Source organism: Lactuca saligna, chromosome 2, assembly GCF_052625555.1.
Source record: "Lactuca saligna cultivar CGN05327 chromosome 2, ASM5262555v1, whole genome shotgun sequence".
NCBI lineage: Eukaryota > Viridiplantae > Streptophyta > Magnoliopsida > Asterales > Asteraceae > Lactuca > Lactuca saligna.
Window position 1 is genome coordinate 24,883,804 of NC_136418.1, and position 72,089 is coordinate 24,955,892.

At 37.3% G+C, this 72,089-nt stretch overlaps 4 protein-coding genes across 4 annotated transcripts; 3 read left to right on the forward strand and 1 right to left on the reverse strand.

Moving 5' to 3' along the window:
* The first annotated feature begins 11,069 nt into the window (after positions 1 to 11,069).
* On the forward strand, positions 11,070 to 22,123 carry ATRX (P-loop containing nucleoside triphosphate hydrolases superfamily protein). Its single transcript, XM_078979210.1, has 26 exons — positions 11,070 to 11,360; positions 12,578 to 12,732; positions 12,857 to 12,919; positions 12,999 to 13,094; positions 13,183 to 13,275; positions 14,119 to 14,309; positions 14,374 to 14,605; positions 14,687 to 14,797; positions 15,236 to 15,319; positions 15,416 to 15,820; positions 16,421 to 16,722; positions 16,826 to 16,913; positions 17,009 to 17,230; positions 17,337 to 17,456; positions 17,677 to 17,843; positions 18,456 to 18,597; positions 18,685 to 18,834; positions 18,959 to 19,014; positions 19,115 to 19,415; positions 19,498 to 19,627; positions 19,696 to 19,757; positions 19,860 to 20,083; positions 20,258 to 20,461; positions 20,552 to 20,630; positions 21,144 to 21,379; positions 21,458 to 22,123. Exons 2-26 carry the CDS (start codon positions 12,610 to 12,612, stop codon positions 21,852 to 21,854), a joined length of 4,278 nt encoding a protein of 1,425 aa, XP_078835336.1. The 5' UTR covers positions 11,070 to 11,360; positions 12,578 to 12,609; the 3' UTR covers positions 21,855 to 22,123.
* A 5,204-nt stretch (positions 22,124 to 27,327) lies between these two features.
* Positions 27,328 to 30,487, reverse strand: LOC145029604 (TMV resistance protein N-like). The gene is made up of 4 exons (XM_078978100.1): positions 30,009 to 30,487; positions 28,683 to 29,784; positions 28,270 to 28,572; positions 27,328 to 28,164 (listed from the first exon to the last, which is right to left on the reverse strand). The coding sequence occupies exons 1-4, from the start codon at positions 30,485 to 30,487 to the stop codon at positions 27,328 to 27,330; spliced, it is 2,721 nt and encodes a 906-aa protein (XP_078834226.1).
* A 6,887-nt stretch (positions 30,488 to 37,374) lies between these two features.
* On the forward strand, positions 37,375 to 38,136 carry LOC145029605 (uncharacterized). The gene has a single exon (XM_078978101.1). It carries the CDS (start codon positions 37,375 to 37,377, stop codon positions 38,134 to 38,136), a length of 762 nt encoding a protein of 253 aa, XP_078834227.1.
* Positions 38,137 to 51,936: 13,800 nt separating this feature from the next.
* On the forward strand, positions 51,937 to 52,856 carry LOC145029606 (secreted RxLR effector protein 161-like). The gene is made up of 2 exons (XM_078978102.1): positions 51,937 to 52,032; positions 52,332 to 52,856. Exons 1-2 carry the CDS (start codon positions 51,937 to 51,939, stop codon positions 52,854 to 52,856), a joined length of 621 nt encoding a protein of 206 aa, XP_078834228.1.
* Positions 52,857 to 72,089: the final 19,233 nt, after the last annotated feature.

The window sequence follows — 72,089 nt, forward strand, 5'->3', positions numbered from 1 at the left end:
CCCCGCGTACTGCGAGGCCTCAGCCTCCTATAAATAGGATGCGAGGGCAGCCGGCTCAATTGCTACTTTTCTCTCTTCTCTCTCCCGTTTTGCATCGTTTTGCGTGCCAGAAGTACCCCGAAACCCCGGTATTATTCCCGAGTCCCGAAGCAAGTCCCGAGATCCCGAAGATCCCGAGAAGTGCGGTTTCCGAGCCGAAGCTCTAACCGCGAGAAGTTCGATTTTTGTAGAGATCTTCCAGATCTGCTGAGGATTACTACTTCTACAAGCCGTAGTGTTGTCCGATCATCTTCTGATCAAGTGAGTGTATACTAACTTTCATAAACACGATAATAATACAAGTATGGTTTGAGTGTATTAAGTATATTGTTGTTTATATGTGTGAGTGTGTAGTTACTTTCTTCAAACGCATAATTATGAAGTATTTTATACGAAATACGTGTTATGTGTATAATTTTGTTGTTATGTACGTGAATGTATATTCACTCTCTTCAATCTCATAGATCTGATTTGTTTTCTATGAAATACGTGTTATGTGGGTATGCCTCATCTGTTATGTGAAATATGTATTGGATGAAAATGCTATACAGGTTTTAAACTATGTATAAAAATATATATTTTTATCTACTAATATGTTGGGTAGAACATGGGTAGATAGTTGGTGTGTAATAAACAGATGAGAGGCCTCGATGTTGTTGTTGTTGACCTAGTTATTCAGCGGAGTATGGATAACGACCACAGACTCCTTCTAGACAGTCTCGTGGAACGCTAGCAGGTTCATAATCTGTAGGTGTTGTGAACGATGTATTCACCGGTGTACTCTATCCCCCTCATGGTTGCCCTTAGGATATCTATTGTTGAGAAAACCCCTTAGCAGTAATGTCTGTCCCGATGAAAATCATAGATTAGATCCCTTGAGATAGATGTTGTTTTATGGACGTAAAGTGAGGATAACGGGAATGGGTAATCGGGATAGTGATTGGTTGGTGAAATTAAATATAATTTATTTATTGTGGGTTGAAAACCCTATATGCTCACCAGGCTCCCAAGCCTGACCCACTCAGTTTTATTTGTATTACAGGAAGTGGCGCAAGGGCGTAAGATGGATGAATCATCGAGTTGTTTTGTTTACAATTATGTATATGTATATATTTGTTGAATGACTTGTAATGTTATCGTTTATGTTTTATGGTCTGTATCGGAACATGACACCCCGATTTTTAATTATATAATGAAAATGCATCTCTTGATGAAATGCTTTGATAAATATTATTTTATCATGTTTTGTTTTGGGAACAAATTCCGCAACACTTTTAAATCAAAAGGATTTACTCTGAAATTATTTTAAAAAGCATAAATGAAATCAGTCTTTTCTGGCCGAGATTTTGGGGATGTCACATTTAGGGAGGTTAGAGAGAGAAAGAAAGGTTTGAAGGTGTGAGGAAATTATGAAGAGTTCATCTCTTATTTATAGGAATTGTATAGTAAAGTAGTCTCCAAGCTTCTTCCGTAACTTTTGCATACGAGCTCCATTTTTGTCTGTCTTTTTACCGTTGAGTTCCTATTAATGAGATCTTCACCTTTCATTTAGACCTCGTTGGTTAATTCTCATTCTATCTCGAATTTACAAAATTGTATCGAATTCGCCGCGCTCGAAAAGTAGAGACTAAGCTTCGTCCATAACTTTCGCATACGAGCTCCGTTTTTGTTTGTCTTTCTACCATTAAGTTCCTATTAATGAGATCTTCAACTTTCATTTAGACCTCGTTGGCTAATTCTCATTCTATCTCGGATTTACAAAACTGTATCGAATTCGCCGCGCTCGAAAAGTAGAGACTAAGCTTTGTCCATATATTTCGCATACGAGCTCCGTTTTCGACTGTCTTTTTATCGTTTAACTCCTATTAACGATATCTTCATTTATAGTTTAGATTATTTTGGCTAAAAATCGACCTATCTAAAATTTAGATTTCGGGTTGTGCACTGATATGCTAAATCTTAGAAAAATCATAACTTCCTCATACGAAGTCAGATTTGGATGTTCTTTTTATGCACACTATCGGTTTAACATATACTATGAATTTCGTTTAGATTGCTAAGGCTAAATCTCGCTCTATCGTAAATTCACTATTTACGCCTCCCGGTATCGTGTCGGTTCCGTCGCGAAACTTCGACGGGTCATAACTTCTTCGTTATAACTCGGATTTCGACGCTCTTTATATGTACGGAAACCTTGTAACATATACTAAAACTTGGTTGAGATTATTTATTATTAATAATCTTTTGTCGAAAAGTCGTTTTCGACCCGTATTGCCTCTAAATTGACTAACCCGGATCTACGGGCGTTACAAGACAGGGCCACCAATACTCCTTCTTTAGGTCCAGATACGTATATCTTAGTGGCCCCAGGATGGATAGAGAACTTTGATCGATGTGCCTCTTCCATCAAAATTGTACCCGTCCCGCCCACAAACGGTACCCAAATCCGACCCTGAAATGTCATAAGTCCCCGGCTATCGGTAACGAACTCCGATACCTGCCCGATAACTCGCTCCCTCTTTTGGGTTTCTGGTCTCACAGCCTCGGCCTGGGCCCCTCGAATGGTGTCTAACACCGGAGTCATCACTGCCAATCTCATATAAACGTCTCGCATTGGGACGCCCTCCGTCCTACGGCTCAGGGCATCGGCTACCACGTTAGCCTTACCCGGGTGGTACGGGATCTCACAATCATAATCTTTTACCACATCCAACCATCTCCTTTGCCGCATGTTCAGGCTGGGCTGATCCATCAAGCACTTTAGGCTCTTATGATCCGTGTATATGGTACACCGGACCCCATACAAATAGTGACGCCAGATCTTGAGGGCGAACATCACTGCCCCCAACTCTAAATCGTGGGTGGGATACCTTGCCTCATGAGGCTTCAGCTGCCTTGACGCATATGCTATGACGTGCCCCCTCTGCATAAGCACTGCTCCCAACCCTGATATCGACGCATCACAATATACCACGAAGTCCTCCATTCCCTCCGGAAGGGCTAACACCGGGGCTTCGCATAACTTCTGACGAAGTGTCTCAAAGGAGGCCTGCTGCTCTGGGCCCCATGAGAAAGCAACGCCCTTCCGAGTCAACTTGGTGAGTGGCACGGCGATCTTGGAGAAATCCCTGATAAATCTCCGATAATAGCCTGCCAATCCTAGGAAACTCCTGATCTCTGTAGGTGACTTCGGCACCTCCCAACTCATTACCGCCTCAATCTTGGCCGGATCGACTAAAATCCCTTTCTGGTTAACAAGATGCCCTAGGAACTGGACCTCTCGTAACCAAAAATCACACTTGGAGAATTTGGCGTAAAGCCTCTCCGATCTCAAAACTCCGAGGATCTCTCTCAGATGTTCCTCATGTTGTTCCTTGGATCTCGAATACACCAATATGTCATCAATGAACACGATCACCGAGCGATCCAACATCGGCCTACATACTCTGTTCATGATGTCCATGAACACCATCGGTACGTTGGTGAGCCCGAAAGGCATCACCACGAACTCGTAATGCCCGTAACAATTCCTGAACGTTGTCTTCTGGATGTCCTCATCTCGCACCCTCACCTGATGATAACCCGACCTTAAATCGATCTTGGAGAACCAAGATGCTCCTTGTAACTGATCGAACAAATCATCGATCCTCGGCAATGGGTAATGGTTCTTGACCGTCAGCTTGTTCAATTCCCTATAATCAATGCACATTCGATGTGAGCCATCCTTCTTCTTAACAAAAAGGATAGGCGCTCCCCATGGCGAACTGGTCGGCCGAATAAATCCCTTCCCCAGCAGCTCCTGAAGCTGCGAGGATAACTCCTGCATCTCTGGAGGTGCAAGGCGATAAGATGCCTTGGCGATAGGTGCAGCTCCCGGAACCAAATCGATGCTGAACTCAACCTGCCTCTCGGGAGGCACACCCGATAACTCTTCCAGAAATACATCCGGGAACTCACGCACTATCGGAACCTCATCTACTAACTTCGGTCTCTTTGAATCAGCCCTCGTATCCATCACATATGCTACAAACCCCTTACAGCCCTGCTATAGACTCTGACTCGCTCTAGCGGCTGAACAAAATGCCGACCCAGAACGCGTACCTTCGCTGTACACAGTAAGAACTCCCCCATTAAGATCTCGTATGGTCACCATCTATCTCTCGCAGTCGATAACCGCTCCAAACTTGTTCAACCAGTCCATGCCCACGATGACACAGACATCTCCCATCGGAATAGGAACTAGATCAATCGGAAACTTGACGCCGAAAATCTCGAGTACACATCCTCGAATCACCTCGGTGGCATACACCGCTCTCTCGTTAGCTATGGAAACTCTCAGAGGTCGACTCATCACCTCTCGACTAATACTGATGTGCCGACTAAAAGCCAAAGATACAAAAGACCGACTCGCACCCAACTCAAATAACACCAAGTCAGGTACAGAATTCACAAGAAAAGTACCTACGCATATCATAATATAAGCATAATATCTCAACATAAAAGTAAATATACGAAAGAATAAATACCAGCCACGACATCGGGCGCTGCGCGGACCTCCTCCACAGTCAACTGGAAGGCTCTCCCTCGCGCCTTCGGTACCTCGACCTTCACTGGCCGGCTCTCAGTAGCTCTGATAGCAGCAGGGGAAGATCCCTGAGGTGCTCCCTGGGTAGTTCCTCGTAACTGTGGACACTCTGCCTTGCGGTGTCCGGTCTGGTTGCAGTGAAAGCATACTGCAAACCCCTAGGGGCAATCCCTGGCCATATGCCCCTCCTTGCCACATTTGTAGCAAGACCCCGCTCTGCACACCCCCTCGTGGCTCTTGCCACACTTGCCACAAGTGCGGCCCTTCTGACTCCCAGATCGCGAATCAGCGGGCTTGGCCCGCTTGGCTGTCGGCTGAGACTGTGCCGGTTGTCGATCCCTCGCCTGAGACTCAGCCTCCTCCCTAGCCTGGGTCTCCAGCTCTATCTCCCTCTTCCGGGCATTTGCCTGAAGCTCAGCAAATGTCCGATACGTCAAGTTCGCCACGAACTCCCGTATATCCCTCCTCAAAATGCTCAGGTAGCGGCTCATACGTGCCTGCTCGGAGGACACGTGCTCTGGGCAGAACATCGCCCGCTCATGGAACTTCCTCGTAATCACCGTAACAGAATCAGTACCCTGCTTGAGGGTCAAAAACTCATGGGCCAAACGTTCCCTTTCCACCTGGAGAACGTACTCATCTCGGAACATAGCAGTGAACCTCTCCCAAGTCACTGCAGCAAGCTCAACAAGCGAATAGTGTTGTCACAAACTTCCACCAGTCCTTCGCTCCCAAGCGAAGCTGGTTCAGCGCGAACCGGACCCTCAAATGCTCAAGAGATGAGCAAGTAAAGAAACATCCCTCCATGTCTGATATCCACCTCATCGCTGCAATCGGATCCTGGGTCCCATCAAACTCCGATGGTTTTGTGTTGCTGAACTCCCGGAACAGCAACGCATCACCACCCTGCGGTCTAGCTGCAGTGGCCGCAGCAACAGCAGCCTCAGAAAGAGCAATGTATCTCTCATCGAATGTCTCTATCAGGGTGGTCTTAATAGACCCGAACATCTCTAGAATCTCATCGCGGATGGCAACAACCACCTCATCATGAATCATCTGGCGGAGCTCCTCGTCGCTCACACCCCCTCAACTGGTCCCTGGTCTGTGACGTGTCCCTACCATGATGCTTCTCTGAAATACAACATAAGATATCAGTAATTTTCTCGGATGTACACACACTCGATATCCCAACCCTACTTGATCTCTGGTGCCCTAAGGATTTTTACTTTGGTTGCGTACTGACCCGGTGCCTTCGATAGTATGGGCCCAATACTACCGACCACACCGACTCAGCATTCACACCAAGTCCTCCTCCTAAAGCCCCAAATCCAAGTACACTATTCTCTCTAATCATGTGCTACTCACTAGCAAATCTCTCATAAGCTCCTTACTGCTATCTCAACACTCTCAAGCATTCCTAATAGCAAAATCCCTAGACTAAGGCATCATATATAAGGCCACTCTAGTCCAAATAAGAATACCTAGTCTTACTCTAGCATGCATAATATAATTCATATAGCATAACATTTCTTTTACAACTTATTGTAATGGTATTTTGGGAAATCACCGTTCGGGCGCTGACTGATCGTACACACGGTTCTGCTCTGTCTGTTTCAAAACTCTTTTTACTCCTTTTCATAAAAAAGATTTACTTTATCATCAAATTTTTCCTCAACTCCTCAGTTTGAGTTCAGATACGCCCGAAGATGCATCCGAATCCCTCAAACCAAGTCTCTGATACCAAATTGTAACATCGTAAAATTTAAAACACATTTTGACATTTTTAAACACATTTTATCAAACACATTTAAAAACCAAATCCCATTGTATCAATACTTTGGTTCACAAAAATATTTCCCAAGATCAAATACATAAAAATTCCATGTGTGTGTACGAGTCATGTCGGCGCCTTCCCGCGATCATCACTGGTACCTGAAACACATAACACATAACACTGTAAGCGTAAAGCTTAGTGAGTTCCCCAAAATACCATACATAACACATACTAGCCACTCGAGGCTATAACTCTATGGGCCCGTGGGCCCTAACTCTGTGGACCCTCTGGTCCTAACTCTGTGAACCTTTCGGTTCTAACTCTAAGAATCAATACCAAAACTGAAGAAGGTCCGAATAAATACCTCAAGTTGAAGTCTCTGGACTCTGAAACCACTAGAATCACACCTCCTTCAGTCTCCTCTTGCTCTTGGTCACCTTCTTCTTGCTAAACCAAAGATAGAAAGATCAATTATGGCTTCTCCTTCCTCCCAAACGATCTAGCTCACTTAGGGTGCTCTCAAGGGACTGGTAGCCGCAATGGAAGGCTAAGAGTGCCCTTAAATAGGCTCCAACCCCGGAGGATTAGGGTTTCATTAAACAACGTCGACTCGCCGAGTCCACTCATGGACTCGCCGAGTCCAAATACGAACCCGGATGATAATCCGCGACCCTACTCGGTGAGTCTAAGCATCAACTCGCCGAGTTCCTTCACAAATTCCAAAAATAAAATATTAGAATAATATACCTGGGATTCCGGATGTTACATCCTCAGTTTGAGTTCAGATACACCCGAGAGCATGTCCGAATCCCTCAAACCAAGGCCCTGATACCAACTTGTAACGACCCAACATTTAAGACTAAAATTTTCTTTTATAAAACATTACTTAAACATAATTATCAATCCATATCATAACCAGAGTATTAATTTCCAAAACACATGTTCATTATCAGAGTAAAACATGACCAGGCTGTCTAATCTATGGTGTATGTCATGCAATCACCCTGAGCTCTTCCCTCCGTTACCGGAAGTACCTGAAACCAAAATTGAAAACCGTAAGAACGAAGCTTAGTGAGTTCCCCACCCTACCACATACCATGCATAACCACATACTACACATACTGGGCCACGCCCGCTATTTTGGGCCTCACCCCCTACCTCGGGCCTCGCCCGCTACAACGGCCCCGTCGCTCTAGGCCCCGCCTGGCTTCGAGCCCAGCTCGGATACAGATCTGTCTAACTTAGGCCCCGCCTGTCACTGGGCCCCGCCCGCTAACATAAAATATCACATAAGCATATCACAACACATAAGCTAACATATACTCACAAATCCTGTCCTGAGGCCTCGCCAATCTTGGGCCTCGCCCTTGTCCTGCTACTGATGAGTCATGGAACCCCGTCCACGCCCTTACTAATAGTGAGATACGGGCCCAACCCACACTCACTCTTTCCCTAACTTGGGCCTCGCCCCTGTTCTGCTGCTAATGAGATGTGGAACACCATCCGCACTCTGCTATTGGTGAGATACGGGACCTCGCCCACACTCACCTCCCTACCAGGCACATACATGTATCACACAGACAACAAGTATAAACTAACATATAAACCATTCCTTGGGCACCCGCCCGCTATCATTGGACCTCCTCCTGAATATCATACTTGCATATTGTGCCTAGGGCTAACCCCCGGGTCTTCCTACTTGTATCTACATGGGCCGGCATTGTGGCCTTAGACCCATTCACACAAAGGGAAACTCACCTGCACTTGCTGAACTTGTTGATAATCCCTCTAGCTGCTGCCCGGCAACTCTTTGAGCTCCTGCTCCACTAACTCCCTGAGCTACCAATATCAATGCAACACTTAGTCCAACTATCCCCCAAAAGTCAACCAAGTCAACTCTGGTCAACGACAAAGTCCTGGTCAAGGTCAACCTTCCAGGTTAACCTTACTCGCCGAGTCTGCCTGCTGACTCGCCGAGTTCACCGATTTCCGAGTCCTAGCCTGTCCACCTCACTGAGTCCCCACTCAACTCACTGATCCGAGTCTTAACTCGAAGGGTTTGGGGTTTCGCGACTTGACTCGCCGAGTCCAAGAACAGACTCGCCGGGTCCAAGGAAATCTTCATCAGACTTGCCGAGTTGTTCTTCCAACTCGCCGAGTTCCTGCCCAACTTCATCCAACTCGCCGAGTCCACCCATGTGACTCGCCGAGTTGCACCAGTTCTTAATCCATATAGTGGCTTTTCGAGCCATGCAGGGGCTCCAACTCATAGATCCATACTCCCAAAGCTCAATCCTCACGTAAAGTTGCAAACTTTACGTATAACTACAGAGATCAAGGCTCAAAACACTCTAGGGCTAGGTTTAGGGACAAAAGGGCTTCACCAACTACTCATCTTCTGATGCCTTATGACATATTGGACCATCCCAACACTAGATCTGAAGTGGCAACAACATATCTAGGCCCCAAACTCGAATTGGGTCTCAAACAACCATAAAACTCCCAAATCTCATAACAAAAGTAGATCTAGACGCAAAGGAGGGAAGATAGCAGCTTATTACCTTCAAGATGCACATAAACTGAAGTAGATCTTGGATCTTTACATCCCTTTTGAAGCAGCCTTCTTGATCTTCAAGTTCCTTTCCAAAGTTTCCTTCCTCCAAAGCTATTTCTCTCAAATGATGGAAGCTCGCACGAAATCTAGGGTTTACAGGTTCTCTAGGATGATAAGGAGGCTGAGGGAGGGACATAACACCCATTATATAGGATACAATTCCCGGGATTAGGGTTTTCCTCGTTCAGATCAGACTCGCTGAGTCCCTTTAGCCGACTCGCCGAGTCGGTCACTAATTCCTGAACCTGGACCCCGCTCGGACTCGCCGAGTTTCGCACTGGACTCGACGAGTTGACCCTTTGACTTAGGGTTTTCTTTCCTTCTTGGCCTAACTGATTTTGGGGTGTTACACATTAAGTCATAAAGTTTGGATCTTGAGGAGTATTATCCTTTCGTGCAAGAACTAGTGACCTTTTGATGAAGTTATGAAGCTTGGATTTTGGTTTGGACCCCATTAAGCCATGCAAAGCCATAAAGTCAGGAACTTTATGACTTAAGATATCCCTTAGAGGTTATATATGTGTTTTGGGGTTTTGTCTTAAGCATTAAGTCCTTAAAATGAGAAATGGACACCCATGGCGTACGTATGTGTACACTTAGCGTAATGCATGGATTTCCTCGTTACCCGTTGTGACAGGTTGTACATTGAGCTTCAGCAGACAGTACGCGGGGCGTACTCTTGAGATACTCTTTTTGGGCCTTGACTCTTTCGGGAGTCGGGCCATGAGTTGTTGGGTCAGAAATGAGAAGGGTAAAATGGTATTTTACCCATTGGAATGATAAAAAATGATTTGGAACTTGAATTTTGGCAAGTTACCTTAATTATTGATTATGGATAATTTGGTTGTGTTCAGTATGAGGATTCCGGTAGCAGGAACGCATGTGTTTCGGTTATCTTGGACTGAGGTGAGTCTCTTCAATGTACTCCTGGATCGAAGGCACCAATGTTGCCCCACTGGATTATGTTGTAGAATGATAGTGGTCTTTGTGACGCTTGCTGATATGCCTGTATGTTTTATGTATGTGGGGTTGATACGGACCCGACATAGCTACGTGTTGTTATATAGTCATTATGGACTCGGGTTGATACAAACTCAGGGGTTGATACGGACCCAACACAACTACTTGTTTTCATATGGGTTGATATGGACTCGAGGGTTGATACATACTTGACACAACTACATGTTGTTATATCGGGTTGATACGAACCCGACACAACCATATGTTGTTGTACGTTGATTGCGTCTAATTTCGAAACCTTCTGATTTTTAAACCTCTGAATCTTTGATTGTGAAGTAAAATCGTTGCTTGAAGCCTTGACTTGCTTCAGAGTTTTGAGAAGAAAAAAAAAGAAGTAAGATTATGTTGATTGCGTCTCTCATGGCGATTGGAATTGACTGATGACGGATAAAACTTAAAAATAAGCAAACAAAAGATCAATAATACCATTGCTCTGAAATGATGTTTACTGTTATCAACGATTGGAGAATGCCTCATGCTTGCGTGCGTAATTAGTAAAGAAGAACCCAAACATTTTTTTATTTTCTCAAAATTTCTTTCCCGCTCCCTCTTTTCTTGCGTGCAGTCGACTGATAGAGTCAAAAGAGTAACCTAGTTTTCGTTTTTTGGGCCATTAAATGAATATATGCTACTAAAAATCTATAAAAAAAATTTGGCCCTATAATTTTTGTGCCATGTTTATGGGCACTTGATGAACATGCCATGGGGTAAGCTGGTTTGCCACGACCTCAGCAACAACAATAACTTAACAACTCTGCATCCATGCTTTTAATAACTTTGGAATTCTGACTTCCAACCAAATAACAAAAGAAAAAATTATATTGTTTTAATTGGTAGATGAATATCTGACTAAACTGGAAAATATAAAAGTATTAGGCATTTTTAAATTAATCCCTCAATAAATAGGTTATTAACGATGTTTATGATGTAAGAAAATCCGGATATTAATATATTGTTGAGGATGTTATCTACATATTAAAAAATAGCTGAGGGACTCTTTATGTAGTTCCTTCTAAGAACTGTATCTCGTCGATATGTGCGATTGATAAAAGGGGACGAGAAAGAGGGGACAACGAAAACGAAAAACCCTCCCTCCCTCCAAATTGTAAAATCGAATAATCACAAATCCAAGTAGACGCATTTGCTTGGTACTGTTTCCTTATAGTTGAGACATACAAACTTCAAGATCGGAGTTGGGTTTCTTATTGCTCGAATATAGAAGTACTTAATTGTAACCCTGGTTTTGAGTTTATATTTGCTTTGAAATGACGACGCATACTTGAGCAGCGACACTGAAGGAACGTAACCGAATGATTACTTCTCTTTAGGTATTTTATCTTTTTAACTGCTGGTTTTCATCTTTCGACTTGATTTATTTCTGGGTTTTTAGTTTCATGATATGGGTATACGATTGATTAGAAATTTCGTTGATTTGTTCTTGATTGAATTATGTGCATTGTATTACGGGTATATCATCACACGAGACATGGCTTTTGAGGTCTAAAATGTATTGTAATGGAGGAGATTGTTGATATCGATGACACATGTTCAGATTCTCGTGGTTACTCATCATCTGACATTACTCCTTGATTGCGAAGATAGTTAGCGCCAATTGCCACTAAAGAAACTCTCTTTTTTTTCACGCAATGTAGTCAAGTTTGTGTTCTTAGCAAATCTTGGAAACTGTGTTAATTGCAGAGCAGTTTTAGTTATGATCTAAAGAAGTTGCAGAATAACCTTCACCATTTTTTGTCTTGTGATGTACTTGTTGGGTTGTCATAGATGCCACAACTTTCCAATTTAATGTCAATTTAGATTGGTGTAACTCTCCTTGTACTATGTGTGCACCATTTTGGTGATGGAGGGAAATAAGCTAAAGTACACATGGTTAAGGAAGTTTGTTGTGTTTGTCACCTTTGTACATTGTCATGGAAGGCATCTGTAAAGTCACCAGATTCAATGAGGCACATGTCTCATCCTTTAAGGGGCATGACATGAGGTGCATGAGGGTGGGATTCATTGAAGTTAGCCACAAGTCTAACTTTTTCTGCCATTTTAATATATCAACAGTTGTTTTTCCCTAAATATTTCTATGTTGAATCACATCAGTGCTCATTAAGCATCTCAGAGATATCAATTCCAAGAATTTGATATTTGGGATAAACTATTAAGAAAGATATATGAAGATAGTGACTTAAAGTAAGAGTAATAGTTGATTAGGGTTCAAGTATTTAGGTTAAATATCTTTGGAGTTTAGTATATTAGGAATTGTGTAGCTGTCTTTTATACAATGATGTATAAATCAACTCAAATAAACTTATTGTCATATATATATATATATATATATATATATATATATATATATATAAAGTTTAATTTGTGAATCAAAACACATGTAATTGATAATCTTCGGTGTTTGTGTGTGATTCTGTCTTGCACCCCACATTAATGACATGATTTTTCATTTTCCTGTTTGACTTAGAAGAATCTGATGCATTATAATATCTTATTTATGTTTTTTTAATGGCTTTAGGGATTACTGCAGGTTATAAAATAATTGTACAATTTATACTATTGATGGCTGCTGATAAATGTGAAGAGGAAGAAGATCTTGGAAGTGCATCCAGTGACTCTTTCATCAATGATAGTGAGAATGATGAGCCCTCAACATCTGGTCAAGATGATGGGGTGCATCTTGAGGCAAGATATACTAAATTTCTACATGAAGAATAATCATTCTTAGATACATGCACAAACTCACATCAAATTATCAGTTACATGTGTTGTGATTGTTGTATTAAAGTTCTTTATTTTTGTCTCTTAGCAACCTCTTACCGATGAAGACATTGAAAGGCTAATTTCAGAGCTCTTGACAGTTGAGAGTAAGGTATTGATTGATATTTCAAAGATTTTAATTTCCATTGAATTGTTCATTTTCTTTTTCACATTTTGATGTTGTAATTTAGGCTGCAGAGGCCCAAGAAGCACTTGAAGATGAATCACTTGCAAAAGTGGAAGTTGAAGTAAGGGATGAGTTAGCACAATCTCTTGAGGGGGAAGAAGTTAGTGTTTATTACCCTTTTTTTTTGCTTATCTTTTTGATTATGTTACTTTTTTCATACTACTAACTATTGTTTCTTTTTTGTATAGCTTGAGAATGCTGTTGCAGATGAAATGTTAGCTCTGAGAGAAAAATGGGAAGATGAGCTTGATGACCTTGAAACAGAGAGTGCTCACTTGTTGGTCTGCTCTTTTCTCCAGTGTCAACTTTTTGATTCTTAGGCTATTTTTGGCAAACCAAAAAGTAGCTTACAAGCTTTTAAAAAAGCTACATAGACTAGCTTTTCAACGAGATATTCTCTCAAATATACTACCCTTTTATTAGTTATAAAAGACTCAATCTTCTACATGCCCTTTTATGTCATTTCACATATTTCAACTAGTTTATACCAAAAAGTAGTTTATAGGCTAGCTTTTTAAAAAGCTACTCAAACTAGCGTTTCAACGAGCTTGTTGAGCATTTTTAATATTCCCAAATGTACCCTTTATTAATTATAAAAAACTCAATTTTCTACATGCCCTTATATGTCATTTTACATATTTTGGCTAGCTTTTACCAAAAAGTAGTTTTGTAAGCTAGCTTTTTAAACAGCTACTGAGACTAGTGTTTCAACGAGAGCTTATTGAGCTTTTTTAATATTCTCCCAAATATACCCTTTATTAATTATAAAAAACTCAACCTTCTACATGCCCTTTTATGTCATTTTACATATTTCGGCTAGCTTATACCAAAACGTAGTTTTATAAGCCAACTATTTAAACAGCTACTCAGACTAGTGTTTTAACGAGCTTATTGAGCTTTTTTAATATTCTCCCAAATATACACTTTATTAATTATAAAAAACTCAGTTTTCTACATGCCCTTTTATGTCATTTTACATATTTCAGTTTCAGCTAGCTCATCAGCTAGTTTTACCGAACTTTATTTTTTATCAGCTAGCTTTTCAGCCAGTATGTCAAACATAGTATTATATAAAAAGTTTGTTTAATGTTGTGCTGATGATGCTTTATATTAATATTGTGTAGGAGCAACTTGATGGAGCAGGAATTGAACTTCCAAGCCTTTATAAGTGGATAGAAAGCCAAGCTCCAAATGGATGCTGTACAGAAGCATGGAAAAATAGGACTCATTGGGTTGGATCAAATGTTACAAATGATGCTACTGAATCAATTGCAGATGCTGAGAAGTATTTGCAAACTCATAGGCCTGTTAAAAGGTAACTTATTTTCACTAATCATATGATCTCTACAGGTTTTAAGGTTGATTTCTATGTTTGACAGACATCATGGTAAATTGTTGGAGGAAGGTGCAAGTGGGTTTCTTCAGAAACGCCTTGCTCCTGAAGATGATAAAGAATCTAATAAAGATGTAAATTGGTCATCTTTTAATGAATTGTGTTCTTCATCAAGTAAGAACACTTCATTTGGAAGCAAAAATTGGGCTTCTGTATACCTGGCAAGTACCCCACAACAAGCTGCAGAACTGGGACTTAACTTTCCTGGTGTAGATGAGGTAAAATAGTGTTCTTGTATTTTCATTTTCTGTTTTTTGTTGTTTTTCATCATCTTGATCTGTGTGTGTGTGTGTGTTTAGGTTGAGGAGATTGATGATATTGAAGGCAGTTTGGATGACCCCTTTGTTGCTGCTGCTGTAGTGACAGAGAGAGAACTGTATAAATCTGAAGATCATAAGAACATTAAAAAGGTATGTGAGGATTACAATTTACAAGACATTGTTGGTGCTATTAGTTATTTTCAACTCTGATATCTATATTTGATCATCTAAACTGTTAAGACTATGTTTAATGTGATTTATATAAACTTCATGGTTACCTAGAAATGGATGGACTATGATTTATATAAACAAAATTCATACTTTTTCACCACAAGTAAATCTCATATCTTCATTTTCCATTTGTGCATATTGATTCCATAATCCATTAAATAACTAAAGTATTTTCCAATTACATTTATTGATTCTATTAGCTAGTTATTCCTTCAACTAATCCAACTCCTGATCTCTCTCATTAGAACATAAATACTCCATTAGTCTATTTGGACTTTATGTGTCCAAATCAACATAAAGATAAGTTTCTATTAATTGTCACATACTTACTTTGCTAAAAGCTATTTCCATCGACAGGTTAAAGAAGAAGATGATGTAAATATTGATCGTAAGCTTCTATCACGTTTGAACAAAAAGAGACAAAAAAAGAAGTTAAAGCAGGTGTGTTTACTTTTAAAAAAAAGGGTTCAGCTTTTGCTCTTGTAATATTTATACAAATTTATGATATACTGAAACTTTAATTTTGAAAATAATCAGAAGGGTATCAAGGAAGCTGAGGAAGAAGATGATATCAGTAATGATATTGCAAATCACAGATTAAATGCCAATCACAAGACATCAAGTAATGGTGTTCATGCAGTGCTTTCAGGGTCAAAACGGTCATCTGACAGTGTTGAACAATCTGATAGCAAGAAGTGCAGAACTGATGTTGAACATGTTGCAGTGGATGGATCTACTTCTCCATGCAGTGAAAGTGAAACAAATGATCAAAGTGATCACAAAGGAAATGGAGATGCTAATTCTCCTTCAGGGAGTTCAGATGAGGAGTTCTGTTGTACAGCTTGTGATAAAGTTGCTAATGAAGTGCATACACATCCACTTTTGAAAGTGATTGTATGCAGAAACTGCAAATATCGATTAGATGAGAAAATGAAAGAAACGGTATGCATTTTTAGTTTTCAGCTTTCATATTACTTTTTGACACAATATGAAAATACACATTTATTTTTATTGATGCATTATGATAGACTTCCAAAATTGTTTGTCAAGGTGGAAATCTGTAACTTCATAGAATGTTTTGGAAGGAATAAAATGCAACTCCATTTCTCTGCATAAATGTTTGGTTTGTAAATCTGTCAAAAGGGTTTGCTTATTTATGTTTGGTTTGTAGAATTCTAGTGTTAAAAGGGTATTTTGGTATTTTTAACAAAGTGGAAATGCTTGGAATTGGATTCCGTGTGTTTCAGGATGGAATCTTGGAATCCATCAGTCAAAGGATTTTCTGAATTCCAACGGAATTCAATTCCCTACTCATTTGCAACCAATTCCTGGAATGGAATGGAATTGAATTCCAATTCCAGTAAGTGGGTTGACATTCTTTTCACTATTTTTCAACCACAAGTATGGCAACTACTCTGAAGATTTCTTTTTAACAGCCTCTATTGATTTACTTGTTTTAATTTTGTATATTCCTGATGACATTTAAAAGATAAATGTTTACTTTTTCTCTTTTCTCTTTTACTAAATTCAATTGATACACAGGATCCCGAATGTTCAGAGTGTTTCTGTGGATGGTGTGGAAAAAACGGGGATTTAGTAAGCTGCAAATCATGCAAAAACTTGTTTTGTACTTCATGTATAAAGAAGAATCTTGGAGAAGAATATTTACTAAAAGCACAAGAGTCCAGCTGGCAATGCTGTTGCTGCACCCCAAGTATCCTGCAGTCATTAACTTCACAGTTACAGAAAGCCTTTGAATCTAGAAGTGAATCATCATCTTCAAGTTCAGAAAGTGATTCAGATGACTCTGATGATTCAGATGACAATATCAAGGTTCCCCTTAGGTATTATCACTTTCTTTTTTCTTCTTTATCAACTTGAAAAGTACTGTAATAATATTATATACTTATCACAAGATACTAATATCATGTATTCTTGTGACATCAGCAAAAGGAGAAGGAAGAAGAAAATTCGAAGAATCCTTGATGATGCTGAATTAGGAGAAGATACTAAAAAGAAGATTGCAATCGAAAAGGTATACTATACTACATTCTTTTTATTGACTTTTTATTGTCAATAACTCAATATTGTGTGTGAAAGTTATTTATTTATTAATTTACTTCATTGTAGGAACGACAAGAACGTCTTAAATCACTGGAAGCTGAGCGTTTAAAGGCACTAAAATCCATGAAGACAAATTATACAAGTTTTAGGGCAACTGTATCTGATGGAACTACTGTTAAAGTGTTAGGTGATGCACAAACTGGCTATATTGTGAATGTTGTGAGGGAGGAAAATGAGGAGGCTGTGAGGTTGCCACCTAGCATCTCAATCAAATTGAAATCTCATCAGGTATACTATACATGCTTCTTTTTTGCTTAGGTAAAATTGTGTATCATTTAGGGAAAGTTACTGAGTATGACCTTTTGTTGCTTAATTTACCTTTTTCTCCCTGCAGGTTGCAGGCATCAGGTTTTTGTGGGAAAATATTATACAGTCAATCACAAAAGTGAGGTCAGGGGATAAGGGACTTGGTTGCATACTTGCACATACCATGGGGTTAGGTAAAACCCTACAGGTATTATGATAAAACCACTTTATATTGTTTAAAATGTTACACCTTAAAACTCAACCTGAAAGTTTTATAATAATAAAAAATCCTACTATCCATGTCTGAATGTGAAGATGTAGATTTCTATCAAGCAAACAAGAGTTACAAGTACAAATGATTATATGATATTGCTCACTCTTTTTTTTTTCAGTTGCCACCATTGATTATAATTAGCTTGCTTTTTCAGGTTATAGCTTTTCTGTATGCTGCTATGAGAAGTGTTGATATAGGATTAAAAGCTGCTATGATTGTTACACCTGTAAATGTTTTGCATAACTGGAGGCATGAGTTTACAAAATGGAGACCTACAGAGTTTAAGCCTATTCGTGTCTACATGCTTGAAGATGTCCCAAGGTTTTACTTTTACTGTTATACCCTTTCCTGTGTTTAATGCATTTTTGTAATAATTCTATTCATACTCTTACACTACTTTCTTTCGTCTCTGTTTATTATCAACATTATTCTTTTCGGGACACGTGAGGGAAATAAATACTTTGTGGAAAATTTATTCCCTTTTTACTAAATATGTGTTCAATGAGATTAAGGGGCTGTTTCTTTCTAACTTAATAAAAGCTTAATGGGTTAAGCACTTAATGTAGACAACTATACATTGTTGTCTCTTTTAAATTAATCTAGACATAAAGACTTAGTTGATTAAGTTCCACCCAACTTTCCTCATGTTATAATTGACGAATATTGTGAAAGTGGTTTGTTGGAATGTAAGGGTAAAATGGTCATTTAGTCTCATTCGGACGGGTTATTCAGTATATAAAAGAAACAAATATGTATACAACACTTTTGTCCATACTCCATACTCCATACAAACATCATCACTTTGTTCAACCACTTTACCTTATACAGGGCTTAATGAGGGAAAAAGAAACAATTCCTAGGTTTTATGAACACATATACTGAGTTTTGTGACCATGTCAATTGATTTTGTTTATGTTAAATTTATATTTGTAGGGATAGAAGACTTGAGTTGCTAATGAAGTGGAGAGCTAAAGGTGGTGTTTTCTTGATTGGTTATACTAATTTTCGTAATTTGTCTCTTGGAAAGCATGTCAAAGATCGCCACATGGCTAAGGAATTTTGTAGGACTCTTCAGGTAATCATTTGGGACTTCAAAATATTTTATATTTATTTATTTTATAGCTTGTTATTTAATAATAATGACAAAAAATATCATTCTCAGGATGGACCTGACATACTTGTGTGTGATGAGGCCCACATGATTAAGAACACAAGAGCTGATACAACTCAGGCCTTAAAGCAAGTGAAATGCCAGAGGCGAATAGCATTAACAGGGTCACCTCTTCAAAATAACCTCATGGAGTATTATTGTGTAAGTTCTTCTACTTCCATTGATTTTTTAGTATAACAATATCCTATTACAAAATAAATCTTTGATCAATGCTCACAAAGGGCTTCAAAGACCTTATGATCATTGTACTTTGTATTCAATACAGATGGTTGATTTTGTGAGGGAAGGATTTCTTGGCAGCAGTCAAGAGTTTAGAAATCGGTTAGCCTTCCTAACTTTATAATATATATATAATTATATATACAGAGAGAGAGAGATATAAGTGTTGTATGTTGACTTTGGTCAATGTGTGTTTTTGTAGCTTCCAAAACCCTATTGAGAATGGGCAACACACAAATTCAACAACAGATGATGTAAAAATCATGAACCAGAGATCTCACATTCTGTATGAACAACTAAAGGGATTTGTCCAAAGAATGGATATGAATGTTGTGAAGAAGGATTTACCTCCAAAAACTGTTTTTGTAATTGCTGTGAAGCTTTCTCCTATGCAAAGGGTACTTTACAAAAAATTCCTTGATGTTCATGGACTCACAGAAGAGAAGGCTTCTCAAGAAAAAACCAGGAAGAGTTTTTTCGCCAGTTATCAGGCATTGGCTCAGGTATATTCTTTTTAACTTAATGGACTTAAAAGCAACATGACTTAATCTATTAAGTTATTGTAATACGGGTTCCACTTGCTAGATATGGAATCATCCTGGAATATTACAACTAATGAAAGATAGAAACTTTGGGAAACGTGAAAATGTTGTTGAAAATTTTCTTGAAGACAGTTCCAGTGATGAGAATTTGGATTATACCATGGCCAATGGAGGTAAAGTTTCATTTTCTTTTCCTTTTTTTTTTTTTTTTGCAAATTATATATTCACACTTTTCTTTCAGATAAAATAAGGAACAGAAAAGACCAATCAACTAGAAAGAAAGTCGGTGGCTTTTTCAAGGAGGTATGTAAATAATGTTTCAAGTTTTTGTTATTTGTACTTTTTAGTTGATCATGTGATTTTTTAGTACTGATTTTTCTTTTTTAAAAAAAAATATATTTGCAGAATTGGTGGGGTGATCTTCTACAGGAGAATGGCTATGATGCTGAAAACAGTGGTAAAATTGTTTTACTGCTTGATATTTTAACCTTGTGTTCTGATGCTGGAGATAAGGCACTGGTTTTCAGTCAAAGTTTAGCCACTCTTGATATGATTGAAAGACATCTGTCCAAATTACCCCGCAAAGGGAAAAGCCGAAAATGTTGGAAACAGGGAAAAGATTGGTACAGGTGCGTGATTACATACTAAAATTACTTATATACCCTTCTAAATCTAAACTATCTCCTGCACCAGGTTTAGTATAGCTTATTCATTCCCTAAACTCTAAACCTAAAGCTTAATGTTTTTTTTTTCCTTGTATAAAGTACATCTTATTTTGGGTTGACTTATTTTTATACAAACAGGCTAGATGGAAGAACTGAAGGATCAGAGAGACAAAAACTGGTTGAGAAGTTCAATGATCCTTCAAATAAGAGGGTCAAATGCACTTTAATATCAACCAGAGCTGGATCTCTTGGTATTAATCTGTATGCTGCTAATCGTGTTATTATTGTTGATGGATCTTGGAACCCAACGTATGATCTTCAGGCTATTTATCGAGCTTGGAGGTATATCATGATTATAAATTTTTAACAACATTAATTGATTAATTAATCAGTTTTATATAAAATAAATTCAACTCCCTTTTGTAATTGCAGATATGGACAAACAAAGCCTGTGTTTGCATACCGTCTAATGGCACATGGGACCATGGAAGAAAAAATTTATAAACGTCAGGTAATAATCACATTTGTGAATAATGGACAAAAGACGTAAATGCCCTTGTTGTCATTTGGCATCATGCATTGGACTGAGACCGAGACTCATGTTCAGTTGAACAAAATTTGCATTATTTTGTCCCATCCAGAAAGGTGGGACAGAGACTTGTTCTCCATCTCTCTCGTCTGTGGAAAAAGACGAAAACGCCCTTCTCATCCTCATCATCAAAAATAGCACTAGAAAGCTTTCTAGTGCTATTTTACACGATGAGGATGAGAAGGGCGTTTTCGTCTTTTTCCACAGACGAGAGAGATGGAGAACAAGTCTCTGTCCCACCTTTCTGGATGGGACAAAATAATGCAAATTTTGTTCAACTGAACATGAGTCTCGGTCTCAGTCCAATGCACGATGCCAAATGACAACAAGGGCATTGACGTCTTTTGTCCATTATCGACATGGGTTGAATACACATGCAACGTGTTTGTAGTGAATATAAAATTATAATTTATAATGAATTGAACAAATAAATAGGTTACAAAGGAGAGTCTTTCAGCAAGAGTGGTTGATAGACAACAAGTACATAGAACAATATCTAAAGAAGAGATGTTGCATCTGTTTGCCTTTGGTGATGATGAAAGCCTAAATACATCATATAATAAAGTCGACCAACTCGGTGGCAATGCTGCTACACAATTCAATCCTCTTCTTCATGCAACTGTTTCTTCCGACAAGTTCATGGAAGTATTACTCAGTAAACATCACCCCAAGTAATATATAATTCACTATCTTTTCCTCTTTATAAAAAGAAAAACTTAAATTTCTCCTAACATACCAATTTCATTCAGATGGATTGCAAATTATCACGAACATGAAAGTCTTCTCCAAGAAAACGAAGATGAAAAACTATCAAAAGAAGAACAAGACATGGCATGGGAAGTATACAGAAGAACCCTAGAATGGGAAGAAGTGCAAAGAAACCCGGTTGAAGGGCCCACACCCGTTTTCAAACCAACCATCAACGAGGTTGAACCCGAACCTGAGCCCGAACCGGAACCGGAACCGGAACCCAAAACCAAGAAGCCACCTCGGTGCACCCGGGTGTGTTCAAGGGACCGGTTTGTGTTAAGAAAATGCACAAACTTGGCCCATATGTTAACTTTAAGGAGCCAAGGTGTGAAACAAGGGTGCACCACTATTTGTGGTGAATGTGGGCAGGAAATTAGTTGGAGTGGTGTTAAATAGTGGGTGAAAAAGAGTAGGCATATTTTTGAGTAATTATCAAAGAAAAGAAAAGCTCCAATTTTTATGATTATACATTGGACATGAAGTTGATTGGAGTTTTAAAGATGGTGTAAAAGTTTTCTTGGTATATGTGGTTATGGGATTTTAGCCCCATTTTGTGGTGACTCTTGACTTTTAGTTATCGATTTGTAGAATGTGGAAGGGTTGGTCTTATAGTTGCATTATTTTTGGAGAGTTTGGTATAAAAGATGAATAATTTTTTTTTTTTATATGGCTCGATGCTTCTACAATTGATATTGAAAGTTGATTAAATATGAACCCTTGATTGTTGTGTTTTCTATTTTACTTTTGTTAGCGCATCCTTCAAAGCACATTTATGACCAAAGACGGTTTACTTGTAGCATGCATAGATAGGTACATATAATAACAAGTAATAAATAGTTTATATCATCATAGGGATGAGATTTAAAATTGAAAAATCAAAACCATTAGAACCAGAATATGAAGAACTGGTTTGAGTTTCAGGTTTAAAGAATGATTTTTTATCTAGGTTCCGGGTAATCAGGGTTTCAGATCCTTCGAGTCTAGGTAAACCAGGTTTAAGAAATGGAATCGGTGTTTGGAATTGGTTTTAAGGGTTTTTGCGAAAAGTTTAAAACGTACGTATTTCATTCATTTGAAGTCGGATTGACATCTGTTATTTTTCAGTGTTTATAGTTTGTACAATATTTTAGATTATAATTTTTTCATTTTTGGTTTATTGACTTATAGTCCTTCAAAATTAGGATATCAAAGCTGAGAATTTTAAAAGATGCATATCTAATTTGTTTGAAATTAGATTATAACATATTTTGTGCTTTACTTTTAGAGCAATTTGGGATCGATGTCGTATTATTAAGTTTTTAATGTTCGGATATGTTTTTCTGCAATTAACCTTTCGTAGCAGTTTTTAATATTTTGTGGTTGTTTTTTCTGCATCTAAAAGGTGTGGTTTAAAAAAACAAAAACACTTAGGTGTTGTTTGTTTTTCATCTGCAGATCTTGATCTTTTCTATCTGCGCCGCGCAGAACAAACGCAAACATTAGCCATCACAGACTGTTTGTTTTTTTAAGGACTGCAGACCTAAAAATGTCTACGTGCCCTTTTCTTGGCACAGATGTGGATCAGAATCTTCTAACATTTTCAGACATCTTCTAACGTAAAAACACATATATCTTTATTTATTATTATTATTATTTTTTAAATTTAAATTTATGCAAGCTTTACCAATGATGAACAATTTGAAAAAAAGTTGCAATCTTTAAAAAAAAAGTTCGACAACACAAACATGATATTTTTTGACAAATTTATCAATAAAGATTTCTTACAATAATGATTGTTGAAGTTATTTATATAAATATGAAAAAAATCATAATATATTATATTTTTTATGTCAAATTTTATAAAACATTATTTAATGCAATATCATCAATTTCTTGGGAAAATAATTATGATTCCTTTTTAATTGATGTAATTGAAAAAAAATCAAAGTTTATTTACATCCATTTATGTATAAAATTATTCTTAATTACAATGTTTATGTATAACTTTGTGACCAAAATTGTTGGTTTTTATCGAATATATACGTTAATTCATATCATTTTTATTTTTACTTTTTATACAATAATACATAAGAGTTGATCTAGATTTGTTAATTACTTATAATAAAGTTATAAAAATATTAAAAAATCATTTTGAAGTTTAAAAAAATAAGTTTATTTAGATTTTAGTGTTTTTTAGTTGCCTGCAGTTGTTAAAAAAACAAACAGTTGGAGCTGGAGGATGGAACCCTAATTTATGGGGTTTTGCACCCTATTTAAAGGATCATTGGCCTCCCCAGCCTCCCCTTCATAGCCCCCTTGATATTCCAAAACCCTAATTTGTGTGTGTATGCTACATTGGTGTGTTTAAAGCTTTGAAGAAGGATTTTGGTGTGAAAGCTTGGGGAAACAAGTGATTAGAAGCAAGGAACTCGGGGGAATAAGAGATCTACTTTAGTGGGCACCATTTTGAAGGTATTAAGCTGTTATCTTGACCTCATTCCATTCTAGACCTCCTTTGGGTGGATTTTAGGGCTTTTCTAGCATGTTAGGAAGCCTTTCTTGTGTTTGAGGTAAGATCTGAAGTTGCAACTTCATATCTGAACTCCCTTGGGTCTTTAAGTCCATAAAGCTTCCAACTTTTTCATGAACGAGACTCCCCTAAGGTGTAAAACTCCATTGCAAGCTTGGTTTTGTCATTTAGAGTTTCTAGAGCCATGAATGCACGTAAAGTTTGTAACGTTACGTGATAACCATGCCTTGGGTTTTTGGATCTGCAATATGGAGCCTTTTCATGGCTTAAAAAAGCATTTGTATGGATGAAGGACTGAAGGGACTCGACGAGTTGCATGGTCACCTTGGTGAGTCCGATGGCGATTTCCGTGGGCTTGGCGAGTTAGATGAGTGACTTGGAGAGTCGAATAGGGTTTTCCCAACCTTTGAACATATATGAACTTGGCGAGTTGCAAGGGAAACTCGACGAGTCGGCCAAGAAGTTTATGGACAAAAACCTTAGGAACTCGACGAGTCACTCTAGTGACTCGACGAGTTATGCTGGGAACTTGGCGAGTAGCTGAGGGTACTCGACGAGTTGAGGTCAACATGGACTGTTGACCTTGACTTTGACCAAGGGTTGACCAGTTGACATCTGGCGAAATTATGGGAGATTGGAAAGTAACAACATGGTTCTGTGGTGATTATAGGTTGTGGAGTTTGTGTTGGCGATATGAGAATTTGAGCTTATACTTCGTGTCGACAGTTGCGAGGTGCGTTATCCTCACTATACCAATAGGGTCTAAGGCTCCAAGGCCGGCCCTTTATGGATTGTATATAGTTATGGCATGATATGTTATTTGGTTGCATTCTGGTAGATAGGATGGGTTATCTTTCTGCTTAGTGACTTGGTTAGGTCGATGTCCTGGTTACAGGATGGTACTATATGATATGCTAGTATGATCTGTTAGATCGGTATCCTAGAGGGTAGGATAATATTATGTGGTATGTGGTACGACGTGTTAGATCGGTATCCTGGTAGATAGGATGGTATTATGTGCTATGTGGTATGATCCGTTAGATCAGTTGTTGTCTATCGAATGTCATGTGATTATCTAGTTATATGTGCACATGTGCGTTTGGTGGTTGAGGCTTATCTGTTTTGTGTGAAAGCCAATAGATCTGGGCATTTCAACCTGTTGGTTGTGGGCCGTGAGTATTCCATCCCGAGGATGATTGGACTCATAGTATGTGGGCATTCCAACTTGTTGGTTGTGGGCCTGGGGTATTCCATCATGAGGATGATTAGACTCATAGTATGTTGGCATTCCATCCCAATAGTCGAGGGCCTAGGGTATTCCAACCTGATGGTTGACTGAACCCATAGTATGTTGTTCATGATTATATGTGTATTATTGTGGGTATGAGTATTTCGGGTGAACTCACCAGGCTTTCGGGCTTACAGTTTCAGTTTCTTGTTTCAGGAACTTCTGGAGATCGAGGGAAGGCGAAGGCATGATCGCACTGCTCCTCCTGCTGCTTTTTTTTTTTTTAATTTTTTTTTTTTTTTTTTTTTTTTTTTTTTTTTAATTTTTTTTTTATGATTAATACCGAGATACTCTGATATTTTTTATTTTGAAAACAAACTATATAATGTTAAATGGTCTTACATGTTTTGAAAAAGTTTAAATATGACATGATTTTTATGGGTGTTACACATGGCTTATGACGTGTAATTATATATATATATATATATATATATATATATATATATATATATATATATATATATATATATATATATATATATATATATATATATAGAAACGACTTGTAAGACCAATGAAGTTCTGAAACCATTCAAAAAACCCGAATCATGTTTTGTCTGTTAAAAAAAACCCAACGAACATAACCTGTCTAAAAAAATCCAACGAACTTACACTTTTGTTCAATTCTCATTAGAGGCAACCAAATTCATTAGGTATACAATTAGTTGGCAAATGACATGGAATTATATTTAATGACATGGAATAAACAGATTAGAGTTGCCATTTATATATCGATTTAGGGTTTGGAGAATAAAAAAAAATGAACGATGTCTGTGTTTGATCTCTTGTAATGGCTACTTCTTCTTCTTACTCACAATCATTGATGTCCAACTCAAGTTCAAGTTATCTGATGATGCAAATCTTTGTAGATGTGGACCCCCATCTCGTATTTGGACATCTAGAACGGAGGATCATCCAGAGAAAAAGTTCAAAGCTTGTTCAAACAGATTGGTAAGTGTAATTGAAAGCTTTATCATGTCAATTTTCTATCTATTTGGTTGATTATCTTAATAAGTTCTTGTTTTTGAAGGAACCAAACAAATAGATAGAAGACGGACATGATAAAGCTGTCAGTTACACTTACCCATCTGTTCAAACAAGCCCCAAACTTATTCTCTGTATGATCCTCCGTTCTAGATGTCCAAATCCAAGAAGGGTGTACACATCCACAAGAGCTTGCATGATCAAATATCTTCTTTATAGATCTTGAGTTTGACATCAACAATTGAGAGGAAGAATAAGTAGCCATTACAAGAGATCGAACACAAACGCCGTTCGTTTTCCTTTTCTCCAAGCCCTAAATCAATATAAAGGGCAATTTTAATATGTTTATTCCTTGTTATTAAATATAATGTCATGTAATTTACCAACTAATTGTATACCCAACGAATCTCGTTGGGTTTTTTAGACAAAATGTTAAATTCGTTGGAATTTTTTAAATAGACAAAACATGATTGGGGTTTTTAAAACTGTTTCGAAACTTCGTCTGTCTTAGAAGTCATTTTCTCGATATTTAATTCCACGTCATAAGCTGTCATTCGTGGATTTTCATTAGTTGGTTGACCGTAATGAGATTTGAATAGAAGTGTAAGTTAGTTCGGCTTTTCTAGACAAAATGTTAAGTTCGTTGTGTTTTTTTTGAACATAAAAAACATAATTGAGATTTTTGAACGGTTTGGAAACTTCGTTGGACTTATAAGTTATATCCCCTTTTTAATTTTTCTTGTATAATTATTGATAATACATAAAAACAAACCAAAATCACATCCATTTTAAAGTTCAAATACAAATATAAATATCGAAGAACATGAAGAGCACCTTTATAACGGTTCGTGATAAACAGGCTACTGCGATACTTTATGTTACTGAAAATCATGTTTGGTCCGTGGCGCAATGTAGATCAAACTCATTTTGGGTGTCTGAGTTTGTTGTTTGTTCTCGAGACAGATGTATATATGGATGAAACTTTTGTTCTAAATCAAAGGATTTCCAGACCTTCCAATAAAGATATGCTCTGGAAGATTATTTATACATGTACCCATTAAATGTTACGCTTTTAAACATTTCAAGTCTCAAAGACTCTTGGGCATTCTTAAGTTGAACACGATTGGAAAGGTTGAGATTTTGAGATGTGCCAAGTCTCCTAGTTTCTCGGGCAATTTCTTAAGTTGAAAACAGTAGGAAACATCAAGCTCCCTGAGATGTTTCAACTCATAGATGCTAGTCGGAAGGTCTCTTATATGGGAAAATGGTAGACGTAGTTCCTCCAATGATTCTAATAGGCCAAGATCCTGAGGTAACTTAGTAAGAGCTTTACAATATAAAAGACGTAGAGTTTTCAGATGTTTTAACATACAAATGCTGTTTGGGAGATGTTTGACACGTGTACCCCCTAAATCAAGCGATTCTAAACTTTGTAAACCGCCAAGATACTCGGGCAATTCCTCTATCGCACAATTATGAAGGTAAAGATGTTTTAGATGTCGTAAACTACATATGCTTTGTGGCAGACTCTTGAGCCTTTTGCACTCATTAAGATCTAAAGAAGCAAGATTTTGAAGATTTCCAATTGATGAGGGTAGTTCTTGGAAATTGTTCCTTGAAAGGCTAAGCTCCAGAAAACTATAGTTGACATCTTGCGGAAGTATATCTAGGAACTCATTCAGATATAAATAACTTAGACCAAGAACCTGAAGTGATTCCAGTTGTTTGATAAATGAAAATTTTAATTCCCTGCAATAATTTAACTTTAAGTTTACAAGCCTTCTAAGGCATCCAGTGGGCAGGTGAAGTTCTACCAAATTATAGCATCCATCGAGATTTAATGTCTCAAGATTCGGAAGTAAGCCAAAATCAAGGGTCATCAAACGTGAATAACTCAAGTCAAGGAACCTGAGGTTTTTAAGAACCTATCATAAGCAAGAAAGGAAAAATAGGAAATTTCAGTAAATACCAAATCAATAGATGTATGGCAGTAAGACTAATCATGCAAAAGAACTAATCAACCATTGTACCTTTCTTTCTCCTTCTTCCCATAGTGTTTTAATTCTGCTAAAAGGCATTTCAAGTGCAACCAGATTATTTTCTTGAAATGTTTTAGGCAAACACCAATGAGGGTAACGTACCCAACTTAGAAGTCGTAACGTATTTGGGAAAGTTTGGCCAAATTCGTAATCATCTTGGAAGTCAGAAAGCAAGTGAAGAAATCTAAGTTTCTTTATGTTTCCAAAACCTTTTGTAAGAATTGTAGAGCGGTGTTTCTCCTCACCTTCCCATGCAAATGTGTTCGTTGCTATAGCTCTGGTGGCTTCGGTCACCTGTAATTCAAGAAAAGTGGCCATGAAACATCGGTCAAAAGTCAAAAGTAATGAAACCATGCATGTTAGTTTTCTCCACCTTATAAATAAACATAAAACATCATCCTTACCAATTCACTACCCAATACCTCTTCAATCTCGCCCCGAATCCACAGTCGGCTATGTGTGATAGGCTCATCAGGGTCACAACAACGAACAATGTTCCGGCCCATTTCCTCTAGATGATCATGCATGCCTAACTTCTGATCAAGAGAAATACTTATAAGAGATTTTTGCTCAAGAACTCTTAATCCATTCACAGCATGAAATCCACAGCTTTCAAGTGCTCGAATTGCACGTTCTTTCCGCCATCCTTTTAGAAAGCATGCAATATTCAAGAACATCTCCTTGTAATCTTCCTCCAAGCATGTATAGCTTAACTCCAATTTTTCCATGGTTTCTTTCAATGGAATTTTTGTTAGTCTTTTTAGTGCATCTTCCCAAACGGGCACATTTTGCCCACAAAGAGATGAACCCAAAACTTTGATTGTTAAGGGAAGACCATTAGCATAATGGACAACTTTGAGTGATAGCTCTTTGTATGTTTGGATTGGAATATCTCTACCAAATGCGTACCTACTGAAGAGGCACATTGCTTCCTCTTGTGATAACAAACTGATATCATGAATAGACTTCACTCGGCCAGCTACGAGCACTTGCTCTTCTCTTGTTGTAATAATAATTCTACTTCCCGGTTTAAACCAATTAAGCCCACCAGCTAATGCGTCTAGTTGGTCTAAATGATTCACGTAATCAAGAACAAGAAGAACCTTTTTTCGACACAACGTATTTCTCATTATGCTTTTCCCTTCATGAATACTTCCTATGTTGAGACTTCTGTCATTTAAGACATTGGAAAGTACTTGTTTTTGCAACGATGGCAATCCGGACATTGATGCTTTTGAAACTTCCCTGACGTTTTCAAGAAAGCTTTTAACTTCAAAGGAAAAACATATTTTGTTGAAAACAGTTCTGGCCAAAGTTGTCTTTCCACCGCCTCCCATTCCCTTGATGCCTATCATGCGGACATCTTCAACACCCATTTCCAAAGATGAAAGAATATGCTTCACCCGGATCTCCATGCCTACTAATTTTTCATCGACTTCAAAATTAATGAAACGTAATTCGAGAGAAATCTTTTCAACAATTTTATTGATGACTTTAGCTTCATGCCTGCAGAATTATAACATAAAGGATAATCAATTAGCTTTCCTAATATCCCATATGAACAATTTGTTAAGGGCTATAACATACAAACATATGCATATTCTTCATCTTTGACTAGTGTCAAATTTGACTTTGAATTTTTCAATGCAAGAAGAGATGCGATAGATGACCCTTTTGCACATGGACAAAACAAACCAAACCAAAAAAAAAAAAGCTGATTAAAGAATTACCCATCAGAAGTGTTCCTCAAATTCCACCCAGCAAGATTTGCTGCTTCTTCCAGAGCCTCTCTCCACTTCGCCGCCTCTCCGCTGTTTTTATGTCTGGCAAAAGCTTCTCCAACTGGGCCAAGTTGTTTGCGAATTTCAGAGGGATCCACATTGTAGAACACAGGGTAAGCAATCTGCTCTGTTGCCTTCTGGCATTCCATAATCTTAACAAGCTCATCCAAACACCAAGACGACGATGCATAGTTCTTGGAGAATACAACGATGTAGAATTTTGACTCTTCAATGGATTTCAAGAGCTCATCGTTGATCCTTTTTCCTTTCTCGAGCCTTTCATCATCCTTGAAAATGTGAATTCCTTGCCGCTCAAAAGCCTCATAAAGATGATCAACAAAATTCTTATGGGTGTCTTCACCTTTAAAGCTCAAGAAGACATCATACATGTAGCTCTTCTGAGTGGATGATGATGAAGAAGACGCCATCCAAGTATGCTTAACAGAGCCTATTTGATCAAATCGTTGCTGATAAAGACCTTAATAAAATATTAACTACTAACAATTAAATGAATTAATAATCAGCAATTAGCATATCCCAATTAAGAAAATCTAACAAAAACCGCCTTACTACTAACAGATAATAATTGTTATTTATTATGAAGAATTTTGAACACGAAGAGTTGCATATTTGTACCTAAAGAGATACCGAGAGCAGCAGACAAAGAGATCGGGTGCAGCTGAGAAAGAGAAACCTTTAACGGAGCGGTTGGCAGCAGCTAGCGGTGGGCTTAAGAAAGATAGTCCGTGAGCAGCCGAGAAAGGTATACCGAGCCTAGTGTCACGGACCAAGTTTTTGGAAAATTCTACAATCGTCTAGAGAACTCTGGAACGATCAAGTATACTCGAGAAATCTCCGGAGAAATCAAGAATGCTCTACGAGACCCTGGAAGGTGCTAGAATATTATAGATGTCCATGGAATTAAGGAGAACGATCCGGAATAAATGATGAAGGCACTAGAAGAAATTAGAACGACCTAGAAGACTTTGGAAGGATCTAGAACACGCTAGATCATACAAGAACAATTTGGATAATGTCGGGAAGACTTAGATATTTCTAGAGCATCGTATACAAGTTTACAATATTCTAGAGTCTTGTAAAATCCATGTATATAATAGGAAGAGTCTAGATTCGTCATGAATGATCGGGACCTAGAAACTTCCATTTGAGGAGGTGTAAGGTTCCTATAAATAGCGGGGAGGACTCATTTGTTAAAACCATCAAGAAGTTGCCTTGTAAAGAAGTTAAGTTATATAATAGAAGCTTTATTGAAGTGTCCCTTGTCGTAACTCTTACTTCCTAAGTTCGTTAGTACATCTAGATCATCGAAGTTAGCCTGACTTAGTCGGAGAAAATACTAAGTGGCACACGGTGATTGAAGCATCCCGTGACACGTGGTATCAGAGCCGGAGTTTGTACAAGAAAGAGATCATGACTACGGAAGCAGGAATTAGTGAAGTCGCAAGCGTGCCCCCTGTCGTCGAGGAGAAAGGAAGAAAGTCCAGGAAGAGGGACCAATCGATAGATGCCTTGGCAAGCCTAGAGAACAAGCTTACAAGGACAGAGATTAACGTCAGTGAGATCCTTGAATGGAAGGATACCGTCGATCAGTTCGTTGCCAAGATAAGTGACACGAGCGATGGATTGAAGGAGACCATCGGTGTCATCAAGGAAGAAGTCCTTGGACTTATTAACACTCTGCGGAGCGAGTTCCGTGAGAAGGTAGATGTAGGGTTGAGCAAAAGAACCGAACCGGCCGGAACCGGCCCGAACCGGGGAACCGGCTTCGGCAAAAATGAAGAACCGAACCGGCCCGGCGGTTCCACCGGTTCCGGTTATACCGGTTCCGGGTCCGGTTTTTGCCGGTTTTTCGAGTATGGAACCGGCTAAATTTTGATGTACCCAACGACTAAATTACTTTGCGTTTTATTGGTTTTTCGGGTCCGATTTTTGCCAGTTTTTCGAGTAATTCCAACGACTAATTTACTTTGCGTTTTATTGGTTTTTTATGAAGAAGTGGATGTTTAAATACTAGTAAATAATCAACATTTTAATAATAAACATTTTAATAAACAATTGAACATTGAAGCAAATTAAACATGGATGTCATCAAACTTATATTATTAAGTATTAGGGATGAGCAAATGGACCGGGGAACCGGTCGGAACCGGTACCGGAACCGGAACCGGCACCCGATGGAACCGGTCGGGTCGGGCCGGGACCGGGACGTTATTTTTGTGGATTTTTGGAACCGGGAACCGGTAGGAACAGGAACCGATATAACCGGAACCGGTAGAACCGGCAAAAACCGGAACCGTATAATACTATTTTTCAAGGACCGGTTCGAACATTTGAAGACACGACAAGAACCGGTAGGAACCGGGAACCGGTAGAACCGGAACCGATAGAACCGCCAGGCCAGTTCGGTTCTTGATTTTGGTCGAAGCCGGTTCCCGGTTCCGGTCCGGTTCGGTCCTTTTGCTCATCCCTATTAAGTATCCAACATTCAAACATTCAACATTCAAAATACACTTTCGACATTCAAAATATACTTCCAAGTTTCACCAACAAAAAAAAAGTCTAATATGTGGATTCCAACATTTCTTTGATATTTTGACTAATTCCCCGATCTCTTCCCCGTTAGCTTCAAGTTGTGTATAGCATCCACAATGTCTATATATAATTCAAAAGAAAAATGTTATTACTTACTAAAATGTAACAAATACTAATAAGAAGTTAAAAATAAGATGTAACAAGTATTAGTGTATTACCGATAGCGAGGTCATCGTCAGCTAACACATCGTGCACTTCGTCGTAGTCATATATAGGCAAGCTACTCTTTCTTAGCCAATCTTGAGTGCATATCAATGCCTCCACAATCACAACGGACAAATTAGTACGGTAGTCGGTAATTACTCGACGACCATTACTGAATGTGGATTCGGATGCTACGGTGGAAATTTGCATCCCCAAAATATCTATTAATAAACAAATTAGTGTATAATACACGACACAAATTTATAAATTAAAAATTTAAATTAGAGTAAAAGAAGGTCGATACCTCTTGCCATTCGAGCAACGATCGGGAACCGCACTGCATTATTTTTCCACCATGTGAGGATATCATATCCTTTGTCAAATCCGATTGGGTCCTCGTTTAAGTATCGTTGCAATTGACTTTCTGAGGAAGTCGAGGGGAAACTTCCCGAAGTCATATAGCTTCCAAAGAATTCGTTTTCGTCATCAAAATTAACAACTTCTTCGGGAGTTTCTTGTTGAGACGATGAGGTCATGTTTGACCTTTCCAAGTATGTCTTGAAAAACTTGTCCAATTTGCATTCAATATCAATAACCTTTGCACGTTCTTTGGATTCTATCTCATCAGCGGACATCTTTTTATCTTTGTTTTTGGCTTTAAGCATTTGGGTAAAAACAACTTTCATAAACTTTGACTTGCATTGAGGATCTAACAATGTCGCAAAGAAGACATAATCACTTATAGTATCATAGTCACCCCAATATTTGTCATATTTATGTTTCATATCCGGTACCATAAACATAAAATCCGGGTTGGTTTTATGTTTCCTAAGATGTTGCTCTATGTCTAGGATCTCCCGGGTATACGTATGGAAGATAGGCTTTGTTGAACACGAAACTTTTTCAGTTTTCTTCTTAAACTTCTCAAGGAACTCCATCATCTTTTTAATCATCTCAAAATATGAATGTGATGGTACCCTTCCCACAGTTTTCTGAAACATTGGATCTACAAAAAAAGAACAACACAATCAAATTACGTTTTATTGTTGTTAGAAAAAAAAACAGATTTGACACCCTTCCTTGCAGGGCTTGTAATTCATTCAATTTTTAACCAAATCAAGCGTTTTTATAGTCTAAATTCAACTACTAATCCTAATCTACATGTAGGAAAAAGATTCAGGTCAAAACAATTTAAATTGAATGAATTATGCATATTTGAACAACAAAATCACATGACGTTATATTGCTGTTAGAAAAAAAAAATTCAGATTTGACACCCTTCCTTACGGGGCTTGTAACTCATTCAATTTTTAACCAAATCAAGCGTTTTTATAGTTTAAATTCAACTACAAATCCTAATCTACATGTAGGAAAAAGATTCAGGTCAAAACAAGTTAAATTGAATGAGTTATGCACAATTTAATATTTGGACTGATTGCTAAAGAAATAAATATTGCTAATTTTAGTGCTGAAATATATTTGATTAATTGATTTTATTTACCTTGATGGCTATATTCGAGAAATGCGTCTTTCACATCGTACGCTGATCTTAGCAATTCAAAGGTAGAGTTCCACCTTGTTGGAGTTTCACCACACAAAAACCTTTGACTTTCTATAGCCGCATCCTTCATGGCTTGTTTAAACGTCTTGATCCGTTGCGGGGAGGCTCTAATGTATTTCACCGCATCTTGTAGGTTTTTTACATGATAAACTTCGTGTTTTAACCCCATTTTCACAACTAGGTTTATGATATGAGCCATACACCTAATGTGAAAATGTTTGCCATTCTCGTAAATACCCGGTAGTTCTTTCACAATGATGTTGATTGCCGCGTCATTTGTCTTGGCATTATCAACGGTCATCGTCATGACATTCTTCATCCCCCACTCGTTTATGCAAATTAGCAACTCTCGGGCCATGTCTTCAGCTTTGTGAGTATCAACCTCTCTAAAGTTGACTACCCTTTTGTGCATGACAAAATCTTCGGTAATGAAGTGGGCCGTGAAAACCATATAATTTATCTTTTGACACGAGGATGTCCACGTGTCGGTTGTCAAGTGGATGGCTGTTTTGGGGTTGCTCAAATGTTTGTACAACTTCTGCCTCTCCATTAAATAGAATGACACAACATCACGAGAAATTTTATGCCTTGAAGGCAATTTCACCCTACCATTAAGGGCGTTTACAAATTCTATGAATGCCTCGTTTTCAATGAATTTAAATGGTAGTTCCCCAATGGTGAAAAGCCCTAGCAAGGCAAGTTGGATCCTAGTATCATCATGTTTCCATGTGTATACATGACCCTCACCATTAGGAGCTTTCGTAAATGACAACTTTTGTTGTTTGTCATCAACTTGTTTCGGTATGTTGTCTGGATTTAACTTGCACCCATTAAAATGCTTGTTTATTGAAGTTGTACCATTCCGGTTTGGATCTGCGGCTAGTAAATGTAAACAATAATTGCATTCGGCCCACTTTCTTTCAATTCCATCGTCTTCCTTTATCCATTCGATCTCGAAGTATTTCCAAACAGGAGCGGTACAATTATCTCTACCCTCACCTCGTCTGGTTGGGTTAATCCGGTCCCTTAACTCCTTTTGAGTCTTTTTTTTTGTTTTTGGGTTTTGGTTTTGTTGGGTATTTTTCTTGTGTTCGTTTTTGTGGTGGTGGTGGTTTTTTTGTTTGTGTTGGTTTTTTTGGTTGTCTTTGTTTTTGTGTGGTTGCAAATTTTCGTTTTTTTGAAGGTTGTTGTTCTTGTGGCTCCTCTTCTTGGTTTGATTCATCACTTGGTATAACATTCAATGCCGGTGTTTCTTCTATATAATCTTCTTCTGAATCTTCTCCATAATCCTATATTCACAAAATAAAACATATAATAAGTCATATTACGTTTAAATGCTGAAAAATAAATATAAAAAAATTCAGATTTGACACCCTTCCTTAGGGGGCTTGTAACTCATTCAATTTTTAACCAAATCAAGCGTTTTTATAGTCTAAATTAAACTACAAATCCTAATCTACATGTAGGAAAAAGATTCAGGTCAAAACAAGTTAAATTGAATGAGTTATGCACATTTGAACAACAAAATCACATGACGTTATATTGCTGTTAGAAAAAAAAAATTCAGATTTGACACCCTTCCTTACGGGGCTTGTAACTCATTCAATTTTTAACCAAATCAAGCGTTTTTATAGTCTAAACTCAACTACAAATCCTAATCTACATGTAGCAAAAAGATTCAGGTCAAAACAAGTTAAATTGAACGAGTTATGCACAATTTAATATTTGGACAGATTGCTAAAGAAATAAATATTGCTAATGAGCTAAATACTAATCTTACTTGGTCATCAAAGTCTTTTCCAATCCAATTAGCCGGATTACCATCTTCATTATTGGCATCATGAGCATCCGAGTTTCGGTATCTTGATGATGGTACATTTGGTAGCCCATCCAAATCCTACAATGTCAATTTTACACATTAATTATATAACAAAAGTACTATACAAATTCGTAGTTTTGACAATCTTACATAATTACATTCATACTATAAACAATAAACTAATCTAACAAAAATTTTACATGTATGTCTGCAAAGTACATTGTTAAATGGAGCTTAAAACATGAAACATATATTATATGTACAACCTTTCATCCGTAAAGGAGTACTCCACTATGAGACTATGATCAAAAATCAAGATCTTTTAATTAAGTAGGGATAACAATGCATATATTTGGAATGGAGACAACAAAACCAAAGAAAAAAAACTTGCATGCATGCCATTATTTGGTGAATCATTGAAGCATTGAAGATTTGAAGCTAATATTGAAGTATATAATCTTAAAACATGAAGTATAAATATATGCTCTTACTTGATCTTCATGAACATCCATAGTTTGAATCATTGAAGCAATTGAAGATGAAAAATTGAAAATCAATGAATGATGATAAAGAATTGAAGATCGATTGAAACTTGGAGATGGAAACTTGTAATCATTGGAAACTTGGAGATGAAGAATTGATCAATTGAATGATGATGAAGTGATTGCCGATTGTTGAAGAGAGTAGGGTTCAATCGTTTGCTTGGAGTTGGGACTTGGGATCGTGGCCGTGACTTACAAGTAGGGATGAAAGAACGATCGCAATTTGCGTTTTTTTTTGTTTTGAGACTGTCGCCGTCGCCGTTTTTTTGTGTGTATCGCAAGATTCGATCGTGCGTTTTTGTGTGTATCGCAAGCCGGGCTGGTTCCCGGTTTTGGGCCGGTTCTAATAGCCGGTTCTTTCCGGGTCCCGGTTCCAAAAAATCACAAATTTGTAGTATAGGTCCCGGCCCGACCGGTTCCATCGGGTGCCGGTTCCGGGACCGGTTCGGTTCCTGCCGGTTCCCCGGTCCTTTTGCTCATCCCTAGGTAGATGCATTACAAGCGGAAGTAAACCTGTGCAAGGCAGCAATCACTGGAGGGACCATTGCAAGAACATTTCCGCACACAGAAGCACCCAGACCATTGAAGTATGGAGGTAAACGCGACCCCAAAGAACTTGACGAATTCTTTTGGTCGATGGAATGCTACTTCAATGCTAGTCAAGTGAAGGACGACAAGACGAAGGTAGATACAGCCGTACTTTATCTATGCGAGAGTGCAGCTCTATGGTGGCAAAGGAAGCATGGTGATATTGAAAAAGGATTATATACCATAGACACATGGGAAGAATTCAAGAGGCAACTCAAGAGACAATTCTGCCCACACAATGTTGAAGACATAGCGATGAAGAAACTTCGTGGACTAAAGCATACGGGATCCATCGGAGACTATATAGTCGAGTTCACGACCTTGATGCTAGAGTTACCCGACATGCAGGAGAAGGACAAACTTTTCTATTTCATGGATGGACTACAATCTTGGTCCTACAACGAGCTCAAAAGGAGAAATGCCAAAGACATTGACGAAGATATTGCCATGGCAGAAGATCTAATGGAATTTCGAAAAGAAAGCACGGTTAAAAAGAATAGTGGGGGAGAACAAACTATGACGGAACTGGAACCAAAACAAAACACATCCCAAACTTTAAATACGAAAGGAAAAGAAATCAAAGGAAGAAACCGAAGAGAAGAGCGAAAGGAGATCAAGTGCTACTTGTGTGATGGTCCTCACTTGATCCGAGACTGTCCGAAGAAAAAGACCTTCTATGCGATGGTTTTGCAAGAAGAAGAAGACGAAGCACAAATAAGCTCAATGCGTTTTTTGAACTCAATATCAAAAGATGAGATAAAATCTTCTAAGAAGGAAGAAAATAAAGGAGGGAGTCTCATGTTCGTTTAAGTTAAAGTGAATGCAAGGAACACTAAGGCGCTTGTAGATTCTGGAGCAACCCATAGTTTCATCGCAGAGGAAGAAGCAAGGAAGTTGGGTATTCATTATACAAAGGAGTTAGGTCGGTTGAAGGTTGTCAACTCTCCATCTAATCCGATCCTCGGAGTTTCTCGTGGAATACCCATGAAGATCGCAGAATGGGAAGGGACCATCGACTTGATAGTGGTTCCGATAGACAACTATCGCATGGTACTAGGAATGGATTTCCTGGATATGGTATGTCCTTGGTCGTTCGAAAGAGACAACACCCTGCGTATAACCAAGGGATCAACTATCCATATAATTCCCTTGGAAAGAAGAAAGACAAAAGCTCGATCCCTTTCAACTATGAAGTTGTGTTATGACAAGAGCAATATAATCAAGAAGAATATGAAGCCAAAACGGGAAGTTCGAATAAGCGAGGCACGTTCGAAGGAACAGGGATCTATATCCTACATGAAGAGTTACTCAAGGTTTTACGAGGATGAGAGAAGAAATAGGAATCAAAGTACATCGAGAAATAAAAGCACGCCTTACTCGAAGAGATACTTTGGAGAAAACGAAAAGACACGAAGTAGCCCCGTGACAAGATCAAGACATATGTATAGAAGACTTGACGAGGACGTCAAGGGTTTAAGTGGGGGAGGGTGTCACGGACCAAGTTTCTGGAAAATTCTACAATCGTCTAGAGAACTCTGGAACGATCAAGTATACTCGAGAAATCTCCGGAGAAATCAAGAATGCTCTACGAGACCCTGGAAGGTGCTAGAATATTATAGATGTCCATGGAATTAAGGAGAACGATCCGGAATAAATGATGAAGGCACTAGAAGAAATTAGAACGACCTAGAAGACTTTGGAAGGATCTAGAACACGCTAGATCATACAAGAACGATTTGGATAATGTCGGGAAGACTTAGAGATTTCTAGAGCATCGTATACAAGTTTACAATATTCTAGAGTCTTGTAAAATCCATGTATTTAATAGGAAGAGTCTAGATTAGTCATGAATGATCGGGACCTAGAAACTTCCATTTGAGGAGGTGTAAGGTTCCTATAAATAGGGGGGAGGACTCATTTGTCAAAACCATCAAGAAGTTGCCTTGTAAAGAAGTTAAGTTATATAATAGAAGCTTTATTGAAGTGTCCCTTGTCATAACTCTTACTTCCTAAGTTCGTTAGTACATCTAGATCGTCGAAGTTAGCCTGACTTAGTCGGAGAAAATACTAAGTGGCACACAGTGATTGAAGCATCCCGTGACACTAGGGCAGTGAAGACTGAGAAATAAAAATGGATTTTTTTTTCATTTTTCCAATAGTCAACTTGAACGTGATGTGTTTGCTTGGAAAGTCTACGGAATTGGGTTGGATTAGATTCAACAGGTATGGCTTCTAAATCATACTATTATTTTATAAAGAAAATCACTATAAAGTTTAATAAAATATTACTTATTTTTTTTTTTACATAATTTATCATCAGATCAAACTTACTTGGGTTGTTCAAAAACGGTGGTTTTAATCAAGGATTGCAGGTTAATATTTTTTACATACAAGATTTACTATTAAACTTTTTTTGTACATGATTTACTATTAAACAATCTCACTATCATCTACTCCGACCAACATCATCCACACCCATCACCATTGTCCACCATAGGGATGAGCATAAGCGGGTACCAGCCTATTTTTGTTGGAACCGGAACCGCTTTCCGAACCAGTGGTTCTTAAGTTATTGGAACCGGAACTGGAACCGCTAGAACCGGTTCCGGTTTCGAGTACCCGGTTTCTTAAATATAAAACTTTTTATTTATAAATTATAGAGTATATGGCATGAATATTAACGATTACAAACATCAGATGTAGAAGATATGATAATAAAACAATTATAAAAACTTGATCTTTTACATAACTAAAAAACATCATAGAAAACATTTCAATTCAAGTGAAATTTAACAAGTAGAGATGATGAAAATGAAAAATTACAAACAATAAACATAAAACAACAACAGGAAAAAACAACACAGCAAGAACAACATAGCCTTGGACTGGATCCATTGATCTTGTCAGCTCATCGAGAACAATATACTGCATGCATATTGCATCACAATCTTTAAGTTAGACCATTTGAGTAGCAAATACCTTAAAGTTTAAACATGATAAAATATAATCTCAAAGTCTGCACAAACTTACAGGACAGAGGTCATAACTTATTTCATGCAATATCCTCTTTCACTTTTTCTGGGTAACCTAAAAAAACCAACATCACAACTTATATACATGATTATTAAATTATTTTTATTAGGCAGAAATATCTATATGCATACCAGGAATGCAATAGCTTGTTGTATGTGCTTGAGCTCATCCCAAAAACAGCACAACAACAACAACAACAACAACAACAAGAATCAACCGGGTCATATTTGTATTAAGAAAAAAGAAAATAGAATCATAAATTCATAAATCATGATGTAAAATTTTGTATTAAGAAAAAGTCAGGGTATATGAAGAATTAGAATTTACCACATTGTCTACTGAAATACCCAATATCTCTGTGTTTTTCTTGTCAAATTCTACCTGTCTATCACTCAATGTAGTGATTTCTACATGATAAACACATAATTAAGAAAAAAAACTTAATAAAAGCTTAATGTACACAACTATACATTGCTGTCTCTTTTAACTTAATCTGGATAGAGAGACTTAGTGGGTTAGTCAAGTATGTAAGGGTAAAATGGTCATTTAGTCTCATTCGGACGTGTTATTCAATATAGAAAAGAAAAAAACATTATGTATACAACACTTATGTCCATACTCCATACAAACATCATCACTTTGTTCAACCACTTTACCTATACAGGGCTTAATGAGGGAAAAAGAAACAACTCCTAGGTTTTATGAACATATATACTGAGTTTTGTGGCCATGCCAATTGATTTTGTTTATGTTAAATTTATATTTGTAGGGATAGAAGACTTGAGTTGACAATGAAGTGGAGAGCTAAAGGTGGTGCTTTCTTGATTGGTTATACTAATTTTCGTAACTTGTCTCTTGGAAAGCATATCAAAAGATCTCCACATGGCTAAGGAATTTTGTAGGACTTGTTAGTTTTAAACAAATAGAAAAGAAGACAATAAGTTGTAAACAGGAGAAAAGTGAACAGGGGAGATATGCTATGCAATGTCTGGAATTTGAAATTAGAATATCAAAATCATTGTACTACATCATCTTATATAGCTGTTATTCATAACTGAAAATTAACTAGAGAATAACTATCCACTAACTCCTAATTAAACTTATTCAATTCAAAAATAAAAATTGACAAAACCATAACTACTTTTATTGCTCATTAGTGGATTCCTTAAAGCATATTTTCAACACTCCTCCTTGCTTTAAGGACTACACACTCCAATCCTTTGCCTTAAAACTTCAAACTTGCTGACCGGAAGTGGTTTGATGAAGATGTATGCTAGTTGGTCTTCAGACTTGCAGTAGACTAGAGAGACTTCACCCTTTTGCTGCACTTCTCTAAAAAAATAGAGCTTAATGTTGAAATGCTTTGTCTTCCCGTGAAATACCGGATTATTGGAGATTGCAATAGCTGCTTGATTGTCAACAAAAACATCAATGCTAAATTTTTGTTCTTCTTGCAAATCACACATAATATTTTTCAACCATAAAACTTGATTTGTGGCTGCTGTAGCTGCTATGAATTCTGCTTCTGCAGTAGATTGTGCTACAATATGTTGCTTATTTGAACACCATGAGAAAATACTTGAGCCCAAACTGAAACAGTAGCCCGATGTGCTTCTCATATCATCAATTGATCTTCCCCAATCACTATCTGAGAAACCATGCAACTTGAATCTTTGATTTTTCTCAAACTTGACTCCAAAATTGATGGTACCTTTGATGTACCTTAATATTCGTTTTGCTGCCCTAAAATGTATCACACTTGCACATTGCATAAATCGCGATAAAAGACTAACATCAAAGAGAATGTCAGGCCTTGTCACTGTGAGATACATCAAACAACCGATTAGGCTCCTGAAATAAATTTCATCAACTTTATCTGCACCATCTTCTTTGCTAAACTTTTCTTTCTCATTCATTGGGGTGGTCACTGCTTTGCATTCTTCCATTTGACATTTTTTCAAAATTTCATTTGCGTATTTCTTTTGACAGATGAACACCATACTTTTGTCTTGTTTGATCTCCATGCCAAGAAAATATGACATGAGACCCAAATCTATCATTTCAAAAACCTGCATCATCTCGTTTTTAAACTCATCTATGAGCCTCTTGTTATTTCCTGTCAAGAGCAAATCATCAACATAAAGAGAGACAATAAGAATATCATTCTCTTTATGTTTCACATAAAGAGTAGCTTCAGATAAGCTTTTAACAAAACTGAGATCCAGTAAGTAAGTATCAATCCGGCTATACCAAGCTCTCGGAGCTTGTTTCAAACCATACAGAGCCTTTTTGAGTAGATAGACTTTATCTTCTTTGCCTTGAATGTTGAAACCTTTTGGTTGCTGTACAAATATCTCCTCTTGTAGTACACCATTTAGGAAGACTGACTTCACATCTAGTTGAAACACTTTCCAACATTTTTGTGCAGATATGGCTAGTAACAATCTGATTGTATCTAAGCGTGTAACATGAGCAAAAGTATCAAAATAGTCAACACCATAAATTTGAGCATACCCTTTAACAACGAGTCAAGCCTTGAATTTGTTGATGGTGTTATTAGCATTGAGCTTTGTTTTGAACACCCATTTAACACCAATGACTTTTCTTCCTTCTGGTCTCTCAACCAACTCCCACGTTTTATTTTTTTCTATCATAGACAACTCCTCCAACATTGCTTTCTTCCATTTTGGATCATTCAGGGCTTCTTTAGGATTAGATGGTTCATTAATTACAACATTACACCTTGCATAGACATCTGTAAGTAACCTTGTACCTCTTACAGGAGGATCATCAATTGACTCGTCTTCCAAGGCATCATCTATCGATTCATCCTCTGATTCTTCTGTTGCCTTGTCACCAAAAGAAACACCTTTTTGTTCCTTTTTCTTGTTCCAGTCCCATTGTTCGTCTTCATTGAAATGTACATCTCTGCTTATTGTCATCTTTTTTGTTTGAGGATGGTACACTTTGTAACCTTTAGAAACTGAACCATAACCTACAAAGATGCCCGAGATGGCCTTTTTATCCAGCTTGTCACACTTAACCTGAGGAATGTGAACAAAACATACACACCTAAAAACTTTAAGAAAGCTTAGTGAAGGCTTATAACCAAACCATGCTTCAAAAGGAGTTTTACTTTCCAAAGCAAGTGTTGGTAACCGGTTTTGTAGGAACACGGCTGTGTTAGCAGCTTCTGCCCAAAAATATTTTGGCAGGTCCTTATCGTGCAACATACTTCTGGCCATATCCAATATGGATCTGTTCCTTCTTTCGCTAACTCCATTTTGCTGTGGAGAATATGGAACTATGAGCTGATGTTCAATGCCGGCTTTCTCGCAGAACATATTAAATTTTTCTGATGTATACTCCTTTCCATTATCAGACCTCAACACTTGAATTTAGCAATCACTTTGGTTTTCAACCATTTTTTTGAATTTCCAGAAAATATCAGTTACTTCTGACTTAAACTTCATGAAGTAAATCCAACACATTCTTGTAAAATCATCAATGAAAATAATGTAGTAAACATTACCATACAATGATGGTGTTCTTTGAGGTCCTGCAACATCAGTATGTATGAGTTGAAGTTTTTTTGATGCCCGCCAAGATGATTTATGGAATGGAATCCTCCTTTGTTTTCCGTATTTACACGCCGAACAATTTAAAAGTTGATCATCTAACTTTGGAAGATCTCTCACCATTTCATCCTTTTTCATTTGTAGCATTCTTTGAAGATGACAGTGCAAAAGCTTCTTGTGCCATATGTCAGTGTTGCTAACTTTATTGTAAAAGGCCATTTGCTCTTCTTCTTTTGGATCATAAGCCATGCTTCTTCTTTTCATTTTGAACTTCATCAATTCTTTTCCATTTGGATAATACACACGACAACAAAAATCTTCAAAGTATGTCTTAAATCCTTTTTCTAACAGCTGGGGAACATTTATTAAATTCTAATCAATTTCTGGTACATACATGACATCTGCGATTGTTTTTGTACCTGAAGTAGTTATAATTGCAACTATTCCAATTCCTTTGACTGGAACGTATTCACCATTGCCTACTTTCACTCTCTTGGACTTCCAAGGCAATACCTCTTTAAAGAGGCTGATGTCATTACACATGTGGTTTGTACACCTGCTGTCAATTAGCCAACTTTCAGGAGAAACTGTTGTTGAATAACAAGATGAAACAAACATATGGTCTTCTTCATCTTGAGTAGATTTATGGACTTCTTCATGCTTTTGAGTATTGCTTCTACATATAACAGCTTTGTGACCGACCTAATTACATTTGTTGCACTTTGCATCTGGTCTTTTCTAAAATCTGAATGAAGGATGACCCATTTTACCACAATGCTTACAAGGCGGATAATTCTTTTTTGGAGTCTGAACTTTGGTTTGATTCTGATTGTTGACAAAATCTTCAACAACAAAAGTTGATGAGGCTTTTTTGTCACTCTTCTTCTTTTGCTTTCGTTCATCTTGATGCTTGGCCAGTAGAGCACCTTCAACAACATGCTCATGTCTCATAAGCCCTACGTTGCTCTTGTGCCTGTAGTGAGTTTAACAATTCTGCTAATGTAATTTCTAACAGGTCCCTTGTATTCTCCAAAGTGGTTATTGAAGCTTCATATCTCTCAGGTATAGTAACGAGAATTTTTTCAATGATTCTTGAATCTGAAAACTTAGAGCCAAGCAACCGTACCTTGTTTCCAATATCTAGTAATCTGTCCGAATACTCCTTGATAGTCTCCGATTCTTTCATTCTCTACATCTCAAATTCTTTGATCAAGTTGAGAGCCTGCATGCCTTGAATTCTTTCATCTCCTTCATATTCATCCTTCAGATAATCCCACACTTCTTTTCCAGTTTTGAGGCACATAATTCTTGTGAAAATGGTTGTAGAGACTGCAACAAACAGAGTTGCTTTTGCCTTTGACTTCCTTGATGTCTTCTCTTTGTGAACTTTGATTTGAGCCATGGTAGGATTTTCTGGAAGTTGAGGAACAACGTAGTCCTCTTCTACAGCTTTCCAAAGATCCATGGCTTTAAGATAAGATGTCATTCTTGCTGCCCATAGCTGGTAATTATCACCATTGAACACAGGAATAGTGAACTGTGAAACACTGCTTTTTGCCATTTGTCCTCACAGATCCCTCAAGAAATAAGCTCTTATACCAATTTGTTAGTTTTAAACAAATAGAAAAGAAGACAATAGGTTGTAAACAGGAGAAAAGTGAACAGGGGAGATATGCTATGCAATGATTGGAATTGGAAATTAGAATATGTAAGGGTGAATTTTGTTGTAATTAGTCGAAGTATTTCGTGTCTTCGTATGTTCTATTCTTCGTTCCTTATGTAATGTATTTTTCTAAGGCATTATATTCGAAGCTTAACGCTTAGTCCTTAGAATATTTTTTGTACGCTTTTCTCTCCTATAAATAGGAGTGTTTACTAGAGTTAGTAATAATGAATTTAACAGAACTTGTATTATGTACTCAGTAAAAACTTGAGAAGCGTAATAGAGCTGAACTAGAAATCATATTTACATCGGTGTTCAAATCTCGCATACTTCTTTCTGATCATTTGAAATTCTAATTAATTTCTTACTCGATTCCTTGCTTCATCAATTGGTATCAGAGCAGGAATCATTACTCTGATCTGATTTTCATCTTTTCAAAAAGTTTTTAAATCAAATTTTTGGTTTAAGAAATTCTGCACTTTTTGAAAGTGAAAAATTCACTAGATCTAAGTTTGCGATTCGATTTTGCACTTGAATCATTGAGTCGAGTGTTATACTAGTGATTCTGATTTGAATCATATAGTTTGTGGTCAAATTCTAAATTTTTTTTTAAAGTCTCAAGGTTTTCTTCGGTACATCAATGGCGTCTTTCGATTTGAATTCCATGACTTCATTTTCTCATCTTCTAGGATCATCCACTAAAATTCCTATGTTAATTCCTGAGTATTACGATCAATGGGCTAATCGTATGCATGATTATCTTAATGTTTTGGATAAAGAGCTGTGGAACTGTATTTCTGGTGATCGCAATCCACCATCAAATGTTCAACAAATTGGTGCATCGTCTGGAAATTCCGAGGTAGAGAATCAATCTGATCGTCTTAAAAAATTGGAGAAAAGATGCATGAGAGAGCTAAGAAGAGCTTTGCCTCCTATTGTTTACAACTACGTAAGGAGTTGTACAACAACAAAAGAGATTTGGAACAATCTCAAGGAGAAATTTCAGGGGAGTGAAAAGACAAAAGTTAATTTAGTAAAACAATGCTTGGTGGAACTTATGGATTTCAGACAGAAAGATGGTGAAACAATTGAAGTTTACTACGATCGTCTTAATGAACTAATCTATCGATGCAATCGATATGGAATCACCAGATCAGCCATGGAATTCAATCTCATATTTGTTATGGGTCTTCGAAAGGAATGGCGTAGTGTAAACATGATGGTTAAAAATCAACAGAGCTTTGATACGTCAACTTTGAATGACTTGTATAATCAGCTGAAGTCACATGAAAGTGAGGTTAATGAAATTGCAGAAGAATCAAAGTTAAGTTTGGGAGGTCCACTAGCTTTGGTTTTGAAGATTTCTGAAAGAGAAGCTGAGAAAGATGTTTTTGATGAAGACGAAGGATTCATCATGAATTCAGATGATGAGGCAATTGCTTTTAATTCTAACAATCGTGTGAAAAATTTCTTTAAAAAGCTGTTCAATCCGAAGTCAAAGTCTTTTGAAAGTAAAGGAAATAATGTGACAAAAAGTGCTGGGGATAAGAAGAAAAAGGAAGAAAACAAAGATACGAAGTTTGTTGAAGGAAAAACTGAGAAGAAGCTGAAAGGAAATGTTGGAATTGATTGTCACTATTACAATGGGGCTAATCATTTAGCTAATGATTGCGTGTTAAGGAAAAGAGATAAGAAGAAGAATAAGACGAAGGATGAAGCGTATTATGTGGAGAAGTTGGAGGAGCTGCGTGCGAAGGAAAAGAATCTCTCATTGGTTGCTCATGGTGAACAAGATGAAGATGGAACTTATCAAATTTGGTCATCTGGGTCAGATGATGAAGAGATGAGACATCCGACCCATGGAGCAATGTATGCAAAGTTGGAGGAAGAATCCAATGAAGATGCATACGAAGTTCATGGGAGATGCTTCTTATCAAAAGTTGTTGACAAATCGCTAATGACTACAAAGCTACGTAACATTCTTGAATCTTTTAATATTCCAATACATGCTTATAATTATGAATTAATCTCCTTTGATGAAACTGTTACTTATTTCGATTCAATAGTGATATCTGCTAGCAATGAGGCTAAGAAGCTGTCTGATCAGTTGTTAGAGACACAGAAGAAACTAGATTCGAAAATTGCTAGAATAGATTGTTTAGAACTTCAAATAACTAATATCATGGTTGATAGAGATAACTTGTCGAGTGATTCTAAACTGTTGTTAGCCCAGAGGAACATTTATTGTAATTCGGCTAAAACATTGTATGGAAAATTGACTAAACTACATCATTCGTGCGAAATCAGCAAAGAACAACATAGAAAATTACTGTCTTTTTTAGCTTACGAAAGAGCTACAGTAGATAATATTTCGTATTATTGTGAAAAAGAAATTGTTGATTTTAACAAAGTTCCTGATGATAGATATAAATATGGAATAGTTAAAGTAGATGAATATCTTGATTCAAATGAATTGGTTAACATTGTAAATGAAACTTTGACTAAGTCAGAACAAGTTAACATCTTGAAAAAGACTAAGAATTCAACATCTGATTGTGAATCTAATTTTGCTGATATTGAGTATAATTCTGATAATATTAGTGAAATTAGTGATCTTGAGTATGTTGATTGTTCTCAGTTGACTATTATAAATGTTGCATCATCATTCAAAGGAAAAGAAAAAGTTAAGGATTTGTTGGTTGAAATTAACACTGATCAACCATCAACTTCGAAAGTTTGTGATGTGAACTTTGTAGAAGTAAAAGAAAATAAACTGATGATAGTGATGATGAAAAAGAAGAGAAACAAACAAAGAAAAAGGAAGTTTTAAAGGAAGAAGAAATTCCTTGTATAGTTGTTGATCAAGTGTATGGAGACACACAACAATTCGAAAAAGTGCTAACTGAGAAAGGGGCTCATTTCCTAGAAACGAATACTGTGGTTTATCGAATCTTCAAGTGTTTTGATGATGTTGTTTTTCCGAACCAAGTCTTTGTAACAACTGGAACGTTGAAAATATCAAACTGGAATTCAAGAAAATGGTGGAACAAGATAACATAAAATTATTGGAAGAAGGGTTCTTCGCAAATCAGAGCACAACTGAAAACAACCTAACCAAGAATTCATATTTTTCAAAGACAAAAACCAAAGAGAAAATGGGTTGAAAAATCTAAAGTTGAAAATGAAGTTATTAAGCCTTTGGTTGAGGAAATTAAACAAGGATCAAAACTTAATTCTAAGGAATTCAAGGAGCAAATTGTTAAACTTTCAAAAGAAAATAACATTTCAAAAAGACAAGCAAGAAAGAAAATATTTTGGCAAACAATTGAATATCAAAAATTGAAACATGAGAAATCAAACCCAGTTCAATATATGAGTTCAAAACGTTTTTCAGACATAAAGAAGCTTTTAAATCAAATAAACAAAAGAGGTTCCAATTCAAAATCACCAAAATTTGTTTACAAAGTCAAAACCTCTCAAAAGATTTTGAACGGGTCAAAACCTAATGTTTCAAACAAATTTTAAAAAAAATGTAATCCTCCAAATATATTTTTTCAAAGACAACATTTTAAAACCACTGTGAATACTTCTTACATTGAATCTTTTCTTAATAAACCAAAAGTTGATTTTGTTCCTCAAAAGCCAAATTTTCCTAATAATACGAAAAAACAAACATTAAAGGCTTCGCATGAAAAATGCATCACTTCAAGGAAAAATATAGATCACTTGCTCGATAGTCGTGGTAAAGTTTATCAGTCTAGCAAATTCTCAGAAGAAAAAATCAAAGAAGCTTATGAAAAGTATCTCAATAATTCTTCGAATGGAAGTTCATCATCAAAAGATTCGAATATCTCAATCAAAGCTTGGAGACCTGTCACAAAACCAAAGATAGTTCCGTCACATTCTCAGAATGCGAAGGGTAAAATCAGTGAACATTCGAAATCCACACAACCTTTTGTTTCAATTCCTTCAAATGATGATGTAGACATTATTAATAGTCTCAAGAATAAATTTTGTGATTGGGTCAATGATTCTTCATTTAATTCTTTGTTGACGTCTAATTTCCGAGGACCCAAAAAGCCTTGGGTACCTAAATTCTTTCAATGATTGCAGGTACTATGTGATGAGCAATACGATAATAAATGGTTAATTGACAGTGGTAGATCTCGTCACATGACTAGGAAGAAAGTGAATCTTAGAGATTTTCAAAGCTTGATGAATGCAGGAGTTGTTAAATTTGGAAACAATCAGAAGTGCGAAGTAAAAGGATATGGAAAAATCACGAATGGTAAATTCACAGTGAATCGAGTTGAGTATGTTGAAGGTTTACAACATAACTTGATAAGTGTTTCTCAACTTGTTGTGGGCACTAACAATCAAGTACTTTTTAACGAAGAGGGAAGCATTATTTCAAATGTCGACACTAAAGATGTTTTGCTTAAATCAAAGCGGAAGGGTGGCATGTTTACATTGGATATCAATCCGATTATAGGCAAACCTGCTGTTTGTCTTCTTTCGAAAGCAACATCAAATCTGAGCTGGTTATGACATCGAAGACTTTCACATCTTAATTTTTGAAACATCAATAAACTTGTTGTTCAAGATTTGGTAAGAGGATTAACTGTACTTAAATTTGATAATTATTCTTTATGTGCAGCTTGTGAAGTTGGCAAGCAACATAAACAAGGACATCCAATCACAATTGATTCGAAGATTGTTGAACCACTGGAGCTTTTACACATTGATTTATGTGGTCCTTCGACAGTTTCAACACTAAATCATAAAAGGTATATCTTAGTTATTGTTGATGATTTTTCAAGATTTACGTGGGTTTATTTTCTCAGGATTAAATCAGAAGTTGCCCAAATCATGATTGACTTTATCAAGCAAATGGAAAAAATGCTGAAGAAGTTGGTTCGAGGGATAAAGAGTGATCATGGAACTGAGTTTAAGAATAATGTTCTTGATTCATTTTTGGTGGATAAAGGCATTTCGCATAATTTCTCATCTCCATATACACAACAAAATGGTGTCGTTGAGGAAAGAAATCGATCTCTATGTGAAGCTGCAAGAACAATGCTGGCCTATGCGAATCTTCCACAATATCTTTGGGCTGAAGGTTTTTCCAAAGCATGCTTTACTCAGAATAGATCTTTTATCCATCAATGTTTTAATATTACTCCTTATGAAATCATCAATAACAGAAAACCTAATGTCAAATTTTTACATGTTTTCGGATGCAGGTGCTTTATTATGAATCTTAAGGATAATCTTTCAAAATTTCAAGCAAAAGCTGATGAAGGGATTTTCCTTGGATATTCGCATTATTTTGTTGCTTATTGTTCGCTAAACAACTGAACTTGAAATGTGGAGGAAACATCTAATCTTACTTTTGATGATTTAAACAATTTGACAATCATCCAATATTACATGAAAATCAAACTGAATATGAAAATATACAATCATTCGATATTGATTATGACTTAATTTTTGGAAATTCAGATTATGCTGCAAATGCTGAAAGTAATGCTCCTGATAATCATGTTACTGAAGTTTCAAAACTAAATGATGATTCAACATCATCTCCTCAAACAATGGGCGAAAGTATGCATAATGATCCAGTGGAGGGGGAATACTCAGATTCGAAAACTCTACTTGAAGGGGAGCATTCTTTTGAAGGGGAGAATGAAAGGGCATGTGATGATGTTGAGGGGGAGCAATTAAATGATCATATTGAGGGGGAGTTAAATCAAAATGATGAAACTTATAATGATATTAATGATGTTGGTTCAATTGCAGGATCTGAAAAATGAAGAAATGTACCAAGATGCACCTGTGGGCTTCGTTCCAGCTTATCCACCAATGAACAAATGGACAAAAGATCATCCGAAGGAACAAATAATTGGTAATCCACAAGAAGGAGTTTTAACAAGAGCTTAAATTCGTGTGAAGAATGAGGTATTAAATGCTCATCAAGAATTTTGTATGTTCAATGTTTTTATCTCTAAACTTGAACAAAAAACAGTTAAGATTGCAATGGAACACTCAGATTGGTTTGTTGCAATGCAATCTGAATTGTCCGAATTTGAACAAAATAAGGTTTGGAGGTTAATTCCTAAACCAAATGATGTTTCGATTGTCGGATTAAAATGGATTTTCAAAAATAAAACCGACAAAGATGGAAATATAATTCGAAACAAATCCAGACTTGTTGTTAAGGGGTATTCTCAACATAAAGGAATTGATTACGAAGAAACTTTTGTCCCTGTTGCAAGACTCGAGGCAGTTCATATATTTTTGGCTTATGCAGCTCACAAAGATTTTGATGTATATCAAATGGATGTGAAGTGTGCATTTCTGAATGGAGAATTCGAAAAAACAGTGTATGTGGAACAACCTCCAGGTTTTATAAATGAAGAACATCCAGATTATGTTTATATTTTAGATAAGACAGTTTATGGTTTGAAACAAGAACCACGAGCCTGGTATGCAACTCTTACTTTATTTTTGAAGCAATCTAAATTTAAACAAGGATCAGTTGATGCCACATTATTTCGTAAGAAAGTTGGGAATCATCTAATGCTTGTTCAAAGTTTTGTTGATGATATTATTTTTGGCTCAATTGACTCTGCTTTGTCTAAAGGATTCGAAGATCTGATGAAGAGTAAGTTCGAAATGAGTATGATAGGAAAAATTAATAATTTTCTTTGTTTGAACATTCGTCAAAACAGAGAAGTAATTTTCATAAATCAATAAAAAACACGAAGAATCTTCTCAAAAAGTTTGGCTTGGTGAATAGCACGAAATTACGTATTCCAATTGCAACTGGCATTAAACTCACTCCTTCATTAGATAAACCTGCTGTTGATATAACTTTATACAAAAGCATGATTGGATCTTTACTTTATTTGACTGCAAGTAGGCCTGATATCATGTTTTCTGATTGTAAATGTGCGAGGTATCAATCAAATCCTCGAGAACCACATCTCACTGTTGTGAAGAATATCTTTTGTTATCTCAAAGGAACATCTTTGCATGGATTGTGGTACCCTTTGAATACTGGATTTTTTATTCAAGCATATTCGGATGCCGATTTGGGAGGATGTAATCTGGACAGGAAAAGTACAAGTGGTGGTTGTCAATTACTTGATGGTAAATTGGTAAGTTGGCAATCGAAAAAGCAGATGTGTGTTTCTATCTCAATGGCCGAAGTTGAATATGTTGCTGCTGCTGCTTGCACATCACATATAATATAGATTCAAAGTCAATTACGTGATTATGCAATTAATATGAAAAAGATTCCTTTATATTGTGATTCACAAAGTGCAATAAGAATTTGTCATAATCCTGTGCAGCATTTGAAGACCAAACACATTACTCTTTGCTATCACTTCATAAAAGATCATGTAGAAGATGGGAATATTGAAGTTCATTTTGTGAAAATTACTGATCAATTGGATGATATTTTCACGAAAGCATTGGATGAAAAATCGTTTGTAAGAATTTTAGAAGGACTTGGAATGGTTGATGGTAATTCAATTTTAAGCGAAAAAGAAGATTGACAGTTCACAGACACGCCATCAATGGATAAGGTTACTGTTCGTATGTTACTCTTCGAATGCTTCGAATTCGTATGATTGAAATTTTTTTTTTCAATTTAAAATTCAAAGATCTGCAACAAGTAACTTTTGTGCATTTTTTTTTGTTTTTTGTTCTTTATTTTCGAAAACTCAAAAAAATCAAAAATATTTTCATTTTATTTTGTTCTTTCTTTTCGAAAAATCAAAAACAACAAAAAGATTTTATTTTTTCTTTAAGTACTTTGTTGTAGATTTTCTTGAAGAGATGAAGAGGCAAATGTTCGCAGGTTCTAGGGTCAGGTATAAATCTCTACTCTTTGAATTTTAAATTTTAGAAACTAGTTAAGATGTCCCTAGAAGCATGTTGCATCATGTTGTCTAAAGCCTCGAATTGACTCAATGTTCGAAAGCCTTAATGAAATTATTCATACGAAGATTTCTTCCCAATAAGGCTTACATTCACATTAGTCTAATGAGCTACCTTACTCCTCTCACATGAGTTAAGAGTTTTCTGTTTGGTCCAATATAATAGAGGTACATTCTTTCTAAGGAACCAAATAAAATTCTTACACTTGCACACATGAAGACATATATCCACGAGGTTTCTGATCAAAACCAATCGAAATCTAGATATATCACAAATCTGTGTTAATGGTCAGTCGTAATGAGACCGTGATGATAGTGAAACCCAAATTTCTTTCCAAATTAAGGAATTGATGGGGAACTATGTTCCAGCTTTCACGAAACTTTTGTTTCAGTACCAATCTTCAAAACTCCAAATCATATTCATTTCGTATGAGTGTTCTTGATCAAATTTTCGTAACCCACGAAGTTTGTTACCCATCAAGATCCAACATAATTTTTTTTCATGAATATGATTTCTGTGTGAGTTTACTTCGAATCCCAAAGTTACTTTAAATATTTTTCAAAGCACACTTGTCATTGGCTACACTGGTCACACAAGTAATTTCTGTTACAATTACTCACCTTATGTTAAGGCTGATATGTAATGGAATTGTTTTTAGCCACCCATGTAACCTTACAAAAGATGCCCTTCGAAACTTATCTACAAGTTTTCGATTGTATTTCACGGGAACATACACAAGCTGTTGATTATCTCTCTTGATAATTAACGAAGCAACCTTTTCCTGGGGTTTAACTGCCTTCGTGTCAAATTCATTTTTGACATCACAAATATCCATTTTTTTTTTAATTTGCTTATGATCTTAATTGTTTGACACAATGCACACACGAAATCCTTGAGGTTCTGAGTAATACCAACTCAGGCTGATGATTTCGAAACTCTGGTAAATGACTTTACTTCGAAACCCAAAAGTAAAAGAGCCTAACCTCCATCCGAAGGGTTCTGATGGTTACAATTCCATTGGGTCAATAAATACAGGCTGTTTGAGGAGACGTTTTATATTACTTCTGGTTTTCAAGGTGATGTGACAGTTACTTTTTGACACATGGTTACTTTATCATCATCATGATGCGCTTTTCTCGGTGACACGTCAACAAACATTAAATGCATATCCCGCTTTGATTTCAAATTGAAGGGTTACATATAAAAAGAGATACAAGGGTTAATGATTCGTTTACGCTTTCTTCATTCTAAATACTCTCTGTAAATCAAATTCTCTCTGTTCATCATTTACTTCAAAACCCTAAAAATGGCGAATGTTGCAAATGTTACGGTTGAACCTTCTCACACAACGAATGATGTTACTTCTTTGCCAATCATGAAGATCCAGGGTACTAATTATCAGGTGGAATCCAATGTTTCACTATATCCTGAAGAACTTAAAATGCTGATTGTTGCTCTGCAAAACTCTGTCTTATCGAAAGCAATGTTCAACTCCTTTTTTGTTCCCCTCTCTTGGTTATCACAAGTAGGATCAACCGCCACATATTCCAAAGGATTGGATGTTGTTACATTTAACCTAATAAATGATAAAAAGGTTAGATTGACACAAAAGCTTTTCTGCAAAATTCTCGATATCCCAAATTCTCCACCGTATGTTTCTTTCACATTTCCTCAAATTGTACACATGTTCAACGAAATGGGTCATCAACCCCAGCTAACTAAAATCAACGATTTTAAGAAGTCGGGGCTTCCATGTGTATGGAATTTTATTTTTGGGATTTTTCTACGTTGTTTGACTGGCAGAACGGTAGGACTTGATAAGGGAAGAATGGAGGAATACGCCATGGTAGCAGGGCTATATTATGATCTCCAGGTGGACTATTCGACTCAACTGTGGAAGGAATTTCAAAAGAGTATCGAGAAAAAGAATGTTGTTCATGGCATTTCGTGTGCTAGGTACTGGAGCTTGATTTTGCAACATTCCTATGATAAAGAATATATATTAGTTCCAATTAATGAGGAGAAGGATGTGTTTCACACATATAACTATCCGAAGGATGCAACGGATGATTTGGATGAGTTTCCGTTTGCAGCTCATATCCCCGACGCGATGCTTAAGAGACTTGATCCTTCGAATCCAATCTGGTTTCTTACTTAGCAACCATCAATACTTCTGTGGAAACTGAGATTCTTTTACCATAGATATCTGGAAAGAAGTCAAAGAACTCGAAGACAACTGATATTGGGTATTCGGATACAAAAGTCAAGTCTTCAAAGAAAACCAAGCAGGTTCCTGTGATTGAACCTGAGCCAATTCAGCCAGAGCCGATTATTCCTGATACCTAGGTCACTGAAAAGGAAGTCATTCCTTCGAAGACTGGTGTATTCAGACGAATTAAGATGATGTCGAAGAGTAAGCGAAGATCATCAGGTACAAATGTTGTTCGTAAAACACAAGTATCTCATCAAGGGGTGATTTTTTGGGAAATTCCTGCCCCGGCTTCTCCATCATCAAATAAGAGAATGGCTGCTGACATGGCTAAGCATATTTATAAGAAGAAGAAGCATAAGTTGGTTCTCTCTTTTGATTCTACAGCTGATGAGATAGAAGTTATTCCAGAAACTCCAGAAACAGTTCTTATCAACGAATCTTCTAAAGCTGATACTTTAGTGACTCAACCACCCGAAGTTTCGATTGCCAAGACAATTACTGTGGAGGCTCGAACTTCAGACATCCCTGTAAACATATCTGATATGGATACAAATGTCATCATGGGTGAGGATACTTTGAATAATGCAGCTAAAGGTAACACTTCAAATGTGGTTTATGAATCTCTCATTTCTTTGCCTTCTTAGATTACCGCTATTATTCCTACAACATCTACCACTGATTCTCCCACATTTACTCACATTATTTCACATCCATTCACAACTCTCTTTTCTTCATAATCAACTGATCCACCTACCAATACCTCTCCACTGAAAGATTCATTCTTGGAAACTGAAAATGAATTAGAAGGTTTTGGGGGAACCTTTGAAAACTTGGAGTTTGATGAAGAGGAAACTGATTTCCCGGATCAGATGCTAATGATGATGAAACTGTTTAATATTTTAAATACAAAGCTCAATTCAATTATTCAATCTCAAGCTGACATTGGGGGAGGTCATGCCGTGTCAAGTCTGGAAGTTTATGGCATGTTGTCATTGCTTGAAGGGAGCCTGAGAACCAAAGTTTCTGAAATGATTCAAGCTTCCCAGTCCCGATTAATGGAAAAGATTGATCTTTCTGATAAACAATGAGTCACGGGTAAAGTCACAAAAGTCTGATTTTTCATCAAACTTACAAGATTTGAAGATGGTGGCAAAAGAAAGACATGTGCTCTTCGTTTAAGATGTTAAGAAGGTGCGAGAAGACGTAAATTTCAAAATTCAGGAATTACGTGAAGATATGGAGAAGGAAATTTCGGTTGTTTGTACTGAATTCGAATCCATCAACACAAAGGTGGATATTATCTGCGAAGCTGTTACAAAGTTTGCCAAGCTCTATGAAAGCCTGAGTCCTCAGATTACTCAGCTTTCAACAAATAACAATTAAAATTTCATGAAAGTATTCGAACTTCTGAAAGAGCTCAAACGTCTATCTTCCAAGCCTACTTCGTCCATACTATCTTCGAAAGATTTGATCCTGAAATTTTCCAAGTTCGAAGAATTACTTGTCCAACAACTGGCTCCTTTATCCCGCATCTCCAGTCTTCTTCCAACTACGTATGCCCCACCTGCTAGCACATGGGTGCAAGGGGGAGAAAAAATCATGGCAAGATCGAAGACAGGAGGAGATTCGAAGGTGGTGGGGAAAGTGTTTTCAAAAAATATTCCATCATCAAAACCAGTCATTACAACAACTGGTCCAATCACTTCAACCGTTGTGACCACTGTGCCAATCAGAAAACCAAAAGGAATTGTGATTGGTATAACTACTGATGTTGGAGGGAGTGGTTCCAAACAGAAATAAAATGTTGATGTATCTGGTGTGAAGTCAAAGGGAAAAGAAATACTAATTGAGAAGTCTAAGGAGGAGAAGAAGGCAGAAGAAGAAGTGGAGGTTAAGAAACTAAGAATGATACAAAGTATCATGACTCAAAGAGCAAGTGACCCTCCTGGTTTGAACAAGGGTGATCCTACAAAGCACTATAACTATGAAACGATTGAAGCCAAAGTTGCTTTTAATTACATGTATGCATTTGAGAAAAAGCCCAAACAAAGCTACATTGTTACAAACACAGATTCAAGCCAGTTTGATTTCCCCATAAACGAAATGATGTTCATTATGACACAATTCAAGACTGAGAGCAAATTTAAAGTAAAAGATGAAGGGACACACTTGAAGATCAGATTTCATGTTGTTCTTGCTAAGCCAACTGATGAAGTGTGGTCGTTAACGAAGATCAAGAAGGTGATTAGCATAAAGAAGGATGTGATCTTCGAAGAGATAGTCCAAAATATTAAGTACGTGGTGGTGAGGGCAGATGGAAAATTATGTGAATTCACTGTGGCTGACCTTTCATTGATGAACTTGTATGATCTTATACAAGTTGCATTAATTCTGAAGGAAAGGTCATTTTCGTATTTGCAAAATACTAAGCCAGATGAGTTTAAGATTGGAGCGACTCACATCAAAATCATTATTGAAAATTATTACGAATGTCTTGCAATGACTGATGTGGAGTTGGCTACTGCGTAGGGTTTGGAAATAAGAGCTCCCATGAATCCTACGAAGACTCAAGCATAACTTAAAAGATATGCTGATGGAGAAATCTGCTTGAAACCCTTTGGGTTAGTCTTTTCTGGGAAGGATAAGTTGGGAAGGTCGAAGAAGTTTTTGTTTCAAGCTGCTGAGGTGGAAAGATATTCAACGTCGCAATATACGAACTTAGTTGTTCGTATGAACCATTACAAGAAGAATAATGAAGGTGATAAGAAGGAATTGAAGAAAATTATTAACTGGTATACGGAGATTCGAAGGGTCATGCTTTACTCTATTCAAATTCTTACCAATTGAAGACTTCGAGTTTAATTCCAAAGGGGGAGATTGTAAGGGTGAATTTTGTTGTAATTAGTCGAAGTATTTCGTGTCTTCGTATGTTCTATTCTTCGTTCCTTATGTAATGTATTTTTCTAAGGCATTGTATTCAAAGCTTAACGCTTAGTCCTTAGAATATTTATTGAACGCTTTTCTCTCCTATAAATAGGAGTGTTTACTAGAGTTAGTAATAATGACTTTAACAGAACTTGTATTATGTACTCAATAAAAACTTGAGAAGCGTAATAAAGTTGAACCAGAAATCATATTTACATCGGTGTTCAAATCTCGCATACTTTTTTTTGATCATTTCAAACTATGATTAATTTCTTACTCGATTCCTTGCTTCATCAGAATATCAAAATCATTGTACTACAGCAACTTATATAGCTGTTACTCATAACAGAAAATTAACTAGAGAATAACTATCCACTAACTCCTAATTAAACTTATTCAATTCAAAAATAAAAACTGAGAAAACCATAACTACTTTTATTGCTCATTAGTGGATTCCTTAAAGCATATTTTCAACAGGACTCTTCAGGTAATCATTTTGTACTTCAAAATATTTTATATTTATTTATTTTATAGCTTGTTATTTAATAATAATGACAAAAAATATATATATCTTAGGATGGACCTGACATACTTGTATGTGATGAGGCCCACATGATTAAGAACACAAGAGCTGATACAACTCAGGCCTTAAAACAAGTAAAATGCTAGAGGCGAATAGCATTAACAGGGTCACCTCTTCAAAATAACCTCATGGAGTATTATTGTGTAAGTTCTTCTACTTCCATTGATTTTTTATATTACAAAATAAATCTTTGATCAATGATCATAAAGGGCTTCAAAGATCTTATGATCACTGTACTTTGTATTCAATACAGATGGTTGATGTTGTGAGGGAAGGATTTCTTGGCAGCAGTCAAGAGTAGGACTCTTCAGGTAATCATTTTGGAATTCAAAATATTTTATATTTATTTTGTATCTTGTAGTTATTTAATAATAATGACAAAAAATATAATTCTCAAGATGGACCTGGCATACTTGTGTGTGATGAGGCCCACATGATTAAGAACAAAAGAGCTGATACAACTCATGCCTTAAAGCAAGTGAAATGCCAGAGGCGAATAGCATCAAAAGAGTCACCTCTTCAAAATAACCTCATGGAGTATTATTGTGTAAGTTCTTCTACTTCCATTGATTTTTTAGTATAACAATATCCTATTACAAAATAAATCTTTGATCAATGTTCACAAAGGGCTTCAAAGATCTTATGATCATTGTACTTTGTATTCAATACAGATGGTTGATTTTGTGAGGGAAGGATTTCTTGGCAGCAGTCAAGAGTTTAGAAATCGGTTAGCCTTGCTAACTATATAATATATATATATATATATATATATATATATATATATATATATATATATATATATATATATATATATATATAAACAGTGGCGGAGCCAGACTCAAAGCAAAGGGGTATCCTAATTTTTGTTTTCTGGGTATTACCGCAACGGCTGAGCATGGGGCGGGTCCAGCCAGTTTTGACCTAAAATCGAACCCAAAACTGATAGCCACGGTTTTGAAACTTTTAAAACCAAACCAAACTCAAACCCATCAGTTCAGTGTTATGGTTTTCAGCTTATACATGGGTTTCCTCGTTTGGTTTTGGTATTTAACTCAAACCTTAATAGAAGCGTTAGCTAACTTTAAGTCTTGTTATATAAACATAAAGTTGAAGTATCTTTTGATAATTGAATCAATGTGGGACTCAAAGTTGATATAAAATTAATCATGATGATAACAAGTTTTTATAATAGATGAAAACAACTAAGTTTACATGTGTTTTGCTATGTGGGATAGAATAGCTTAGAAATTAAAAGAGAATAGAATAGCTGGAAAAATAAAAGAAATATAAACAAAGGATTTGTGGGGAGCAAGAATTGATCTTGAGACCTTTGTTTCAATAACCCAACACCTTAACCAGTAGACTAGCTATATGTTTGTGTTTATAAGTGAAGGGATGCATATATATACACTAAAAAAATGAAATTTTTCTAAAAAAATTACATTACCGAAATTTTTTTGAGGGGTATCCTGGGCTACCCCGGGATACCCCTTGGATCCGCCTATATATATATATATATATATATATATATATATATATATATATATATATATATATTGTTGGAATAGTGTTTAAGGCTGCAACTATAATGGGCATGTATTTGATCCGGTTGTGCATGGTCCTTTTGGGTTGCCTTCACCATAGCAACTTGATGGATGATTTGTTAAAAAGAGAGTAAATATTATAAGGAATAATATATGGTTATTTGATTAATATAAGTCATAAATTAATTGGAATTAATTTGGTGACTTAAAGAGATTAATTAAATAAGAGGGTATAAACTGTCAATTGTTTGATAGTTAAACTTTAGACTGTAAATCCATTGGGATATGCTTTGGACGAATTCTATGAGATATAGGATAGCTAAAATCATCCAAAGACTTATCTATGGAATGGATTTGGATAGCCTTAAGAGAAGATTATCCAATTAGGGTTTAGGTTGTAACCTTAAGGAGTCTACAAGTATAAATAGACCCTAGGGGTGAGGGAATTCGACACACCATCTAAAATAGAGATACTCTGGTCGAATTCCTCCCCTCTCCTCTCTCCTAAATCATCTTGTTTGCTATTGGTGTTTGTAAGCCATTAGAGGAGTGACATTTGTGACTCTAGAAGCTCCAAGACAACAAGATCAACAAGGAATCCAAAGGTATGATTCTAGATCTATTTCAATGTTGTTATTTAACCTAATTAGCCATTAGAAGTCTTGGATTCAAAGCATGTTTAATTAGAAAGCCTAGATCCGAGCATTAGGGTTTTGAATGCCCACATAGGAAAGTTCTTATGGCTAAAACCCATCAGTGGTATCAGAGCATAGCTTGGTTTTCTTTAAATTGTTGCTTGATTAACTGAAACAAACCTGCAAAATTTGATTTTTAGGTTTTTGGGTCACTGACTCGGCGAGTCCCAAGGTGGACTCGGCGAGTAGGCCTGACTCGACGAGTCCCTTTGGTCACTCGGTGAGTCCAGGCGTCAGGAATGGCCAGATTCGGGATTTTTTCATAATTATCTTATGGAAACTTACCTTAATCATAATGGATCAATCTAAATCCGATTTTTTGATATATATGACTATTATCTTGATCTAATTAAAGATATTTATCATCTAATAAAATATTTAATTTCCTTATATGATAATTGATTAATTATTTTGATAATTATCTTAAAAGAAATCTTGGATAAATCAAATAAAGATAATTAGGATATTAATTGTTAATTGGAATTATTTGTTATTTGATCCTCCATGTTTTAAATGTTTAAAACCTACCATAAAGTTTTGAAATTTATATTTGTAATTAAAAGTTTTAATTTAGACAACTTAAATTTCAAACCCTAGATTTTAAAAAGGTTTTAAAATACAACCCTATACTAATATGATATTACTAGAATAATATATATATATATATATATATATATATATATATATATATATATATATATATATATATATATGTATAACTAAATGCTAGTCTTACCGTTAGTAGGCCTCATTCATGAAGGCGATCTATAAGGTGGGTATAAGGTTGCGGCCTATAAAATGGCGCTTAATGGGTGTACACTCACACCCACCGCTTGCTTGATTGGTGGAGGGTCGTTAGCCGAACGGGTAGGATAGGGCAACCTCATCCTCTCATTAAAAGTATAATAAGAAATACAAAGTAACTACACGTTTTAAAAATTTCCGAATCTTAGTTACTTTAGGAAAAGTGAATTGATGCAATCCCATGAAATTACACTTTGCACCCTTGCTAAGAAGTTAGTGGAGCGTGTGTGGTTTACCGACACACTAATTGGTTCTAAGCAAAGGTGGCAAAGGGTGATTCATTGTTTATCATAGTTCGATGGAGTGTGTGTGGTTTACCGGCACATCGAATAGGTGATCGTTACAATGAAGGCACCATGTGAATTTGCATGGTAATTCACACCCGCTTTGTGATCCTCGGCATCCCAGTCACAAACGAGAGGGGCATATCGAGATTTAAACATGCCATTGAATAGTTTCAATGAATCTCATCCGAACCTAGGAATTCTCAAAAACACGTAGGACTAATAGTTTAAGTTTTGTAATGGAGAATTAGTGAATCATCATTCACTTACCTTCAATTTATTTGCATGTTAGATTACGGCATCCCTTTTCTAGTATGTAAATGTTATTGTTGGATCCTAGCCCTAATTTTTTTTTATTGGGTAATAATTAGGGATTCTTATTCTAATCTATCTTTGTCCTTTCTATAAATGTCGAACGCAAACAACGCTGCTGCTAGTTCTTTCACGTTGATGAGCCTTTGCCAAAAGGTCACCTTCGATGGAACGAACTTTAGCGAATGGATAAGATACATTCGCACCATTGCTCGCTATGAGGATAAGGAGTATCTCCTCGATGAAAAGCTTGAGAAGATCAACCCCGAAATCGCTACTCCAGCCGAAATCACCTCTTTTGAGACTCATGAGCGAGATGCAACGAAGGTACATTGCATCATGATTGCCACCATGAACTCCGAATTCCAAAAGTCCTACGAGGACATGTACCCGTACGAAATGCATCAAGACTTATTGGAGAGGTACCACCAAAACGCGAGACAAGAGCGTTACGAGATTTTCACTAACATGATCTCCGCTAAGATGGGTCATGGAGAATCTCTTACCGTGCACCTGCAAAAGATGCAAAGGTATGTCGACCGCCTTCGTAAGTTAAATGTTGACTTCGGTGAAGACTTGGCGATCGACATGGTGCTTCACTCTTTGCCTCCAATGTACAACCAATTTAGGATGACCTACCACATGAACAAAGAAGAGGTCACCCTAAGCAAACTCCAAGGTCTCTTGAGGGTCGCTGAGAGAAACTTCAAGGACAAGTCTATTGCATCTACTCCCAATCCGTCCGCTGCACCTGTCTTGGCTATTGGTCAAGGGAAGGGAAAGAAGAGGAAAGCTTCATCGAATAACTATCGCAAGGTGAAAGCCCGAGATGGTGCCTCTTCTAGTGGGACCAAAGTTGATCCCACTAAGCCCTGCTCTAACCCAAAGGAGGCAGAGTGCCACCACTGCCACAAGATAGGGCATTGGAAGAAAAGCTGCCCGGATTACCTGCAAGCGATCAAAGAAGGAAAGATCAAGCCATCTTTTGCAGGTATATACATAATCAAATCTAACGATTCTAATCATGCTCTTTCTTGGGTTCTTGATACCGGTTGTGGTTATCACATTTGTTCTAATGTGCAGGGACTAAGAAGAAGTAAGGATGTAGAGCAAGGAAGGATCAATCTAATCATGGGGAACAGAAGATCGTCGCCTGTGACCAAGATTGGAGTGTATTCTTTAGTGCTTAGGAATAGTTTGGTTTTAGATTTGAACAATTGTTGCTATTCGCCAGAAATGGCTAGAAACATCATTTCATTTCATGGTTTATATAGACAAGGATTTAGATTTTCTTTTAATAATGAGAATGGTTCTATTTTGGCTTATCTAAATGGTGTCTTTTACTTTGAAGCTATACCATGTAATGGAATATATGAAACTGTTATGATTGTTGATAACTTAGGAAATGATGTTTTGAATATTGATTCTTCCACTAGTATGGATAAATCATCCTTGTGGCATTGCCGTCTTGGACATGTCAACAAGAAACGCATAGCCCAACTCCAAAAGGATGGAGTGTTGGAGTCATTCGACCTTAGGGAAGATGACACATGCGAGTCTTGTTTACTTGGAAAGATGACTAAGTCACCCTTCACGAGTACTTGTGAAAGGGGCGAGGGACTATTGGACCTAATACATACCGATGTATGTGGACCCTTTAGATCAACCACGAAGGATGGGAACCGCTTCTATGTGACTTTTACCGATGACTATAGTAGATATGGGTATATCTACTTAATCAAGCAAAAGTCAGACACCTTTGAAAAGTTCAAAGAGTTCAAGAATGAAGTGGAGAATCAATTGGGCAGGAAAATCAAGATGCTTCGATCCGATCGAGGAGGAGAGTACCTAAGTCTTGAATTCCACGATTATCTCAAGGAGTGTGGAATAGTTTCGCAATTGATGCCTCCTAGGACACCGCAGTTGAATGGTGTGGCAGAAAGGCGTAATCAAACCTTATTGGATATGGTTCGCTCTATGATGAGTCGTGCTTCACTACATATCTTCTTTTGGGGGTATGCCTTAGAGACTGCCACCCATATCCTTAACCGTGTCCCTACTAAGAAGGTTGCCAAAACACCTCACGAGATGTGGACGGGGAAAGCTCCCTCGTTGGACCATATCAAGGTTTGGGGTTGCGAGGCTTTCGTAAGACGAGATACTCACGACAAGCTTGAACCTCGAAGTGAGCGATGTATTTTCATCGGCTACCCGCAAACTTCCTTTGGATATCTCTTCTATAGACCGAAAAACAATGTTGTCTTTGTTGCGAGGAGAGGAGTTTTCCAAGAGCGAGAACTCATAAGCCAAGGAGACAGTGGGAGGCAAATCGAACTTGAAGAGATTCAAGAGTCGATAGATGAAGGAAGCTCTACCGCTGGCATTCAACCCGAGGAGGAAACTCCGGTTGAACCGATTGATAGATCCTTACCTCTTAGACGTTCCGATAGAGTTAGAGTTCATCCCCAGTTTTATGGTTTTCATATTACTACCGAAGGGGACACGTATATTGGTGATGGTACACTAGTAAATCTTGATGAACCTATTAGCTATAAGGAAGCCATGGCAGGCCCAGAGTCTGCGAAATGGAAAGAGGCAATGGATAGTGAGATCCAATCCACGCACGATAACCAAGTTTGGAATTTGGTTGATTATGTGCCCGAACGTAAGACCGTTGGGTGCAAATGGATCTTCAAAAAGAAGACCGACGTGGATGGGAACGTACACACATATAAAGCGCGATTAGTCGCGAAGGGCTTTACTCAAACTCCCGGAGTTGACTATGATGAGACCTTCTCACCAGTTGCAAAGATTAAATCTATTAGAGTGATGCTAGCAATTACCGCATTTCATGATTATGAGATTTGGCAAATGGATGTCAAGACCGCTTTCCTTAACAGAAAGTTGGCTGAGGATGTTTACATGGCTCAGCCAGAGGGGTTTGTGGATCCGAAGCATCCGAATAGAGTGTGTAAGCTTGAGAAGTCCATTTATGGACTTAAGCAAGCGTCTCGCAGATGGAATCTTTGCTTCGATGAGAAAGTCAAAGAGTTTGGATTTGTACGAAGCAAAGACGAATCTTGTGTATATGTCAAAGCCAGTGGGAGTATAGTAAGCTTTCTCGTTCTATATGTCGATGACATATTACTCATAGTAAACAACGTCCCGACTCTGCAGGAAGTCAAGTCCTGGCTCGGGAAGTGTTTCGCTATGAAGGACCTCGGAGAGGCTTCTTACATTTTGGGAATAAGGATAGTAAGAGAAAGAAGTAAGAGACTAATTGGACTTAGTTAGAATACTTACTTAGAGAAGGTACTAAAACGTTTTAGTATGGAAAACTCAAAGAAGGGAGAACTACCGATACAAGGAAATGCCAAGTTGAGTAAGACTCAAAGTCCGAGTACCGAAGCTGAGATAGCAGAAATGAGCCGAGTACCATACGCTTCCGCAGTTGGCTCAATCATGTACGCTATGACTTGTACTCGCCCTGATGTAGCCTTCGCTTTGAGCATGGTTAGCAGATATCAAGGGAACCCTGGCAAAGCACATTGGATTGCGGTGAAAAACATCCTTAAGTACCTTCGGAGGACAAAGGAATGGTTCTTAGTCCTTGGAGGGAGTGATGACTTGAAGGTTCAAGGGTATAGTGACGCCAGCTTTCAGACCGACAGGGACAACTACCGTTCGCAGTCGGGCTGGGTCTTTACCCTAAATGGAAGAGCAGTGACATGGAAGAGTTCCAAGCAGGAAACCGTAGCTGATTCAACGTGAGAATTAGAGTACATTGCAGCGAGCGAAGCGTTGAAGGAGGCAATATGGCTAAAGAACTTCATTGGAGATCTTGGAGTTGTGCCGGCCATAAAGGAGCCTATGGAGATTTTCTGTGATAACGAAGGTGCGGTTGCCTTGACCAAGGAACCAAGGGATCATGGTAGATCTCGACATATCGACAGAAAATATCACTTCATTAGACATCGTGTAGAAGAAGGACAACTCGTAGTGAAGAGGATATCATCAGAAGATAACCCAGCAGATCCGCTTACGAAGGGACTGAGTAGGGTTAAGCACTTGCAGCATGCTAGGAGTATTGGGCTGAAGGATGATATTAGTATAGATTAGATAGTATTAGAAACGTATAATAGATAAATGTAATTAACATTTGATGATTAAATAAAGGAGTTTTATTTATAAGTAAAGTTACTGTCATATGTTAATAGTTTAACTATTGTTTCACTTTGCATGTTTTGACTTCCAGAATAATTAAGGTTATTAAGAATAATAGAAATTGTTCAAATGGTCCACAATCGTTCATATGTTGGGAGTAGATATGAATGAAGATTGTCATGAATTGGTGTGTAGAATGTCTAAATGGTGTTAGACATAGCAAGGGTTGCTGCAACGTTCTTGAGTGCTTATGAACTGGTTTTGAGCATTGGAATAAACCCGCGCTTGCTGGAATCACTTTATGGAATACGATATAAAAGGTGATCGCAAGACGATAATATCATATAGTCTTAAAACCTAGATATATGATTTATTATTTGTTAATTGATTGTGCATTGATAATGCGAAAACGCATCAATAACTTGGTGTTATAAAACACATTGTTGTGTATAGTTGGTTAATGAATATGTAAATGCATATAAGTCGAAGTTTATCTGTAAATTTTATCCTAAGAGGGTAGAAGAGATATCTTGGCCACTCGATGATTTGATTTGATTTATGTGCCGGGCCCGGTCAGAACTGAATTGATGTGTTTGATTAAGTTCTATGTCAAATAAATCAGAGATCGAGAAATCTAAATGCTTGACTAACCATTCCATAGGATTGTCAGCATGATATCTAACAGAGGACTGCACGTTCCCTTATCTAAAGGACAAGATTGATCAGATCAGAGTTGACCGCGTCGTTGAGAGCTACGATTGCAAACCGAATTGTACTTGTATAGTTACTAGACTTATCCAAGTGGGAGACTGTTGGAATAGTGTCTAAGGCTGCAACTATAATAGGCAAGTATTTGATCCGGTTGTGCATGGTCCTTTTGGGTTGCCTTCACCATAGCAACTTGATGGATGATTTGTTAAAAAGAGAGTAAATATTATAAGGAATAATATATGGTTATTTGATTAATATAAGTCATAAATTAATTGGAATTAATTTGGTGACTTAAAGAGATTAATTAAATAAGAGGGTATAAACTGTCAATTGTTTGATAGTTAAAATTTAGACTGTAAATCCATTGGGATATGCTTTGGACGAATTCTATGAGATATAGGATAGCTAAAATCGTCCAAAGACTTATCTATGGAATGGATTTGGATAGCCTTAAGAGAAGATTATCCAATTAGGGTTTAGGTTGTAACCTTAAGGAGTCTACAAGTATAAATAGACCCTAGGGGTGAGGGAATTCGACACACCATCTAAAATAGAGATACTCTGGTCGAATTCCTCCCCTCTCCTCTCTCCTAAATCATCTTGCTTGCTATTGGTGTTTGTAAGCCATTAGAGGAGTGACATTTGTGACTCTAGAAGCTCCAAGACAACAAGATCAACAAGGAATCCAAAGGTATGATTCTAGATCTATTTCAATGTTGTTATTTAACCGAATTAGCCATTAGAAGTCTTGGATTCAAAGCATGTTTAATCAGAAAGCCTAGATCCGGGCATTAGGGTTTTGCATGCGCACATAGGAAAGTTCTTATGGCTAAAACCCATCATATATGTGTATATATATATATATATATATATATATATATATATATATATATATATATATATATATATATATATAGACACACACACACACACTGTGACATCCCCAAAATCACAGCCAGAAAAGACCGATTTTCATTTATGCTTTTAAAATAATTTCAGAGTAAATCCTTTTGATTTGAAAGAGTTGCAGAATTTGTTCCCAAAACAAAGTTTCATAAAATAAGATTTTCCAAAGCATTTCTTAAAGAAATGTATTTTTCATTACATTACAATACTCGGGATGTCATGTTCCAATAAACAGACCAAAAGCATAAACATTTAAATATAGACCTTACAACAGTTATTTACAACAACAAGTCTATAATCCAAAAATAACTTGACAAGTCATCCTACTTATGCTCTGGCACCACTACCTGTAATACAAAGAAACTGAGTGGGTCAGGCTTGGGAGCCTGGTGAGCATATAGGGTTTTCAACCCACAATAAATAATTATATTTAATTCCACCAACCAAAAATAACCCAATTACCCATTCCCGTTATTCTCACTTTACATCCCTAAGACAACTAACATAAGGGACCTAGTCTAAGAATATTTCATCGGGGCGACAACACATGCTTCGGGGGTTCCTCACCAATATAAGTCAAATAAGGCAACCATGAGGGGGATGGAGTACATCAAATGAAAACCCAAGTTCATTAATACCTACAGGTGGCGAGCCTGCTAGTGTTCCACAAGACTAACTAGAAAAGTACGTGGTCGTCATCTAAACTCCGCTAGATGACTGAATCAAAACAACAACGAGGCCTCTCATCTGTTTATTACACACCAACTATCTACCCATGTTCTACCCAACATATTAGTAGATAAAAATATACATTTTTATACATAGTTTAAAAACCTGTATAGCATGCTTTAATCAATACATATTCCACATAACAGATGAGGCACACACACACACATAACACGTATTTCATAGAGAATAAATCAGATCTATGAGATAGAAGAGAGTGAATATACATTCACACATATTGTAACATCCCGGAATCGCAAGAGTAGAGTTGAAGGGCTAAAAGTGTAAGTTTTAGGGGATGACTCGGCGAGTCCATGGATAGACTCGGCGAGTCAGGACGTGGTCATGGTCGCGTGTCAAGTGGCCTACTCGGCGAGTCCCTAGGATGGACTCGGCGAGTAGGTGCTGTAGGGAGAAAACCCTAATATTCAGGGTTGAGCCCTATATAAAGAGCATTATACCCCTCCACAGCCTCCCTTATCTCCCCCTTGAGTTCCAGAAACCCTAAATTCGTGGAGAGATCATTTGTGGAGCAAATTAGAGCTTGGAGAGGTGTTGTTTGAAAAGATCTTGAAGGAGAAGTGGCTTGGATCAAAGGGCTTTCCTTGGATTCGAGTTTGGCTGCTATTGAGGCATCTTTTGGAGGTAATATCTTCGTCCTTAGGCTGTGCATTCCTAGTTTCATCATTTTGGGGTTTGTGGGGAGTATGTCTTGGAATGTTTTGGAGTTTGGAGGATAGATCTGAGGTTGCTACCTTAGATCTGGAATATTGAAGGCCTAGAGTGCATTAAAGTTCCTGTGTTTGAGTGCTTAGTAGAGCCACCATGTCCCAAACCTTGGTTTTAAGGTGAATATGGCTTAGATCTCGTTAGATTCACGTAAAGTTTGCCACTTTACGTGATGGATGGATTGCAGGAGGTTGGATCTATGATTTGGATCAATTGCATGGCCTGAGATGCTTCTGTATGGATTCAGACCGGTGGTACTCGACGAGTCACATGGGTGGACTCGACGAGTTGCTTGAAGATGGCCTGGAACTCGACGAGTTGGAAGAACAACTCGGCGAGTAGGTTAAAGATGGCCTGGAACTCGACGAGTTGGAAGAACAACTCGATGAGTAGGTTGAAGATGGCCTTGGACTCGACGAGTCCATTTGGACTCGGCGAGTCTCATCGAGGAAGTCCCAATATTTCTGGTTGAGTCGATGAATCGGTGATTCAAGGGATGACTCGGTGAGTTGGGTGCGAGTGGACTCAGAGTTGTTGGACTCGACGAGTCTTGGGGTGACTCGGCGAGTTGGGTCGCTAATTGAGGGAAGTTTTGAGCATAAGGACTCGGTGAGTCATCGGGATGACTCGGCGAGTAGGGTCAGTCAGGGGTTGACTTTGACTCGTCCAAGGTTGACCAGTTGTCTTCCAGGGGTATTTTGGTAATTAAGGGTATTTATTGAGTTGTATGTTTTGATGTTTAGTGGAGGAGTTCGTGTCAGAGTTCGGAGCAGCGGGATCTTATCTTTTCAGCCGGCAGTTTCGAGGTGAGTTATCCTCACTATATCAACAGGGTCTAAGGCACCAAGGCCGGCCCTTTATTGTATTGAGATTCGGTTATGGTTATTATGTTATTGTTTGATGTGTCTGCATCCTGGTAGCTAGGATGGTACATGCCAGGAGGCCTTGCTAAGGTCAGTTTTCTCGATATACAGAGTGATGCTATGCTAGTGACCGGTTAGGTCGGTAACCCGGTTAGGGTAATGATATGCTATGTGATCTGCTTGCTTGGTTTGTTGACTATGACTGTTATATGAATGTATGTTTTGTGCACATGGTTGTTTGGACTGGAGATGGGTTGAGGCGGATCCTGCTTTGTGCTGTAGGCCAAGATACCCAGGGCGGACCGGTTGCTCCGAAGGCCCAACGAGCTGTCCGGATAGGCTGTAGGCCCCACGAGGGCAGACCAGACGTGCCGAGGCTCGGAGAGTGGACCAGGCCGACTGAAGGCCCAATGCGGGCGGACCAGTCACACTGTAGACTCAGAGAGTGGACCAGGTGGGTTGAAGGCCCGATGCGGGCGGACCAACCCCACTGTAGACTCGAAGGACATGACTAGACCTGGAGGATGGATCCATTGGACTGAAGGCCTGATACGGCGGACCAGTCACATGGTAGACCCGATATGCATGGTTGTTCTATGTTCTGTTATGTTATGTATGTTTTATATGTTTTGGACCGGAAGGTCGTAGCTTGGAAGGGCGTATACGTGGTTGGTATTTTGGGGGTATCTCACTAAGCTTTTGGGCTTACAGTTGTGGTTTAATTTTTTTCAGGTTCTTCAGGAGACTGTGGCAAGGCGAAGGCGTGATCGTACCGCTCCTCATGATTTTGTAGCAATGTGATTCTGGGAATACTTTAATGACTTGTATTGAAAACCTTTTTGTAAACGTTTTAATGAAAATCGGGTTGTTTTGAAAATTTTAAATTGGTTGTGTTTTTCGGATGTTACACATATAACAACAAAATATATACACATAGCACGTATTTTATATAAAATACTTCATCATATTGTATTGGAAGAAAATAACTACACACTCACTTGATCAGAAGGTGATCAGACAACACTACGACTTACAGTAGTAGTAATCCTCAGCAGATCTGGACGATCTTCACAAAAATTGAACT

Excerpts from the sequence above, each read along its gene's own strand:
- LOC145029604 (XM_078978100.1), bottom strand. The coding sequence starts at position 30,487 with ATGGCGTCTTCTTCATCATCATCCACTCAGAAGAGCTACATGTATGAT. Across the intron at positions 28,573-28,682 it reads AGGTATTGGGTAGTGAATTG|GTGACCGAAGCCACCAGAGC; the intron begins GTAAGGATGATG and ends CTTGAATTACAG. Across the intron at positions 28,165-28,269 it reads GGGAAGAAGGAGAAAGAAAG|GTTCTTAAAAACCTCAGGTT; the intron begins GTACAATGGTTG and ends TGCTTATGATAG.
- LOC145029606 (XM_078978102.1), top strand. The coding sequence starts at position 51,937 with ATGGATGTGAAGTGTGCATTTCTGAATGGAGAATTCGAAAAAACAGTG. Across the intron at positions 52,033-52,331 it reads ATGAAGAACATCCAGATTAT|AGAAGTAATTTTCATAAATC; the intron begins GTTTATATTTTA and ends TCGTCAAAACAG.
- ATRX (XM_078979210.1), top strand. The coding sequence starts at position 12,610 with ATGGCTGCTGATAAATGTGAAGAGGAAGAAGATCTTGGAAGTGCATCC. Across the intron at positions 12,733-12,856 it reads ATGATGGGGTGCATCTTGAG|CAACCTCTTACCGATGAAGA; the intron begins GCAAGATATACT and ends TTTGTCTCTTAG. Across the intron at positions 21,380-21,457 it reads CTCAGTAAACATCACCCCAA|ATGGATTGCAAATTATCACG; the intron begins GTAATATATAAT and ends AATTTCATTCAG.
- LOC145029605 (XM_078978101.1), top strand. The coding sequence starts at position 37,375 with ATGGAATGCTACTTCAATGCTAGTCAAGTGAAGGACGACAAGACGAAG.